The 50,993-nt window shown below is 38.8% G+C and overlaps 1 protein-coding gene across 2 annotated transcripts; it reads left to right on the top strand.

Annotated features, from left to right (window-relative positions):
• The first annotated feature begins 9,883 nt into the window (after nucleotides 1-9,883).
• Nucleotides 9,884-44,739, top strand: KCNK5 (potassium two pore domain channel subfamily K member 5). Of its 2 annotated transcripts, none has more exons than XM_048935804.1 (5): nucleotides 9,884-10,270; nucleotides 36,229-36,340; nucleotides 37,682-37,848; nucleotides 38,812-38,980; nucleotides 39,635-44,739. In XM_048935804.1, the coding sequence occupies exons 1-5, from the start codon at nucleotides 10,085-10,087 to the stop codon at nucleotides 40,453-40,455; spliced, it is 1,455 nt and encodes a 484-aa protein (XP_048791761.1). In that variant the 5' UTR covers nucleotides 9,884-10,084; the 3' UTR covers nucleotides 40,456-44,739. The 2 variants fall into 2 exon arrangements, with proteins under 2 accessions (XP_048791761.1, XP_048791762.1); XM_048935805.1 differs by lacking the exon at nucleotides 9,884-10,270 and adding an exon at nucleotides 13,004-13,027.
• The last annotated feature ends 6,254 nt before the right edge of the window (nucleotides 44,740-50,993 follow it).

Here is a 50,993-nt window from a genome sequence, read left to right as displayed (position 1 = left end):
CCAACAAGAGGAAAAAATAAAGATCTCTGCTCCCCCAGAATAATTTTTAATAATAACTCTTCATCAAAATCCTCCTGTGTGCAGAAGTGTAATACAAGAGTTATTTGTTACCTACAGCCAAACTGAGGATTAAATAGAACTCAAGTACTGTAGAAATTTTAACCTGGCCCTGCACACAGCGTTGAACTTCACTTGGTGTTGTGCCATGTGCAGCCTGGCAGTGAGAATGGACATATAATTTTTGCCCTATATATCTGTCTCCACTACCTCCTCTGTTGTTCCAGCAAGTGTTGAGATTACAGCAGAGGCAGTTTATCCAGCTAGTAGATGAGCTGGCCGTAGAACTGCCCACAGGGAGGATATGCTGAGAAGAAAACTGTAACACAGGAAGTTCCATACTAAGGCAAGGAGGAACTTATTTACTGTCATAGTGACAAAGCACAGGAACAGGCTGCCAGAGAGGTTGTGGAGTATCCTTCTCTGGATATATTCAAGACCTGTCTGGATGCCTACCTGTGTGACCTGCTGTAGGAAACCTGCTTTAGCACTTGATGATCTCTAGATCTCTAGAGGTCCCTTTCAATCCCTTCAGTTCTGTAATTTTGTGAAAAAAAATATGAGAAACTTTCAGAGATCAAGAGGAATAAGTTGTGTATCCAATCTCACCTTTGAAGTACAATACAGCTCTATAATTTGTAGGACTGTAGAAGACTTTATAGCTCAGCTTTATGAATGTGTTTGTTTCAGCTGATGGTTTTGCACTTTTCAGGGTGTCTGTGTCAGTTTCAGTAGTTTTTAGCACGTTCTTTAAAAAAAAACTTGTGAGTTCTGGTATATTGCCTGGAAGAAGCCTCCCACATCTGTGATAATACTTAGTATTATGAAAAAATATGACCTCTTGTGTCCTGCATTCCTGTTCATGTGTAACCTTCCACTCTCATATCATTGGGATAATTTTAAGAAATGCAAGTGTTCTGGAAGCAGGAAGAGTTCTACTGATAGTTTTTCCTCTGAGACTACACAGTGTCTGCCTTTCTGCGGAGTTCAGTTTAAAAGTTGAATCAGGTGTGCTGGAATCTCTTATCCTATTCAATCTTGTTAAAAAATATTTAAAAATAGGCGTAAATGGTGTCAAGAGACTGACAAAAAAGGCAGAGAATTGGATATGAAGCTTTCAAGCAAGTTCAACTGAACAGTCATTCTTTCCATTGTTATTTGAATGCTCTCATTACTGCATGGAACGGTATATTCTTTGGAAAAGGAGTGCATATGAGGGAACAAATTGGACAGAGTTATAGTCTAAAATTATTTGCTATTCACTCTACAAGGTACAACTGAAAACATAATTCAATGCAGTGACTGGCTGAAGGGTGCATACTACTTCTGTATACATTGGCAAACTACCAGACTGCTCGTGTGAGCTCTTGCTTACCCCTGTACAACCCCTCCTGTAGGCTCCAGTGCCATCCTTTGCAACCTGCAGTAGCACAGTTCCCACTCTGCCTTGCCAATTAAGGACTGCACTGGCTTTTCCTACCTTTCTCTGTTAGAAATGTTGGGTATCAAAATCTTCTCTTTGATTATGAGTATTATAATGTAATTCCCACTTTGCTGTATTAAGAATACCAGATTTCTACATATTATCATGATAGTGAGCATTCAAATTTTTCTTTCCACATTACTCTCCAAGTAGATTTTGATGTGTACATTGCAGCATGCCATGTAACTATAAAGAAGGGATACAGAATTTAATCTCTGTAGATTTAGTATAAGGCATCTGAACATTCCACTAGAGAGCTGCAAAATACCTCACTTCCCACTGGTGTTAACAATTATTTGTTAATGTATAATTGTGTAACTGGGGCCTTTCCCAGCATTACAAGGAAGTTTGAGAAGCTGGTCTTCAGCTGATATATACAGGTTTAATGATCTTGTCCCAAGTGCTTGTAAAATACTGTTGAGACAAGCCCAAAACTAAATGAGGCCTTGTTTAATAAGCAAGGCTGCTGTATTTGTACTGGGCAGCCCAGTAGAGCAAAGGCATTTCTGACAGTTCTTTTATTCAACCAACTGAAGCATTGCATGTTTGTTATGTTTTAATAGCTCTGTGTCAATTATCAGTTCCTTTAGTCAGAATGAAAGTTGTATTGCCATCTGTTTATAATAGACACAAACCGAAATAACATACAACACAGTTAACGTCAACTATCAGGTTCTGGCCACTTCTGTTTAGTGAAAGCAGCACAGTTTCTTCGCTGCAGAAAGAAAACAATGTTTTCAGTAAGGTAGAGGCAGAAGTTGCGTGGTCTGTTGTACAGGTAATACAGTAACTTCAGCGAGGCAGCCCAAACATGTCCACATGCTTGTGACACAATGTCAGTAATGCAAATCTGAAAGCTTTAGACTACATTTAGACTTACCTTGGAAGCAGCATTGGTGTTGTAGTTTCTGCAGGACACATTTCTGTACTCAAATGCAGGCTGCTATAATCAGATTTCTCCTATGAAAATGAAGTGCTACAGGCTTCTTGATACAACTTTATTTTGGGCAACCTTAATTTGGGCAAAATGTTCTGTTCCTCTTTCCCTGTGAAAATTTCATCACTAAAGATGATGATGCAAATTGTTTTATAGGATCAAAGACACACCTTCTGTTAACTATCATTGTCCCTGAATTACAAAAGATTGGCAGGGAGTGAAGCAAGGGGAGAAGCTAAGGCAGACTGAAGGGGCAGCCTGAGGAATCTTTATTATTGCAAGGCTTCTCTGTCAGCATGAGTTCTTGAGCAAAGACTACTAACCTGTGTAAGTATTTGCAGATTGGTCCCATTGTTCTTATGGCTCACTTCTTCAAAAAAAAATTTAACACATGCTAGGAAAGCACTCAATTTTCTGTTCTGCTTGAAGTAGTGCCATCTACAGAGTTCACCCATCTCCTTACTGAGATCCCACCCATCTCCTTTTTAAATAACTGAACAGTACCATGTAGGTTTTTTTTCGTCCTGTTTATTTCTTCCTCTTCTGTATTTCTGCTTCCAGCAAAATAAATAATTAATATTCAGAGGAAAAGAGTTATGGAATCTCTAACAGCCTGCTAACCATTATGTTCTATAACCCTTGCTGGGAATGCAATACACACAGGAGACTTCTGTCTGGCCCAGATGGTCCTCTTACGTGAAAGAAGCAGATATGGGTGTTTCTCTCCATATGGATGACCTTACAGAGAACCACCTCATTTCATCTTGATGGGGTCAAAATCTCCTTCAGCACCACTCTCTTTTCCACCTTCTCCACCAGCTTCCACAAAGATTTTCACAAATTTAGCAGATTTTCAGGTTGCTTATTCATACACTCTCTTCCTACCCTCAATTCTAATTCCCGTGCAGCCTCTCCCACACCCCATTGCTCCTGTTTTGCTGATTTGAGTCACCAGGAATTCTCCATGAACTCCTGAAGGGAACACTGCTGTCACACAACACCAATGTGGCCAGCTTTAATCTGCTCCAATTCTTTCCACTGCTTTTCCAGTTTGCTTGGACTTTGTCCTGCTCCGAGACCAACAAGTCACTGGACAGAAAGCACAGAGTAGTGCTACAAACTGCTACAAAATGAGGAAAACCTCCAGCATCTAGCTTGCCTTACCACTATAGTCATGGATTATCTTGTAATTGACTGTGATCCCCAAAGTACATTCCTGCAAAGTCATTAAGAGGCAAGAGCATGACACTCACCTTAATACCAGGCCCAGTGTAATTTAGAGCTTGCAGGCAGCTTTTATGCTTACAGAACTGACAACAATCTGGTTGTTGACTAAAGCACTAGAATCAGGTGGAGGTTACTCTGTTGTTCTAATTCAGGCATTCTTGTGCCATGCTGCCCCCCTAGAGTCATCTCTGCTGGTGACCTGGATTTCTCGCTACTTCTGTGCTGGGTCTTTTTGCCACTGGAAGGCAACACTGAAATTCAAGTTCCCTTCAAACACTCTTAATATTTCTCCTGGTAATGGTCTGGGAGGGTATAAACAGTAAGTTAAACAACTTGTAAGCACTTCTCATGCAGGACAGCTGTATGTCACAGCCTTTGCTGCCTTCTTTTTTCATACATGATAGAGGAAGGATCACAAAGAGGTTGCAGAAGTAAACTATGGCTTCTTCTCAAAGGAAGAAGCACATGCCTGAAGACAGCAGGGGTCATTACACTTCTTTCATTCCAGAACATTTATACAGAAAAATTCTCAAACGTGTGCTTATTTAACAGCACATAACGGACCTTCTCACTTATTCATTCAAAGGCTATTATTTTGGTTTTTTTCCCCCAGTTAACACCTAGACTAACCTAACAAGATGTTGCTGCAGGATTTTGGCTAACATCATAAATTATAAGAATGTGCTCCTTTCAATGCTTTTGGGGTGTATATCTGTTCTTACTTGTTATCTTCAAGAGATTAAAAAAAAAGAAAAAGAAAAAGAAAAGCCATCAGCCACTCTTCCTTTCTTCTGCTAGAACTCATGTGGTAACATTGTTTCTATAATAGGAAGAAGTAGGTGGGAACAGCTTATTAAAGTAGGTTGCAAGGTAGACTAACAAAACATGAGGTAGGCATGGAAGGGAGCCCAATGTGGATGTGGAAACTTCCTGGTGCCATACAAGGGCCCCCGTTGTACACAGATGTGCTGCTACACAACCCCACTTGGGGGAAGGCTGGCAGATCCTTGAATTCTCTTCTCTGGTCTTACTGTCACCCACTCCATAGCACTGGAGAAGCTCTTTTGTGCCGTGACACAAGACTGATGCAAGTTAATTTAAACTGGTTTGGCATGTAAATCTCAGTGAAATGTGCAGGCATTAAAACATATTACTGTACACAAATAGAATTTAACTCTTTCTTAATCACACCAAAATAAAACTCAGCAGCAATGTTTTACATAACAACATAACAGATTGTTGGATTATTCACTGATTCTGTTGCCATGGTACTAAAACAACCTCCAGCACACCATCTAGAATACTAATGTGCTGCAGGTATCATGAAGATAAACTCAGTTCAGGGCCAGTATTATCCAAGCTGTACTTTCTTGGGCAGCTGTATTCTGAACAGTCCAGATCACATGCACAAATGTCAAAGTCAAGGTCTATCATAAATACTTGGTACTACCAGCATTCAGCTGCAAAATTCAGGTCATGGTGAAACAAAAAGTGAAGGCTAGAGTCCTTCTTTGTAAAATACTTTGAAGGAAATAGGGTTTCATCATTCAGTTACAAAGATCCCTTGACTGTTGTAGATGGCTGAAAAACACAGCAGTTAAGAAAATATAGAACAAAAAAAATTGAACTTTTTTGACCTCCTGATGAAGACACTTATTTTGAGCACTGTGGATACCTTTGCAAAAAAAAACAAGACGGTCCAAATGTGTAAATTTCATTGAACACATTATAGCTATTCTACACAGGTATTGTACACATCACCAGTTATTCATTAAGTGGTATGACTAACATCTGTCATGTGGTGTTTGTTCACTCATTATCTGACCATGGGTGAAGAAGTCTGTTGCAGTGGTATGTGCATTATTTTGCTAAAGATTTTATTCTGTTTCTGATTTAGGATATGTTACTGTACATTTGTGGTACAACACACATGGACACAAAATGTGCTATGTATAAACATTTAGGCCAAAAGGTGTGAATGAGCGCATGGAAAAAATCTGAACTTTCTACAAATGTCTCATATAAAGTTCTGCATCATCTGTAGACCAGCCTTACCCTTTCTGTGCACAAACAACTTTTCCAAAGAAGCAGAACTGCTAGTCAAGATAGTATGCGCCTCAGCTTACTTAAAAACTATGGCTAGATGTATAATACTTGAAAACAATATTGAAGGTGCCCACGTTGTGATGGATAAAGAAAACAGAATGATGTAGAAGTGACAGGTACAGGTATCATACAGAGCAGAGCGACTGACCAGCCAAAAATAAACTTCCAAGTGAAAAATAGCACAAGCTTGAAGAGGCCTAAGTGTTTTTCCTTGTTCATATTCAGTTCAATATGTGGACTTTGCCATTACATGACAGGTTTCCTTAGCCAAAATAATGTCTTTTATTTGCTCCATCTAAAATATTTTCTGACATTTATTCATTTCAGGCTGTTCTAGGAAACATCTGTACAGCAAATGTGTCTTAGACATACAGCTTGGATGAAAGAGATTTCCTTTTGGACTGGACAGCCTGAATAATGACCTCTGCAAATAAAACAAATGATTGATACTTGTGGTATTACTCACCACAGTACTATCTGCTGTTTCTCCCCTGATTTTTTAATGAGATTTAAAAGCATTTGAGTGAATAACCCCAGCCTTTTCATTAATTTAGCTAGCATGAAAAGCTGTGGGGCCTATGTGGCAGGTGCTGTGGGTTAACAATGGGCGTACTGTTTAATCCAAGGGAAACAGAGTTTAAAACAGCCATGAATAAAAGAGTATGGGACATTTTATGAGGTCAGGAGAAGCATTTTAAATGAGGAGGTGCAAAGAGAGACCAGCTACAGAAACATTCTTTCTTGTTACACTCACTTAGACATGAGAAAATGCCTTATAATTTGCTCTGCAGAAGATAAAGAAATCAAAGTGGAATATGTAAATACAAGAAGTTTGTTGGTACACAGAGGATCACTTCTAACTTGCAGGAGCAGTTGGCTACTGTTCATCAGGGAATGGGCTATTCTTCTAGACCATATTCCTTACCAGGCTTATCTCTTTGAAATTCAGAGAAACACAAGGAGACAGTCAAGCAAGTGCAATAGCATTTCAACATAGGGAAAAATGGTATGTGATTTGCAGGTTTGTTTGTTTTCAAACACTGACTGACTCAGTTACTGAGAGCACTAATTAAGCAATCAGTGATTGCGAGTTTATGGCAGAGAGCAGAAATGTTGAATCAAAATCACAAACAAACTTTCTGTAAAATACCTGAAAGTGATTTTGTTTTCATTCACTTTATACAATTGCAGTAGGTCCAGGGTCATTTGTGCCACTCCTCATCCCTTTAGGATAGAGTTTCAATGGTATAAATGGGCCTTTAGAGACTTGAAGACAGATGGAGAAGAGTACAGTTTCAAAATTGAATTAAATACCTTCCAGTTATGAAGCACAGATGTTCAGGGTCAGGAACACACAAGTGTAACACTGCTATAACGTGTCAGACTACTGTTCCTGCTGTTGGAATACCCTAACCATTTGCAGGTGATTCAGAAGGTGTGGAAACACCAAAAGGAGAATTATGTTATAGTTTGTACTATTGGAGAGCTCTTGCTCTACGTTTTTACATACCTTACAATTTTTTACTTTAAATTTAAATCATTAAGGAATGCAATGATGGATGCTCATGCTATTCATTTATAGGGCCAATGGTTTTTCAAGTCTTGCAAAGGTCTTGGGCCAAGTGATAACACATGGGAATAATTTTCACACAGTAACCATGAACTCTCTTTTTTTTTTTTTTTTTTTTTTTTTTTGTGATTAAGAGCTCTACCTTCCAACTTCCTGAAACGTCCCCTGTTTTTGCTTACAATAAATTACTTCAGTTCCCCTATGTCATTATTTTAAAAATGTTCTTAATGTCATCTTCTACTTCATTTCTCCTCTAGCACATAATTCCCATTTTGATTTTTTACTACTGCAGTTCAGCACTCCTTTTGTCTTCTTAATGTTGCCTTTACATAACTGGGGAATCCCATGCGAACACAGTGATGCTGATCACATAACATGCTTGTGGATTTTGTGGTTTCTCCAATTCTGCTTTTAGGCTGCCAGGAGCCTCTTGCAGATGTATTTTCGCAAAGCGCTATACAAGCTAGTAGGCAGTAATGCTAATGTGCCATGTAAATTTCTGTGGGCAGTCTCACACAAGCATCCATTTGGCATGAGTCAAAGTTTTAGGGATAGATGTCTATGGATACCTCCTAACTGGGGCAGTTTCTTTGCTTTCCACATGCTTTTCTTTTACTTTTCTCATACTCTGTATATTTTCTCCTTGTTTCTTTCCTCTTCCCAACTCTCTGTTCTCCCTTCTCCTATTTCAATCAGGTCCACGTGAGAAATTTCAGCCAGCTTTTGGGGTGTGAGCTTCAGCTGATATACCTAAGCATCCTGAAGTCCTATGAACACCTCAATTTTCTTTATTGTTTTCTTCCTGTTTAGGGGGAAAGGGGCTGGAGGAGTCAGAGCTCTTTGTCATGTCATGTAACAACACACTGCTACATTCTATCACTGACATGCTACTTCAGGACAAGAAGGGGGGCACAAGGATGCTCAAAGGGCTAGAGCATCTCTCCTGTGAAGAAAGGTTGAGAGAGTTGGGCTTGCTTAGCTTGTAGAAGAGAAGGATGTGGAGAGATCTCATTGCAGCAAGAGAGAGACCACTTTTTTACATGGTCTGATACTGATGTGACAAGGGAAAATGGCTTTAAACTAAAAGACGGGAGATTTAGGTGGGATGTTAGAAATAAATTATTTACTCAGAAGGTAGTGAGCAGCAGGTTGCTCAGAGAAGCTGTGTATGGCACATCCCTGGAGGTGTCAAGGCCAGATTGGGTGAGGCCCTGGGCAGCCTGAGCTGGTGTATGGCAACCCTGCCCATGGCAGGGGGTTGGAACTGTGGAGGCTTTAAGCTCCCCTCCAAGGTAAGCCATTCTGTGATTCTTTCCCCCACTATTTAAATCTTATTTCAAAGCCTATTCACAAAAAAACAGGCAGGCCACCTTCCATGTGACCATGGAGGCTGTGAGCAATGCCCAAGAATGATTCCACCAGTGGAGAAAGCTGGTGAACTTTACCATCAAAGGGTTTGAACCACTCGCACAGAATCATAGTATCGTTTGACTTGAATGGAACCCTTTCTAAAGACCATCCGGTACAACTCCCCTGCAATGAACAGGGACTATCCCTGTTCATACAGCCAGATCATGTGCTCTGAGTCCCATCCAGCCTGGCCTTGAGTGTCTCCAGGGATGGGACATCCTGTTCTCTGGGTAGGTTGTTCCCATGCCTCACCACACTTACTGTAAGAAACCTCTTTCATTAAATTTGGTCTAAATCCTCCCCTCTTTTAGTTTGAAACCATTTCTCTTTGTCCTATCTTAGCCGGCCGTACTAAAGAGTCCCCTTCTTTCTAAAAGCCTCCCTTTAGACACTGAAAGGTTGCTATCAGGTCTCTCCAGTTAGCTAGGGAGTCACTTCTAGGGTCTTACCCTAGCTGCCAAACTCACAACACCCACACACGGGAACACACAGAAAGGTATGATTTATTGAGTGTACAATAGGCACAAAGGAAGAGATGCTGTTCCTTCTTTGAAAAGTCTCTAGTGCCCTGGATCACTGTCAGGCTGAAGCCTGGCTACCGCTCTTTCCATCCTCCTGAGAGCTCTAGACGACTTTCCTCCAGCATTTTGCCAAAGGTCTCGTTTCACGACCTTCCAGCATTGGTACGAGCCCCCAAATAATAATAAAAACACGTCGCGGAGGGATGTCGCCCCTTTTTTCCTCGAAGAATGGAAAAGCGCCCAGGGCACCGCGGCCACAGGGCCTCACCTCGGCGGCCCCCACGCCCTCTCCCAACAGCCGCGGGGGAGGGGAAGGGAGGGGAGGTCGCACGTTCCCTCTCCCCCTGGCGGGCCCCAGCGGCCGCCCCTCACCGCGGCCGCGGGGCGGGGAGCGCCTCGTGGCGGGGCCGGCGGCACCTCGGGGCGCACCGGCGGCGGCGGCCTCGCATGCGCGCAGCTGGGCGGGCGGCGGGGGAGGAAGCGGGAGGGCACCAAATTCAAATCGTTGCTGAGAAGGGAGGGGAAAATATACGGGGGAAGGAGGCAAGCCCAGGGGGAACGGAGAGGAGCGGAGGAGGAGAGAGGGAGGAGGAGAGTGGGAGGGGAGTGTAGAAGGCTCTAAGGGAAAGCGGCAGAGGCCAGAGAGGAGGCACGGCGGACGGCGGGGAAGGCAGAGGTGTCAGGGGAAGGACAGGGCGGCTTCGGACACCCTCGGCCGCAGCGCGGGGCAGCCGCCCGCCCATCCGCCCTCCCCGCCCGCGCGCCGCGGCACCATGGTGGACAGGGGCCCCTTGCTGACCTCGGCCATCATCTTCTACCTGTCCATCGGGGCGGCGATCTTCGAGGTGCTTGAGGAGCCGCACTGGCGCTCGGCTACCGACGACTACAAACGGCAGAAGACGGAGCTACTCAAGCAGTTCCCCTGCCTGGGCCAGGAGGGGCTGGACAAGATCCTGCAGGTACGGTGGGGAAAGGGGTACCAGGCAGGGTGGCAGGTGCCGGCGGGCGTCCGGGGCTGTACGCAACGGGGCAGCGCGGGGCTGCCCGCGGGGAAGCCGGCGGCCGTCCCCTCCTCGCAAAGCGCAGCGGGTCCCTGAAACTGTCCCGGGAGCGCGGGGAACGATCTCCGCCCGCCTTCACTGCTTAATGGCAGAGCGATCAGGTAGGTCCCTGCTCCTCATCCCCGCAATAAAAGAGCGTGGGGTGCCTCGGGGTGGGCGCTTCTCGCGCGTGGGGATGACGAGGTGGCCGGGTGGGTGCTCCCGCTCCTGTCCGGCGCGTTGGTTGTGAATGCAGCTCTTGTTTCAGCACCCGGAGTGGTTTCTCCTGCCTCAATGGACGTTGTGTGTGAGGAAGAGTAGGTGAAGCCAAGTCTTGATCCTTTTCAGTTTGGTCTGGATTAGTATTTATTTATTTTTTTTTTTCTCGCCTTTTTTTTTTCCGTAGTGAGTGCTCTCGTTGTGAGGAAAACACGTGTGGGGGTCTGAGCAGAGGTCCGCGAGGTCAGTCAGGCTGCAAGCCTGAAGGAGAGGTGCAGGCAGGTCAGAAATGAACGCCTTGCACGCAGGGATGCTCACTGTTTCTGCGCTGAGATTCTACTTTGGGCGAGTGACTGAGAGTTTCTGAGCCATAAGGAGCTGATAATTGCCTCATTTCCTATCTGGCAGAATGCTTCTTCAAAACTAATCATTAATCGATATCACGTAGTAAGTGTCGGAGTAGTATAAACTTAGAGCCTTTTGGTGGATGCGGTGTCGATTGAAACATTGTGGCAAGCAGAGGCGAGCCACGGAAAATAGGCTGCCCAGATATGAGGGACTCTGGTGGTGAAAAGGAGTCCCTCAGGACTTTATTTCAGAAATGCTTATATTGACTAGATCTTATGGTCATCGTGCTTTGGGCTTTTATTTTTTTTTCTTCTCAACTTTATTCCTAAAATTTACAAAAAGTCTACTAAAATACTAGGGAAATGACTCATTCATTCTGTTGGCATAATCAGTTTTGTGCGAGCTTTGAAGAGATATGGTTCTTGATGTTATAAGTTTGTGGTTTAACATTTATTCCTTCAGCTGGTGACTGTTTTGTGTCTGCTTCAGATAGAGCTTTCTGTTGGTTGTGTCCTTACCATTTCTGTCTTAGTGCTTTCTGTTAACTACAGTTTTGTAGTATACAGTGAAACAGTGAATGGAGGCTTGAAATTGTGAAGGGATGCTGGAAAATGAAAGACATGCATGCTTTGCTGCACTAGAATCTTAACTGAAATCTTACTCTAGGTTATCTATTCCCAGGAGAAGAACCTCATCTGGATTGGGGTGTGCCTTAAGCCTGCAGTGTTTAACTTGCTGCTGATATAATTCAGAATCTAGATTCTGGCTCAGTTTAGAATAAAACTCACGCTGGTATGAGGGAATTATTTAGCTAGTGTTTTTCTGTGACCCTTACCACAATTAATCCTGTAGCAGTAGAAAGCTTTTTTTCTAAAACAAAAAGACTAGGAAAAAAAATTCTAGGGCAGATGGACCACATGAGATAATGCATTGTAGAGTGTGAATGAGTGCGGAGTTGATGAGAAGAAAAGCAGCATAAGGCAAACTATAGGCAGATCAAAGTAATTGGTTTGAGTACCTCTGCACACCACAAAGTGGAGGAGGGACTTCCCTCTTCAGTGTGTTGGCTCCTGGTGATATTCTTGTATTCCTGTTTTGCCTCTGTACTACTTCCAATTATACCTTAACTTTCCCTGTCCGATCTTGCTGGTCTGATGATCCCTTGTAGATATTCTGCTGTCATCTTCAGCACAGTTTAGCTGAAATACAAATCTTTGCTTGCTCTTTCACGCTGTCTGGTGACTGGAAACGATACTATTTGCTTTATTCTGGATTTGTAGTTTTGTTGCTGTTCTTATTCAGCATGAGAAGTGATTGGAAGGAGAGAAGTAGCATTTCCTACAGAGGAGGGTGACAGGGTGAAACTTAGTCCAGCTGAAGCTAAGAGGGGGAAAATAAACAAGAAGTCATAGAAGGTAATAATGGTTTCATCTTGAATGAGCTGTAAAGTATACTGCAAATAGTATTTGTAATGGTTATTTGTTGACCTCAATCTGTGCTTTTTCTGTTGGGTTTTTATGATTCTTTAAAATGTTACAAATCTCTGTTTTCTTTTGGCAAATCCTGGCCATCTTGCACTCATACAAAGCCTCCAAATATAGTGTTTTACAATTTGTCATCACTGACTTTAAAATACGCATTTTTTTTCTTTACCCACACTTTTCTTTTGCTCCACTGAGCCACTTCCATGGACTCCTTGAACTAGTTCTTAGAATTTTGCATGACTTGACTTATTTCCCAGCTTTTGTTTTCAGTTTCACAGCCTCCAGTTCATCTTAGAGCTTTTCCTCTCACTCTGCTTGTGGTCCCCGCTGATGCTCATGTGACTCTTCACAGCCACACCGAACTCTTCTAATTACTTGTCTGATATTCTCATAGGATACACATAGGATAAAGTTTTTCAGCAAACATAACCATAGATAAAAAGTTAAATGGTTGTTAAAATGCAAAGATGCCAATAAGTGTTTAAGTTGAACTAACAATACCAATTTTGTTTGCAGAAGCCAGCTGAAAAGTGACAAGGACTGACTTAATCAGAGACAGATCTCTCTGCTGCCCTTGTTCCCCACCCAGGTTAGCTTGTGTGTTCACCTCAGCCTAATGTTAGCTGTAAGTGGAGTGGAAGTTCTGTATGGAATGGATGCAAAGTTAAATGTGTAGGGTGATCTTAACTGTTCAAAAAAAAAATGATGAGGTTGTCGGCACAGGTTTTCAATTCATATAGAGAGTGGCACGTTTGTACCTTCAATATGAGTGATTCTTAAGGGGATTGTATTTTGTCAAATACTCTCTAGGGCTTGTATTCTGTAATAGAAGATTTCACAACACCTGATTACTGTAGAAATACACTGCAATAAACTTTATTGAAATACATAACACTTTCACAAATCTTGTAAGATGAGAGTTTTAGGATAGCTAGAAGGTATTTCTTCCCTAATCCTAAATACCTAAGAATAAGCTTAAAAGTAGCATCTAGCAGTCTTATGTGAAGAATCTATTTGCTGTCAAGTATTATAAGTGCCATGAAAGTATTTCCTAAACTCTTACTAGAGTAATGCTACTTAAACCCTTATATTATAAGTGTTTGACTGGAGTGTGTGTAGGCTGCTGTATAGAACTCTACGGCTTTGCCTTGGCTTGCTGCTATGGCTCAGAGGCCTGGGACACTTTAGGAGGAGGAAGAGAGAAGGCTGTGAGACCCACAGTGATGGCACCTTCTCTTACCCTCCTGAACAAATGAGTTTTGGACACAAAGCAAACGAAGAGTAATGTGATCATTTCCCTCTTCTCTAGTTCCTTACTTTTACTCTTTATTGCTCCATCCTGATTGTGAAACATCAGCTTAATGATAAAGGAGCTATTCATGCAAGGAGGAGCTCTCTTGACCCTCATACCACTATTTATATGAGCAAAGGTTTGCAACACTGAACTACATCTTGTTTACTAGGAAATCTGTTTTGCTGGTCCACCATAGTCATCAAGGAAAGAAATGCTTTCCACTGATAAACCTCAAGGCTAGTGAAAAGAAAGGGAATAATTTAAAGGTAAGTGAAAATGGTTACTTTCCAAACAAAGTAATAAAATGAGAAGAGAAACTAGCTAAGCTCAGGAAAAGCAGGCAAACTTACAAGAGCAAACAACTGAGGTCTTTATTTGAAAAGCATGCAGGACTGTAAACTGTCCTGACAAAGAGCTTTAGAAACTTGAATGTTTAGACTTAAAGCCCAGTGCTGTGAACAAATATTTAGAAGATTCTTAAGGAGAGCTTCAGCTAAGATATACTTGGCACACAGGAGGATTATTCTAAAGGAAATAACCTCAAGTGGCTCAATAGTGGTTTCTCCTCTTTTTTTTTTTTTTTTTTTTTAATTCTTATTTTTTTCCAAGCCAGGATGTCTTCTCCATTTGCAAATACTGACAGGTGCACTTCTGAATTCAAATCTTCTAAAACCTTGTGTTAAGTTTTAAATGCTTTTCATGAGTTCAACATTCAATTAAGGGGCCGCACCTTTTCCTTATTGTTAGTAGAGTGAGTTGCTCTCCAATTCAAAGTTAGTATACACTTTTTTTTTTTTTTCCCCAATAATCTTTCCTGTGTTCATGAAGAGGTGAATAAATACAATATGGAAGATTCTAGACAACTAGGGCTTGTTTGGTAGTCTGTTTACTTCCTGATTCCTTCTACCTATCGTATTGAAGGTAGAGGAGACTTAATTGGAGACTGAATTCCATAGCTTAAATGCCAGACAGTCTGTCCTTTTGCGTGATCTGAAGAACGTAAAAATGAGCAACAACCAGACAAGAACAAAGCAAATGATGAACAGCAAAGACATTAACAGCAATACCTAATACTTCCCACCTAACGATTTGACAGCACACATGAGGCTCATGCCTGAGAAATAGCTATTGGTAGATGTTTACAAATGTGTAACTTTAGTTCTGCACTCTCTTTCAGCAGAGACAAATGGAGATTAAAATATAGGATCGCTGTCCACAGTGCCTCTGTGGCATCTCAGTCTAATGATTATAGATACTGCTATGGCAGCATTAGATAAGGAAACTTGAGGACAGGCAGTGCTACTTTATACCATAGCTTTTTTCTGTGTGCACCTTCATGCAAAGTCATGTGTAACCAGACATGCTTTCCTGTTGCATTTCATCTGTCCCTGCCCCCTTTTCTGTTTAACCTTTATATTGTTTAAACTTTCTTGGAACATAGTTAAACAAAGCTGATAGTGCATACGCAGCAACTCTCAGCTGATGGAGCAATAGCACTTCATCAGAAGTTCTGATTTTCCTGCTATGGGCTTAATCCTTGAATGCTTGTAGTATATTGTCCTGTTACTTTGGGGACAGAATGTTTCTACTGCCTGACATGTTACCTTCTGCTATTAGGTGTGTTTTCTAGCAAGCTCTGCTCCAGAGATAATGGTATATGCAAGTAGACCTGCAGATTATTAACAGCCTGTTGTCTTAAAAGACCATAAAACCCCTGTATATATTGTTATTGCAGTACACCTTCTTTAGCCAGAGAAAATTGAGTTTAATTATGACTTTGTGTAGATTTCCATTTTAAAATAAATTGTTGCTTTTCTTATTAATATTAATTATACAAAATGAATCGTTTTGGATAGTGTTGACCTTTAAAACAATCAAATTTCATACTGGTACTACGAATAGACGTTAACATATTAACTTGCAAACAGAAGCAAGCTGGATTGCAAACGGCAGTCAATAGTTTGATTAACAGGGAAGCTATAACCAGAAATATGGACATTGGTATCTTATTTTTATCTTAGCTGTGTTCTGTGTTCAGATCTCATGATTGTGGTCTTGAAAGCAGGATAGTATTGTGATAACTGTTTCCCAGACTGAAAATGAAATTTTCCTTTTTCGGGTCTCCTTAACAATGGCTTAAAAGAAAAATGTTGTGGTTTGTTTTTTGTTTGTTTGTTTTTTTTTGAGGTAAAGTTTGTCATAAGTTCCATTGGTATACTTGTCTAGTAGTAAACTAGCATTACAGTCTTATTATCATGTTTCATCAACCCCAATATCTATATATTTTTTAAGCCACTGGGATAATCTTTTTGTTCTCATTGTGTTCTCCTGTTAAAACTGGGAACAAAGTGCTCTAAAACACTGTCTACATTAGCAGGTAGTGCAGGCCAATAGGAATAGACTTAGAGAACAAAACTACTGGTGTTAAGGACATGATGATCGCTATATTTGCAGGAACTTTTATTTTCTGCTGACTCTCATGTGATCCTATGGATTTAATGCCCATGAGCAAGTAGCTCATGTCTTAGATTTCTTCATTGAGGACATCTTCAGGTTTAGCTTAGTTCAGGATTAGTTCAGCTCATTAAGCTCTGAGTCTGCTCCCTAGAAGTAAACAAGATACGTTAATAGGGGACAATTGGGAGAGTTGGACTTCTGTGTATTCTTCATTTAAATTAAAATACCACTATGCTATCATTGTGATGTTGTGCATGTTGCTACAAACGTCCACAGGATATCTACGCTTATAGTCAGATTAAAATCCTGAAATATAGTATGCAGTATGTACTCCTCATCTTCACTAGCTCTGTTTGTTGAAGGGATGGCAAAAAAGTCGTAACTGTCGTCCTTTGTGTTCTGTCTTCTAATTTGGGTTTTTCAACAGATGAATCTAGTATTATGGTATCTTTTCTCCAACACACAAAACGCCAGCACGGAACCTTGGATTTGCAGTTTGTGTTCTGTTTTTATCCTTCTTGCTTTATCACATCTCCGTATTAGAAGCCTTAGATATTACAGTAATAATTATGTACTTACCAACATTTTAATTGTAGGCAGGAGAGATCCCTCCTAGGCATGGCTTACCCTAGCGGCTCTATTTACAGTCAAATCAGTAAGGAAATTACCTTTTGTTCTTGTGTTATGTGAATTCCAGTGGATAAAAGGAAATATTGGGTGTGAAATAGCTTCTGAAATGTTTTAGGCTTCAACTTCATACACCGTTTTCTTAAGAGGAAGAAACGTGAGCACTGAAAAGGGATTAAGAAACCAAGTAATATGTATTATGATATATTATAGCCTCTGCTGAGTCTGAAGTTACGTTCCTTTTCTACTGTGTGCATCTGCAGTGCTTCTCATGATTGACTTGTTTCTAACTCTTAATGTGGGATTGGTTGTTGCTGCTGCCTCTCTGAGGGACTACGTTTCTGCCTTAGCCAAATGGTAGAAGCAAATTGTGATTGAGCAATCTGACAAATAGTAAATTGACTTTCCGTGCCAGCATCTTGCAAATGTTGTGTAAGCAAGTTCCAGCTGCTCAGAAACAAAACCTGTGTGACACTTCCAGGTTGCAACAGGTACAAAAAGAAAGTCCCAATTGAACCTATAATGGATGTCTGAATTCTGATCCTTCTTATCATCTAGGATGTCAATTCCTTAATGTTAGTTTGGATTCTAGAGTAAGGCATGAGGTTGTCAGATGATGCTGGCTATCAAGTGACGTATCTAACAGAACTTGAAAATAATATTGCAAAGGGCTGTCAAGGTCCTGAGGTAGAAAGCATAGTCATCTGTTTGGTTTTGTTGTTGTTTTAGTTGGTTTGTGTTGTTGTTGGTTAGTTTACTTGTTCTGGTGGCTTGGCGAAAATGTCAAATTCAGTGATGACTTCTGTGCATGACTTCTAGTACTCATATTGCTGCTCCTTTTTTGCACTCCCAACCTACTCTAAGCGAGTAGGAAAATCTTTGAAGGAAAGTTGCTCAAGAATCATGTGTGGTCTCCTATCAGAGAAACAGCAGCTCTAAATGTTTTTTCTAGTGTTTGAGAGAAGTGAGGCTGATGAGTCTCCTCCAGGTACCCAAGGAACAGAGGAGGTATCTAGAGCCAAGCAGCTGCATAAGGAAAAGTGATATAATCAAACTTGGTTTCTCCTTTAGCAGTCCGGCTGCAATATCTTACTACAGATGCAGCTGTTACAGTTTTTACTAAGTACCTTTACAGACCGTAATGCAAATATGCTAAAATCAAGTTAAGTAGTTGGATTATGATAACATGCCAGGTAAGTTAGAATTTCAACCTTCAGGCCTGTGTAAGTGGTGTGTACGTGACTGCAGAATCATAGAGGGCAATTCTGTAATCAAAGTTTGCCTTGTTGGCACAAGGGTTTTTGAAGGGCATTGGAGTTCATGTTTAGAAAATCACTCTCATTGGTACAGTGCAGTCTGGAAGCTTTGTTGAGTGATTGTTGTCAGTTTGCCCTTTTAGAATAATACTCTGTGTTTCCAACTTTTTTTCCCCCAAAATTTTTGAGGTGGAGGGCAAGAGAAGGATAAGGAAAAATTTTGAAATTCTATCACAGCAGAGTGGCAGTAGTAAATTTTATTCTGTTGCCATGTAATTTGCTGTGGTAGCACTAGTATCTTTGCTGACTGAAGCTGCAGTATGACCACAGTTTTTTTATGAAGTTGGTACGTAGTCTGTGCAAGGTCTTAAAGCTATCAGCTTGACTGGTGACATGAACACAGATATGTTACATTTAAGGAGCAAAATAAAGAGATAATTCACACTTTGAGAGTGCCTTGACTTTATTTGGGTGGATTTTAAGAATGCTTCTTCAGCTCTATTACAGTATAGGCAGTTGATAGTTTGGACAGATGTCCCGTCAGCTGTGGTTTTGTTTCCTGCTGAGAATAGCTTCACACTGGTTGTTGAATAGATTCTTACAGCTGAATCCTGTGTGTCTTTCTTACAAATACTGTCTCACTTATTTGAGGTAACTGAAGATTTTCTGTGGTTTTAATGACTTTCTGAGTATTTTGGATGCCAGGCAGCTTTTAAGGCACAGGTTTCTCTACTTAGCAAAGTGCAAGAGCTTCCTCTGACTCCAGCTTCTAAGGAAAAGGTGATAGATGCCTGCTAAACAGGGATGACAGCTGCAGGAAATCAAAGATAGAAAAGTAAGCAGTGTAATGAACAGAAGGCAGTAACGATAGTGCTTCTGCCAGCTGAGCCTTCTTCCTGCAATACAGTAGCAAGATGATAGTAGGGAGTTTTGGCTTTCCTGCCACCCCAGGAGTGGGGCAGTTAAGAAGTGACAGGACACAGACTATTAATTACCTCCCACATATCAGTGCTTATTTTTTGCCTTCAATTACAGTGTGTTTCATGTTAAATGTTTAGGAGTGACCTGCAAATATATGGGAAGTTTTATGAACCTGGAAGTGTGCAATTTGATAGTTTTATAATGGAGGTGGGTGTGAGGAAAGGTTGAAATTGTGCCAAATAAACTGAGCTGTTCTATGCAATAATTCCACTGAAGCTGAGTGACTAATGAGTCAAGCTTGTTGTACTGTAAAATACAGTAACTGAAGTAGGTGTCCTTAAACATTCCAAAGTCACCAGTGCCTTGTGTAGCTATAATACTTGAAGCTGGGCTTTGTTGACTCCCCTATCTTCTCAATTCTCTTGCATAATATGAAATAATTTTCTCTGTTTCCACTGGGAAAATTCCCATGTTTGTAATTGTTAAAGCATTTCCATTCTTCCTTTTTATATCAGTAGTAAGATGTAGAACAACATCATAATGACATCAGATGTGGCAAACATTCTTATCATAGTTAATAAACTTGCTCGTGTGATGCTATCATTGCAAAATCTAAACAAAGGTAGTTTGATATTCAAGTGACTGAGAATGAAAAACTGTAAAATCAGCAATGGAAAAGATTTGCACTGCTGCATCTCAGTTTGAAGATTAATTAACTAGTGGCTGCTCATTGAGTATTACAGGAAAAACAGTTCTAGGGCAAAGTTGAAAGATAAACTCAAGCTGTGAAATAAGTTTGCTTGAAGTTTTTTTCAGGTGAATAGCCTTTTTTGTTTGTTTATTCAAAACACTTTCTATAGAGTAGAATATATGCAGTGGTTTTTTTTTGGGGGGGGGTTGTTTTTGTTTTTTGAACCAACATTTTTTGCTCAGGGACTAAATGTGATTTAGTCTAAATGGGACTAAATGCACTTCAGTGATTTTTTTGATAGTGTTTTCAGTTTCATATCTGCTCTTTTTTGTTGTTCTTGTTTTTGGTCCAAGTTACAGATTGGAAGCTTTCATGGGAAGAAAGCCTCTTGTGTGTATGTGGTAATGTAAGACTGAACATAACAAAATAGCAGAAGATTGTTCCAGTGTATTCTTTTTAATGTTATACTGTTCATGCAGCATTGAGTTTAGTTATGTCAGCATACATACAGTGTTTAAGAAATATTATAATGCTTAGACAACTCTTACCAGCAAAATAATGTTATTTGTTCAAATTCAAGCTCTTACCACATGGAAGTGATGCTATTACAGATCTGAGTGTGTCTAGATAAGGCTCTTCCTTTGCACAGTTAACTTAGTTACTGATCACAATCCTTCATATCCTGCCATAACTGTGCTGGCACATCTCTCTGTTTATATTTGAAAATATTTGTCCAGAGTAGCTTCTTCCCATAAATGCTAGGTTAGCTCAAGGCTGATTTTTGAAGGGGCTTGTAGTACGTAACATAATACTGTTTCAAGTTTAGTCATGGATAAATCTAAACAGTCTGTAAGAGAAGTTTCAAAACAAATAATGTTTCTTGGCAGTTTTCTTCCCCTTGATACTTCTCTTAACATAAAGCCATCACCTTGCTACTCTTACAAAACATCCTGTCTAAGTTGTTGGGAGCTTGCATTGCCTTGCCTCCTCCTCCTGCAGTCTGAAGGAAGATACAGACAGAGAGACTAGTGTGGTGAGGTTATCTGAAGTTTTTAGTTGACTAAAAATACTCCGGAAACTTGTTTGTCTTAAGAAGGTGAGTTAGTAAAGGTTCTGCCCCAAAGATTTAATAGCTTACAGTATTACATAGTACAGAAGTCTCCTTGATGAATAATGCAGTTGTACTTACAGCTCTGTTCCACCCAAGTCTTGATCACTTTTAGTTTTGTTTCACTGAGTTGATGCTGTTCAGAAAAATAAGTTTTTTATTCCACCATGTATAAGCTCACTTAAGTGTCAGACAGTAACAACTGTTTTATTGACTTCCTTGTTGTTTTTTTTTTTTAAGCTTCTTTTTCTTTAAGACAGGCTGTTAAGTAGGAGATGCATGATGTTTCCAATGCTTCAGCAGCACCTTCTAGTTTGTCTTCAGAGAAACAAGACCTTTAATTTGCATTAAAATTTGGGGATTAAATCCAAAAGCCTGTAATAGTTTATTCCTGGCTAGGAAGAACTTCACATACTGTGAGATTCTTAATCAGATGCATGGTGTTATGTGTGGCTATCAATCACAGAAGCATAATCAGCTTCTTAATGCAATGTTATTTTATGCTTGTAGTTCCTTCCATGAGTTGAAAATTTTCTTTAGACTTCTGTAAGCAAAATAGCCCAGCTTGGATCACCTGTCAATTTTCATGTCCTAATGAAATGTTCTTATACACTGAAAACATGATGGACATGAAGACTCACTGTAAACTTGACTTCCCTTTTTACTTTTCTTGTTTAGTACCAAAGCTTTTCTATTTAAATTTTTCAGTTTGTACCATTTTATAGATGGGTGGAATTCTGCAAAGATTGACTGAGGTGTTGATTGTTTGTACTGGGGGGGGTGGGGTGGAAGAAACATTACAAAGATGTGATCCAACCTCTCCCCGTATAGTAAATTAATATCAGTAAACTTTTAAAAATTGACTTTAGGATTATTGTTTTGGTTTAATTTAAATCTTCATAAATTAATTTCAGCTAAACAAAAATGCCTTATTCTGAAAAGGCTGTGTGCGTTAGCATCTGTTTATGTAATTGGTAATAACCCTGTTGGCAGTACACCACCACATTTACTTGAGGCTGGTTCTAACCCTGCTTTACACAGTTCACCAACTGGTGTGAGTGCTTGATTAAACTTTTAACTCTTCTGTTTCCATTTTCTTATCTGTAAAATGGGGACTGCAGCATTCTCCAAAGTCCTTGTAAAGGGGAGTTGGCCTCCATTAGTTACCATGTATGTATTCAGATAGGCAGGAAGTCTAATCTACTTTTACCGCTTTCCAGCTTCTTAATTCAGCTGATGCAATGCAAGAGTTTAAATTCCTTTCTTTTTTTTTTTTTTTTTCCAGACAAGGAATTGGTTGGAAAACCCTCAAAGTTAAGCTGTATTAATGAAAGCTATGAAATCCTCTGATATGTTTTAATTATGAATGAGAATAATCTTCTGAGATTGAGGAAAAGTTGTGGCACTTAGCATCTGCAGAACAGCTGCAGTAACCTTTAATTAATTTGTCTTCAAAACATGTCTATGTGGAACTTAAGAAGAGGAAACAGTTCTGTAATTGTAATAATCGCAAATTCAAGGTATTCCTGGTAAAGTAATGAAGATGCTTTACATCAAAATACTTTTTTAACTAGTTAAACTGGAATCTAATTCTGACTTTAATAATGTTGGAAAAATCCATGTACAATGTCAAACTTTGCAGTTGTGATCCAATTGCCTTTTCAGACTGTTGGTGTTTAAGACCATTGCATGTCAGTGAAAAGGGGAAAACAAAAGTTAAGCAGCACTTAGTTAATACAAGTATAACATCAGCAAGTATCACAAATAGGTAACCTTCAGCATTCAGTTCTGTGGTTATTCCATTTAACTTTGCTGAATTATGAGTTTCACTTATTATTTAACTCTGCAGAAAGCCACGAAAGGAAATAACCTTGTTGATCTCTTTCCATTAATATCCCTCACATTGTTTGTCCTGTGAATTATGGCTTATAGGAAAATTAACTGTCCATGCTGTACATCATACACAAGCAGGTCTTAGACAGAGTGTGCTGTAAAAATATTGTCATGCCTCCAAGAGGTTAAAATCCCTACAGATTAGAACTTTTTTTCCAGAGGAAGCAGTAACACCTATTAGTACTGTGGAATGGAAGTAGAGCTCCATTTGTTATTCTTCTTCTTTTTACGGCTAAGTGTCTACATATCAATAGGACTTAGCTCTGTATTTTATCCTCAAATAGAAAATGTTACAAAAACAGGGTGTTTATTGCAGGGGAGTTGTCTCCCTCATTACAATACTTAGCCCAAAGTTGCTTCTTTTCACATCTGGGCAGGAATGTCACTAATCGAGAGTACTGCTGCCTAGTCGTGATGGCAAAAAGAAGGGTAACAGTAGGACAGCAATGTCAGAGCAGGAAGACCTGCATATGGAGGCTGTCTTTTCTACCAGTTCCGCTGGACTGGCAAATGATGTCGTTTGGACTACTTAAAAGTTATAAGGATCTGAGTTCCTACAGTGCTGTGATTGAGAGTGTTTGGTAGTGAGGGAGAACTTAAATTGTTCAACTGTAGGTGTTCAATTTCTCCCCCCTCAATAAATAAATCAATAAATAACCAAATAGTGGCTTTAAGTTCTTCTGTGCTTTCTTAGAGACTTGATCACGTGATTTAATTTACAAATGAAAATTGCTAGTGTAGCTATGAGAGACTTTACTATTACACACTTGCAGCGCAGAAAGAGCAACAAATAATTCCAAAGAACTTATTACTCATAGCTTTTCTGTAAATTAACACAAGGGAGGGGCTTGCGCTTCAGCCCAGTCTTCTTTGGGCTGCACTTTCTTTTGTGGCTCCATTATGAGTGAAAACTGAAGCCTCAGACTTGGCATTCCTTCCAGTAGAGGTAGTTTGGGAATATGGCTGGGAGTTTCCATGAGGATAGAGAAAAAAGACAAAACGCAGAAGTTGTTGCAGACTGTGAAATCTATAAGCATTATCCAAATCAATGGTAGGCCAAGTATGATAGGTTGCCACAAATATACATTCACAAAATTAAGATTTCTTAGAAAAAGCTCGTGTCTTTTGACTGAAAATTTCTCAAGGCATCTGTTCTTTTTTGTTTTTTTTTTTTTTGTGTGTGTGTGTTTTTGTTTGTTTTTTTTGTTTTTTTGTTTTTTTTGTTGTTGTTGTTGTAAATAATGTTTTAAAGTAGTGACTTAAAAATGAAAGTTTCAGTGGTAAATGAAACTATTGCTTTGCTTTTTACAAAACAAAAGGATGAAGACCTACACTTCTTCCCCGTTCTTTTTCCCCCTCTGAGTTGTGTAGTATTTCCACTGCAGCTCCTGATTAGGGTTCTGTTTCCTTTATCAGCTGGAGTATTTTCATGCAAAATGTGCTTAATCTGAAGAGAACAGCTCTTGTGTTATGTCTGATAGCAGTAGACCAAACAGCCAACTGTAAACCTTCAGCGAAGCAGCGCTTTGTGAAAGTAATGAGTACAAATTATAACTCCAAAATCAGTAAATTTAGCATGTACATCTAAAATGTAGTCTTAAGATGAGGCTTTACAAAATCAGGAGGGTGTTGTTTCCATGGTGTTGAACAACTAGTATACCCACTACAGGAAATGACATCTGCTTGATGATGTTTGTACCATATTTTAAGGATTTTTTTTTTTAAGCTTATTAGAAGTCTTCCTCAAAAAAAAATATAAATCATGCTAGTGCTGCTAGTCTTGTTATTCTGTTTATCACTGCGGCTGTTTCTTTCCAAGTAACTTGTTTTAGTCTGCAGCTTTTATCTTTGCTCAGTCTGCCCCGTGCCAATGAACGGTGCTACAGAATTCTGGCATGCCTTTGAAAGGTGCTACAGAAAGCACTGAAATTGTTTACTTTTTTTCATAACGTCTGTCTGAAGTACTCTTAGCTTTCTTACTAAGAAGATATTTCTGTAGAACAATACCTAATGCATTAGAATTACAATAAATATTTCAGATCTGAAATCTTACCATGACACCATATTATAGAAATATTTTCATTAAACTTAACTAATCACTATTAAGCTGGAGCTTGATGTAGATGGGGAGTTTATCTATGCTGCCATCCTTAATGGGTTGAATAAAAACTATTGCTTAGGTTGAGAATTTGTTTTAATTTACAGTTAAGTTTTGTTTGTGCTCAGTTTTTATTGTTATGCCAACACTGTTTTTTTTATTTAAATGGCTTTTGCTGTTTCTGATTTAGTACACAATCAGAAGGGACTGCCCTGCCTTCTCAGCCCTTATTTTTTAGTAATCCAAATTGCTTTAGCTAGCCCTTAAGACTCCCCTCATTCTTCTAGTCCCTTTATGCTTCTGTTCCCATTTCTTGAAGGCAGATGACTAGAAGGCTGCAAATGATGCCAGGTGAATTTCACCAATGCTTTGTAGAATGACAGCAATACATCAGTGAAAAGGATTTCAAACATCCAGCTTTTCCTTGTTTTGTTTTTCTTGATGTGCTTCTGTTTTTGAAAAGTCTAAAATATACAATTGGATGCCGTGATATAGTGAAAAGCATGTATATCTTCTGCATCTGCTGCTCATGGTTTCAATAGCACTGCATATGTCAGGGAGTGGGAGAGACGGAATAAATTGTGATGGCTGCCTAGAACATCTTAAATATAGCCTTTAAAATACCACATTTTTAAACTTTTGTTCTTCATTAACGTATCTTGTTCTTGAAACTAAAGCAATAATACAATTTACAGTTGTCAGAATTGTTTTCAGGCCTGTCAAGTCAGCTGTGCAAGAAATGTTTGAAAAAGATATTTATGTATTGAAGGCATGACAAAGTCTATAAGGTCTCCTGATTTACAGTGTGTCTGAATCCAATGGTAATATGATTTAATCTTTGATCTTCACTAGTGACTGAAATGATGCCAGTAAACAACTCTAGAAGCTGCATCCAGTCTGACAGTTGACTGCTCCATCATTACTTCTATGCTTAAAGCACTGCAGTGATTTATTGTAGCCCACGTGCTTTCTGTATGAGATTTTATCTTCTGTGAATAAAACTGATGACAAAACCTATATTGCTTTCAAGGGCAATAAAATACAATTTGAAGATACAGAATTATTTGAATATACCTCTTACGTTAGGTTAATTGAAGGAGTGAGTGTTTATAGTGTAGACTGGAAAAGGAAATTATCTAGTTGACATACATGTTAACCTGCATTTTGCCAGACTGCTGTCTTTTGTGGGATGCTAGGATGCTATAATTCAACCTAAACCAGTGGTTCTTTTCTAAAGGCATATTATACTGTTTTTGTTGTTAAATCAACACCCTTTCCTGGAACTACTGCTTTTCTTTTGCAGGTATTGCAGAAGCTGGCAGGAGGGTTAAGTGGTACATTTGTTCTCCATTCACTTGTTTGTCTCACAAGAGACAATTTCTTATCATGTTATTGAAGATTATTTCCCGGGATGTTTTCAGTTTCTTTTAAAACTCTTAACCCTTAATCTCCATGCCAATGGATAAAAATTAAAACAAGCATCTTGTCAAGCATCCTGTCCTCAGGCAAGCTTTCTCAGTTGTTTATTACTGAGTTGTAACTATCCAAGCATAGCTGAAAATATCAATATTCTATGAAGCTTGTGTTACTCTAGTGAGAATAACGAGGTGATGGTGCTAGTTGCTGAGGTGGAAGTGAAAGCTGATGTTTGGCCAGCTACATAAGGCTAACTGAGCAGGTGATTCTGTAGTACAGGAACAATAATACAGGAACACTTAAATTCTTTCTCTTTGTGGAAGCAAACACAAAGACTGGCTGTAAGTAGGGTAGAACTCATTGCAGAGATTAGCATTTACGTCTCTGTTAACTACTATAATGGTCAGTGCATGAGCATCTGGCTTTAATTTACAGGTGGGCAGGAGGAGAGAGGACTATTGAGTATATTTAATGCCGGCACTGTCTGTGAATTTCATCCTGGTCACACTTTGTCTTTTTTTTTAATAATCATTTCAAGTAGGTAGTTACAGGTACAATTGCTTACTTTCCCTATAGCCAAGCAAAAACATAGAATTAATTTGATTATAGACTCAAATTGTTTCCAGTGGACTGTGTCCTGAGGACTTTGGACTCATAAATATTAGCTACAATTAAATTTTTTTGAGTCTTTCAGGTTCGAGCAAGTACAGAGATAGTTCTTAAGTCTCCTCTAAATTCTTGATTTATTGCTTGACCTTCTGATAACAAGCTGACATCAGGCTAAATCATATTTTCTAATTTTGTATGTGAAAACCTTTTCCCACCTTCTTGTGTTTGGCTAATAAATTGAGATTGTGCTTGAAGAGAGTGACTTGTTCTGCAGTGTATGAGTCAATCAACTCATTGCCTTTTTAAAGAATAGCTTAATCTGGTTAAATTGCAAGCTAACAAGAAGAAAATGAATGAGTGCTTTGAAGAATGAAATAACAAGTGTTCCTATCTGTGACGAATAAGCATTCTCTACCCTGGTTCTTTTTGCCAGCTAGGTAGGATGTGAATTAAAATGTTTGCACCTGCAGTACTGTCTTCAGTAAGAAATGTCCTTTGCAGCCTAAGCAAGTGATTTTCTCTCTCCTCCAACTCAGTGTTTTGTATTAAGAAATCTTGATGATTGGTCCCCACTACACATTTTAGATTATTTTATGATGTTCCTTCACAAATTATACTTGTAGAAAGGTAAAACAAAATCCAGTGCCCATATGTAAGTTTGTTTTGTTCGAGACTCAATCTACCTAAGAACTTCCTTTGTTGTTTAACACATAACTGATGGTGTGTTTAAAATAATGATGCCAGCAGGGAAGGAATAGCTTCCATCAGTGCTTGGGGAGGAGAGTGAGGACAGCTCCTTTTTATTTAGCAGGATAATTGGAAAGAGGGTGCCTTCTGCAAGGGCAGAATGGCTATTTAGGATATTAGCCGAATAAAGGTAGGCACTTGTAATATTATAATCTCTGGAGTTTTATTTATGACTGTGTTGCTTACAAGGACAGGTGCTTTTGAAAAACTCCACGCCCTATATTCTTGAAAGTCTGTATGCAGTGGTTTTCTACCAGTAGCAAGAATGTTCATTTTTAAATCCTTTCTATGCATACTGGTTATTGTGAATTTAAAAAAAAAAAAAAAAAAAAAAAAAAAAAAAAAAAAAAAAACAGCTGACCCATTGTAATTTTAGGTGCAAATAGGAATGAATAAGCTTGTCCAATGAACTGTCGCTTTCTCATAGTCATCATAATGTATTTGTTCAGCAACCTTGGTTTGCTTTGAGATATTTCTATATTCTTCCTCAGTTCTGAACACCTACATAAACCCCACGTTAAGCTTCCTGAGAACTACAACAAATAGCAGTATTTTCCAAGAGAAAAGATATGTAAGGATTTGATTGGAGCGCTTTCTGGTCTTCAAGTCCAGTCATGTCTTTGGAGGACATACATGGGGTTCCCTTACAGCAATGCAGTCCCTTATTATGAGTGTTTTCCCTCATCTAAAGACCATTTCTGTTTTGTATTATCTTGTATTCTTAACTGTGTAAACCACCATAGTCTTCAAGTGCTCTCACTGGACACCCTGTTCTGCTTACTTTGCTAGTCAATAAATGTAAAGGAATCAACTAATCTGTGGCCAGCTTCATGGTGTGAACTTAATTACTCTCATTGGAATTTGTGTGATTTCAAAGTCCAGCTAATGACAGTGCAACCCACTCTGTTCTTTCTCCATCTAATAACGCCAGTAAGTCTGATTTAAAAAAAAAAAAAAAAAAAAAAAAAAAAAAAAAAGCCACACAAAAAAAAAAACACCAATTACTGTAAGACACATAAAGGTCTAAGAACAGGAGTTTCCCCACTATGCATTTATTCCTTCAAAAAAATCTGTAAAGATTTATGACAAAGCAAGCTCGTTAGTAAATCAAGAAGGCCCTCTGGGTGTGTTGTATTCTAAATGAACAGATGCAAACACCGTTTGGTTTGCTGTTTTGTTATGTAACAAAACTATGCAAAATGAAGACCAGGCATGTATTTACATGCATTCTTTAAATATCAGGCTTAGATGTAGGGACAGCACTGTATGAAGTGGCATGTGCTGGAGGCTCTATTAGGTAAGAAAAGGTATGCTTAGATGGAAGTCCAAGTTGCTGACAGACCAAAGTTAAGCATAATGAAGGGAAAGTAATAACAACTGTAGGGTGTCTTGGATCTGCAATTAATATGTACATGGGAAGCACTGTTGCACAAATAGCATGAAACACTGAGAAGCTGCCTGTGTAAATGAAGAATCAACAAGATTAGTTAAACTTTTTCCAAAGAGCAAGTTCAGGACTGTTTTACAATCTTCTTGGCTAAAATGTAGTATCTACAGTACGTTTGACTGATATATGTACCTTTCCGTTTTGCATGCTAATATCAGTGGATCATTTAAATTCACCTCTAGTGAATTTAAATAACAAAAGACAACTATAAAAGCTTTTTTTTTTTTTTAAAATCCACTGATATATTGAAGTGGGTAAGAGGAAGAGCTAAGGAGAGCTTATAGTTTATGGAAAATTGAGAATATAACATTGTTATGTTGTGTCAGTAGGTGTATGGAAACCCAATGTTGTTCAGGATTAAATTTTGGCGTTGCTGGAAAGAAAACCCTCTATGGAAGTATGTAAACTCATATTTTGCCAGTATTTTTCTTTTCTTCAAGTTGTAACTTCCAAAAGTTTGCCCTTTCATGGGAACTGTATTATAAGATTAACTGTTGATTTTAAAAATGCAAAAAAAAAAAAAAAAAAAAAAAAAAAAGAAAGTTTTTACTTGCAGTAACACTTAATAAAGCATTTTTAAAGGCAGTATATGACAGCAAGGGGAAAAACAAATAGCATGTGTCTCATGCTATTTGTAGTTGCTCTATATATGAATGTAAACACTGGGACTAACACTTGCTTTCCGGAGTTTGATTTTGGCTATGAATTCGGCTAGAACAAAAACAAGAGGGGAGAGAATCCTGTGTGTCAGTATTGATCTCTTTAGTTTTCAGGTAATGTTAATATATGTGGTTGTTTAAGTTCATTATTTACATCTGTCAACACCAAAGGTCAGAGTTGTGGTTTTTGTTCTTCTAGAAGTAATCTAACATTATTCCCTCAATTACTACTTCTGATTTCTTGATTGAATTTCAGTTTTTGTTTTGTGATAGATGACTGCTGTTGTTAAAACTTTCTGTTTGACTTTGAGTCTTACATTCATTAAAATAGATTACAAATTAGATTTAATCTAGATTAAAATAGATTACAAATGCTAGGATGTGCATGAGAGCAGAGCAGAGAACCTGGCAGCTCTTAGTAGGAAGAAATGCTATGCACAGCAGTTGAATTAACCTGCAGATTCACATGCATATGCTCAGTTCATCCTGACTTGGGCTTGTGTAGTTATCTGATGTTCTCGTTAATAAACATGGAATTTTTATTGTTTGATTCATTCTCACCATCCTTCTGATGCAGGTGCTGCTGACTCATATCCTGCACCTTCTAACTTTACTCTCTGCATAGGTCAATAAAGGACAGTAAAACTTTCACAGGTTAGCAAGACACAAGGGTGTTGCCTGTTAGATCGAGACAATATGGTTCACTTGTCTTATTTTTCTTTCTACAAAAAAGGTCGCAAACCATTCCCCACAGAAGTGAAGTAGGAAATCCAGGACTCAGCTAAAAGTCTTCTTTTCACATCTGGCGTGGTTCTTGTCCTGACAAACATGAAACTCATATTGCAGATGCAGATAACGCTGAGAAGGAAATGACAGGTCAACCATCCCAAACCCTACTGGTTACCATAGTCCTGCAGAGACTGTCAAGTGGCTAAGGCAGTCTGAAAGGCTTGTTGTGTTGGCTCTGGTCATATGCCAGCTTGTTTGGTCTGCCAGGAACTAGGAGTTCAAGTAAGCTACCAAGATAAGCCTGTCATTACAGTATTGGTAGGGGTGGAATAAATGGATGGCAGAAGTCATGAGTCCGTACTTTCCTGCTGACTTAAAGCTATTCTATAGGGGGAACATTTACAACCGTAGTTTGCTGCGTACACCCAATCTAAGTAGATTAAGTACAGAATGTGCCAAATGCTGAATAGCTGGCAGAAATGTTCCTGTCCAAATGGAGTGCTGCTGCTTTGTATTCTTGAAGCTTTGGTTTCCTCGAAGAATGTCTTCTGTCTTCCAGAAGTGATGAGCTCTGATTTTACTGTACGCAGCAGCCCTACTAAAGATCAGAATAGCTGCCTTTTGAGCTACCTAGGTCAGGTTGTTTAACCTCATGTTTATTCTCCAATCTCTCTGCAGCTCTGCCATGTTGTGTCTATGACTACCTTCAGTAGTGCAGCTATTTTTGAAAGTGAAAGCTGGCATGAAACATTTTAGTTTCAAGAATATATAGGTTGATATGAAGATTTTGGAGAACTTCAACTGAAAATTTTCAAAAATCACTGCTTATATATATCCAGACAGGAAAAATGACTGAGGAAAAACACTGCTCCGAATTGTACGTGTTGGTAAAACCATTAGTTGCATACTTGGCTTAACTTTCCCTTTCCTTACCCAAACCCCTTGCTGCCAAGATACTTTACTAAGGAAAGTATTTTCTCTGATGTGCAGCATCCTCCATTCAATCAGGACACATCAGCATGGGGAAGGAGAGAAGTGGAGACAGTTGGCTTAAATCTATTCTTTTTTTCTTCTTTCTTTCTTTTCCCCTCTTCTTTAACTAATGTTGCTTAAAATAACAGATCTTGACATTTTCTGCTTCAGAACAATAATTTACAAAATCTTTGCTGGTTGCTTTAAAACTGGATCCATGAACTAGAGCTATAGAGAAGCAGTGATAGCTGCCAGTCAGGCATATTCCTAATTTGGCTGTTAACATACTAATTTTGATCTAGCTGTAAATTACTTATAAATTCAGGCTGTGCTCTTGAAATTGCTTCTGCTGCTTTTAATATGCAAGCATGTGTCCAAGTGCAATATGCCAAACAGAGCAGGACGTTTCTGGCCATGGTGTCTGTATTGTCTGTTTAAGCAAGGAGTTCAAGGAAGTTCTGTCAATCTAGCTGTGACCACACGCAAATGTTTTCTTGAAAAGGAATGACTGAGAGCACTTCTTTTCTCTATTTACATGTAATCCTAAAACAATATTATCTACATGAGCCAGATCTTGTAATATGGATCTGTCTTGACTCATTTTTTTATTATTGTTATTGTAAAGATAAGCATTAACAATTAAATATGTTTTGATTGCATAAAATCTGATTATTCTAAACAGCTGACTGCTACTGTAACTTTATAGCTGTAGCTATGTAACTGCAAAAACCACAGGAGACAAATAGAAAGGGTATACATTTTGCTTGGCATGGATGTATTTATTCATTTTTTGAGAGATCTTTATTTTGCAAGCTGTGTAAAATGTTCATACAATTTCTTGTACCACTTTTCCTATTTGTTTTCAGTTGCTGGATGTAGTCACAACAACTTATTTTGTCTATGCATATATTATGAATGTCACTCATACTTCTGAGAATTCAAGCCTCTCCATTGGTATTACCTGGCATTTAAATGGACTTCTTGGAGGTTGATGGGTGATCAGTTTCCTTATGAATTCTGGTTTGTTTATTGGAGTTGTGCCTTTATAATTCATTGCATATTTCAGATCCTTCTTTGCAAAGGCTTTACCAGCACAGAGTTTTTTGGTTTACTTTTTTTATTTGTTTTCTTTAAACAAAACAAAACCCATGACCAGAGTTGTTGAGTATTGTGTTTTGGGAATCACATCACAGCTGTAGCCTTCTCAAACACTGCGGAAAGAATCTGCATATAAACAGATGTGGCTTTAAGTTTTGCATCTGTATTTGACCAGCAGAAGAGATTATGCTTCTGCTGAAATGCCTTGTGTGAAATCAAAGTCAATACAGCAATGCTGTGATTGCCGGGGCTCAAATCCTGTTATTTTGATTTAAAAATAACAATATGGATTTTCATATGATCGTTATGAATCCAACTCCTATGACTCTGGACTATTTTATTATACTTGGCTAAGTTGTCAGTATTATACATACCTATGATTTGATGACTACCGTACTGCTTTTGGTCCTCTACAAATTACATAAGGGATGTGGATATCATTACAGAAGAATAAGATTGCTGCTGAAGCTCCATGTTTTGTAGGAAGATCTGCATGGTAGGTTAATAGTTCTCAGTGTTCCTCTGTGTGTCAAGAGTTTACCCCATAGATTAAAGAAATTAAATGATTTCATGTTCCTTTGAAGTTGGAAGTGAGACAAAGCTCAGGAGAACTGAACAGACACATCATTTATTGCTTTTATGGGGTCTGCTCTAGGATGCCCCAGCCCTTTGTGTAGGGAAGACACAATAAAGCTCTTGAGAGTAGGATGAACCATTTCAGGCTTAATGGTTCAATTACTTCTCGTTGCTTATGGTGAAACAATTAGTGTATGCAAAAGAAAATCGTTCATGCCACTGGGAGAACTTTTAAGCCACCAGTAAGGTTGTGTGTCAGATCTCTAAGGAATACTTTGAACAACACAGGAGGCTTCAGCTTCGTCAAAGGAGACTTGGCACTGAACGGTGTCTGGCTATTCCTTTTGTTTGTGATAAGGTGTCTATGGGGCAGGATCAATTGCTCAACTTCATATAGCCTTTTTATTTTTCCTGTCTCTTTAATTCATCTGACCACAAGTATCTCAGTAGTTCTCTGTTTTCCTATTGCTTATCGTTTTGGATCCAGACAACCTTTTATACAGTGTCTCAAATTTCACTCCAAATATGAAATGATGCCAACTTAAAGTGCAAAAGCTGCTGGTTTTCTCTAGCAAACTTTGACACAGGTCAGTAGGAAAAAGGCTATTTGAAGATGTAGTATCTTAGCTTAGTTTACCTTAGTATCTAGTATCTTAGCATGTGTCTTCCCAGTTTGGGAAGACCTTGTCATTGTTCTGGGCTTGCCCCTAAGTAGCCGACACAGAAGTACAACTAAGAGAGGTAGGAACATATCTATATATTTGGGGCCAAGGCTTCTTTTCTCTATTTTAAGGTTGTTTTTAGAACTTCTCAGTCATACCATTATTTCTGTGGAGTGGATGCAAGTGGCATGTTCCCAAAGTATCTCAGGTGAACTCCTTTGTTCAAGTTACAGGAGATTTAACAAAGTAGTCCTAGTGATTCCTGGTAAATCTTGAGTCAACTTGATCATTAGAGAGCCTGTAAAAATGTAGTGTTTATAAAGCTCAGATAGCTTGCCACCTCTACCCCAAAATGCTTACAGGCTGGATGTGAAGGGCAGCTAATCAATCCAGCAGCTTTCTCCCTTGAGTCTGAGCCTCTTTATAACTCTAGACCTCAAGCACTGGCAGATCTTAAAGTAGCTGTACATGCGTAGTGGGAAACTGAGCTCATGATCAGAAGGTGGAGTAGCACAATGAGATAATGTGACAATGAAAACAGATACCTCAGTGTGTCTCTTATGAGATCAGTTGCTCTGTGAGAAAATAATAATAAAATCCAAGTGAGCTAATAGCATGGAAAATAACTGGAGAAATCGTGTTTGATATAACATTGCGGAGGTCTGCTGGATAATGGAAGAAGTCAAGTCCTCTTTTAAGGGATGATAGGTCTATCAGGTGTTTTGAATGTTTTTGGGGACTTTCAGGTAATTCGTTTGCAAACCGCAGGAATTAATGAAGCTACTTTGGTCTCTGCTAGCTAAACTCTTGTGGTCTCCCATAGCTGACTCAAATATTTTTGGAAGAGGGTGGCTCACTTTTTCTGCTCTCAAACAAGTCTGTTTTAAGGCTATTTCTTCAGCACTACTTTCTTATGACGAATGACTTCATTAGTGAGAATTCTGTCTGCATCCTTTTCTGTCCAGAGCCTGCTGGCTACGGAAAGACTGCAGGCAGCCTTACATACACGTTCAATTTCCCGGCAGAAAGGTCTAATTCTGTACCTTTATTCACTTTCAATGCTCATCCTTTTATCTTCTATAATAGCTTGTATGTTGAAAGTGCATTTTTAATTAAATTGTTTGCATCTTGTATATGTACAGCATGTTCTCTTTGAGGGCATTTTTATTACAGTGGAAGGGTGGTGAAATGTAATAAGTCTCAAGAATAATTAAAACTTGTGCTAACTTGTATGTGTTTCTAGTAGCAATTGAACTTTGTTTTGAGTCTCTTCTGGGTCCAAGATTAGATCTTAATCAAGTAGGAAGGAAGGAAGGGGCAAATGAAGGAAGGGCTGTTTGTACGTACCTTTATAAATTCTTACCAGTTTAAGGTAAATCCCACCTGTTGCGTCAAAAGGTATTTAGCTTGAGAAAGTTTCTGTGTTCAATGCTTATCAAGGGAGAGAGGTGAGAAGTGGAATGATATTGTAAATCAGCTGTTTGGGCTTTTTACCTATCTCTATGTAGCCTTTGAGTATTGGTTTGGCCACGTCAATTTACACTGAAGGGAAAAAAGCAGAGCAACCTGGGAGGGCTTTAACAGCAGCACAATGTGACAGAGGAAAGATATAAATAACTTGGGATTTTTCAAGAGAATGTAATAAACTGATGCTCTCAGTTCAGGGAGCTAGAATGTCTAAATCAGAAAGATGTGAGATTTTGATTTAAGCTTTGACTTTCTGTACTAAATCATCGGGTTCTTGTATCAGAGCATTTTGTGTAGTCAAGTTCTAGAAAGCCAAGGGAGGCTACATCTTCCAAGTCTCTTCTTACCAAAGGCGAAGACAGTTAATAATTTTTCAGCACCCAAAGACCTGAATGCATGTTGAAAAACCACCCTTGCTAAATCAGTGAAAATGCCAATAACGTCACTTTCTTCCCCAAAATGCTGGAAACAAATGCTTTGCAGATACAAAGATGAGATGAAAAAGAATTGAATTCAAAGACAATTAGAGTTCTCTTGCATGAAATACTTTGCAAAAGTGTTAATTTGTCTGAAAAATGTATTTACATTGACTTATAGATTGTCTGACTTTGCCAAGGACAGCACGTAAGGTAACATTACTTACACAGTCTTTATCAAGGATTCTATGACATCTTGCTTATACTCAAGTCTTATGGGACTTAGGTAACAGTTTTGAAAAGGAGAGTAGTTCTGAAGATGTCTCAAATATTAAGCTACGTTCAAGGACTATGCTAAATGTTAAATGCTAGGTCAGTCTGGAGGATTGTTGAATTTCTGGAAGAGATCCATTTAGGTTAAACCAGAGCTAATCTCTAATTAAAGCCCCTATTTAAATGTCAGAGTATTACATCTTGCTAGCTGAAGCTAATTTTTAAAATCACATAAAATTATATTTAGTGAATATATTAGGCAGGCCTTCACAAAAAACAAGGACTTATGTGATCATTCTTCAAGTACAAATGAAGGGACAAAACGTCCGAGGGACAGAAACGTTTCTGTTTCAGGCTGCCAGGATTTCCCAAGAATGACTGTGAAGAGTTGCTTATTGTTTGTTTTTCAGGTTGTATCAAATGCTGCTGATCAGGGAGTTGCCATCACTGGGAACAACACTTTCAACAACTGGAACTGGCCTAATGCTGTGATCTTTGCTGCTACTGTAATCACTACGATCGGTAAGTATAAACTTTGCTAACTGTTTTCCTTATGCTCCAGTGTGTTCGTACACTTCCATTTCTGTGTCAAGCTAGTCTCTGGATTAACTTGATATGGCTGGAGTTGCATAGAGTACATGTGTTCATAGGCAGGTTTGTAGAGGAAAAGTGTCTTTTGGCACTTAGGCTTTTTCTGTACCCATGAGTATTCTCTCTAATAAGTAAGATTCAAGAGCTGTTGGGGTTGACTGCTGTCACTGCAGTTTCATTCATAAATATGCTTAAATTAACAAATCATAAAATCCCTAAGCAAAACCGTTATAAAACTTTATATTAACTTAAAGCATGTGCATCTCAGATTTTTTGCATAACTGTCCTGTTGCTCACATGAATCTTCATATGCTATTGAATTAGCAGTATTCTTGGCTTTCAGAACAACCTAGACTGTTTTTAATCCAGCTCTAAAAGGAAGCAAAGAACAAGGACTGTGTCTTGTGCTTATAAAATCCTCTGCATTTAACACACAGATTTTCAGAGCTGAAAATCATCTGCCATCTGCTTCTACAGATATATATATATATTTTTTGCTAGAAGTTATTGTTACACCCTTCCTACACCTACAATGTTAAAAAAATAAAAATAAATCCAGGAATGCAAATCAACCAGAGAGAGGAGTCTGGAGGTTGGTGTAAATGGAAGTCTTACTTCTAGGTCATATATAGCACTGTGTTTTAATTTATTACTTGAAGCTGTCAATACCCAGCTTATAACTTAATTTATGACGCAAAGCTGAAGTCAGGAGCACAGCTATACAAGAAAACTCTGGCAGAAGTTCATAAACTAGGTTCCTGATTTTAGAGCCTGAGTTGAAGTGTCACAACACACATCTCACTTAACTCAAACCCTTACCTTGGGAAGGCACCAAGCCATAATGTAAATGTGCAGAATGGATCTTTCACGTGAAAGCTTACTTCAGGGTGAATTTCATTTCATAATGTTGATTCAAGCTCAACCTTAAATGCTGCCTATGGTTGGGAAATCTTATTAGAGGTTTTGGGATGAGGTTTTTTTTCTCGTGTTTATCTCATGTTGTCAAGAAAAAGATGCATGCTATCCAGGGAGCACTTAAAATGTGGTACTTCTCTCAGCCTCCTCTAATGGAATACACATTTTCTGGAGTAATGTTGGAAGGCATCCAAGTTCAGGAAATCAGCAGCTGGAATAGACTAATGTTCTTGTATATGATGAAGTAAGGAGCATCTGATACAGCAGAAGCCCACGCAGTGTTGTTTAATGTATAGGTAGAATTGCCTTGAATTCTCTGCAACAAGAACAGGCCACGCACATACTTATCTCTTTCAGGTTACGGAAATGTTTCTCCAAAGACACCCTCTGGGCGTCTCTTTTGCATATTTTATGGGCTCTTTGGAGTTCCTCTGTGCTTGACGTGGATCAGTGCTCTGGGGAAGTTCTTTGGAGGACGTGCCAAGAGGCTAGGCCAATTTCTGACAAAAAGAGGAGTAAGCCTGGTAAGATCCTCTGCTCGTTTATCTTCCTGCTGTTTATTTTTGATGCACAAATCAAGCTTACTATCCTTAATTTACCTGTTCTTGTGGTAATAAACAGACACTGTTACGAATATGAATTTCCTAAATGTTGTTGTGTAGAAATAATTGAGAAGGGCTAGATCCTATATGTTAATTCTACCAGAACTTTTAGCAAATGATATCTTGCGGAAACGTTTAATAATATGAATTCTATGAAGACATGCATCTCCCTGCATGAGAAACCTATAGAATCAATGTAGATGAGGCTTTAGTTTCACAAACATTCCTTGCAAGCTCCTGTAGTGTGGAAGTAAATTGTCCTGCTTTGCTTCTACCTTTGGTTTTTATGCTAGCATGAGCGTTTTACTGTTATGCACTGAACCAGCTGAAAAACATTTTGTTCTCAATTACTTCCTTTTTGTTTGTTTTTCATGTTGGATGAGTTTAATCTCAGTTCTAATAACCACACAAAAATGGGAGGGAATGCAAGAACTGAGCTTCTGGAGCAGGGTGGGATTGATTTAGGCCTTAATTTCAGAAATGGCTAGAATTTTCTAGGTTTAGCACCTGAGAAAGTGTGAGTATGATGGTGAAACGAATGTGTGTACCCAGCTTTGTGAAGCAGGCTTTGTGCAGAGGTTAAATGAGTGGCAAATGGTAGGAAATGTAAATAGGAGAAAAGCAGCACAAACAGTTCTGATCTATGTGCACTGTTGTAGGACATCACAGAATCACCAAGGTTGGAAAAGACCTTCAAGATCATCCAGTCCTATCACCTATAGTATTCACTAAAATACAGTTGTGTTCACAGCAGTCAGTGACCTTTAGTGATGACTTATAAACTTCTAGCACAAAATCTGAAATGGCTGGTACTGTTGCATGATGCTCAGTGCCATGAATGGAAAATAAGATTTGTTTGCGTGACTCTTCCCTCTTTCTTTACAGAGGAAAGCACAAATTACATGCACAGCTATTTTCATTGTTTGGGGTGTCTTGGTCCATCTGGTTATTCCTCCTTTCGTCTTTATGGTGACTGAAGGATGGGATTACATTGAAGGTCTCTATTACTCGTTCATTACTATCACTACCATAGGATTTGGAGATTTTGTTGCTGGTAAGTAATTATTTTTCATGTATTGTTTCACTACATGTACAGTATGGCAATTCTGCTTCTAAACTCAAATTCTAAAAAGCTTTTCAGAACACTTTTTTCTGAATAAAAGACTCAATAAAAACTATGTACTGCTCTAATTGGCTTTTCCATCTTGGCTTAGATACATAAGGCCTTTACTGGACTTAGTCTGAAGGCAAGCTCTGGAGTTTGTAGTCCTTTCAACTTCCCTAGGTTCTTATTTCAGGCATGAAGCTTTCCTATCTACTACAACAGTTAAGCACCTTTAAAGGGGCATGTCATTCTTAAATGATAATTTTTGGGCAGCTGTCTAGAACTAGTTAAGCAGGAAATGCTGAATCCTTTTCTCAAGTGCCTATATCCATATTTTAAAGACTGAGGGAATGCTTATAATTTTCCAAACACGTGGAGTGTGTGCTGCCATTTGACATTGTAGTCCAATGGTCACATTACATGCAGCTAAGAAGTGGAAGACCTACAATCAACTTTGTCAGAGGGTTTCAGATCCCTGGTCACCACTGCACAAAGCAGTGTTTTAAGAAGTAGGTTCTGCTAGAGTGGAATGGAGTATTTCTCAGGGTAATAACTCAGCTGCAAATCCGCTTCTAATGTTCTTGTTTTTTTAATTCTTTCTAGGTGTAAATCCAGATGCAAACTATCATGCCCTTTACAGATACTTTGTGGAATTGTGGATCTATCTGGGACTAGCTTGGCTTTCACTCTTTGTCAACTGGAAGGTCAGTATGTTTGTAGAAGTCCACAAAGCAATCAAGAAACGGAGAAAAAAAAGAAAGGAGTCATTTGACAACCATCCTCGGTCTAAAAAACCCCTTCAAATGGGTACCTCAAAAGATGTGAACATTTTCAGCTTCCTTTCGAAAAAGGAAGAGACATACAATGATCTTATCAAGCAAATTGGAAAGAAGGCCCTGAAGACAAACAATGACAAGATTATTAAAGTAGAAAATACCAAACAAAATATGCAGAATGCCATTAAAGATGCTCAGGTGACTTACACAAAGTCAGAGTCATTTGAGTATGATGAGTCTTCCCTGGACATTCAAAATGGTCATGTTTTGAGACATCTGCATGATAAACGTATTGGAGACAGTCCTATTGAAGGAAACATGTTTGTAAACCAGCTGGACAGGATAAGTGAAGAAGAAGGTGAAGTATGGGATTCCAGAGACTATCGACCCTTAATATTTGAGAATGCAAATATAACATTTGTAAATGAGGATGATGATGAAGAGGAAGATATCTCAGATGATGAGGAAACTTCAAAATCCTCAATGGATGATAATATTGTAGAGGAACCTGAAATTGCAAAAAACCTAGTAAAATTCCCATCGTCTGATGAATCTACCTTTACCAACAATGAGCTAGAACTTTCTGTGCCTTATGAACAACTGATGAATGAATATAATACAGTAAGCAATGCAAAGGCTGCAACGTGAAGTGAACTTAGTAGTGGTTTTCTGAAAATGATCAATGCATATCGAAGAAATTAACAGAGCAAGGAGAAAAGCTTGTTTTTGCAGCTTTTCCTGTCTCTTTGAAAACAAAAGCAAGTCCCAAACTAATAACCTGCAGTGTCCTTTTTCCTATATTAAGTTGGTTTCTGAGCCCATCTGCTATGTTTATCTGAAAAAACTTGTAAAATACCAGTTGAATTAGGAGTCTGACTCCTTCTTGGAATTTTATGGTTCTCAAACAAAGTAGACAAAAAAAGACTAGTTAATACACTGGACCTGCTCTGCGTTTATGCATTTCATTGAGGAATTAATTAGTTTGGGAGTGTAACTACACAGTTGCAAAGAGTTTGTTTCAGGCATCAAATGTGTTCGGTTACTCCACTAGCCCTTCACCTCTGAAAACCTGGATCTAAGTAACGCTTTGATCAGAAATGGAAGCAAGAGGTTTGCTTTTTAAAAAAGGTACTCGTTGTTACCACAAAAAATGGTGAAACCACAAGTTGTTCTTGATGAGAAACTTTAAATGGAACACTAGAGACAAACAGATCTGAGCTGAGGTGTGCTGGCAGACTGAGGAGGAAGCTTTAAAACATCTGTCTAGAATATGTCTGTGCTTGCCAAATTATAATGAATTGCAATTTTGTGAATAAAATATTAATATTTAAAATTCCATGGAATGGATTGAGAAGGAGCTCTCTAACAAGGAAGAAATATCTGGGATGAAGCTTACCAATTGGGCTGCTAAACTGCAACTCAGCCCCAGAACTGTTGAAGAGTAAGGAGACTGGAGGACCTACTGATCAAAGCCTGTAGGAGCACAAACAAGATGCAACTTTTTAATGTTGAAAGTGTCCTTCCACTGTCCATTTCCTAGAGGAAATACTTGAATGAACTTTATACAGTATCTATGTGTGTGCAGTTGAAGTTTCAGTGATGCTGTTCGTCTGAGGGTAAAAAATTGCCTTTGGAGACACAGATATTCTCCAAACGCGCTAATGCCTGTCAGAATAGACCTGTAGCACTACTGCTGAACTGTGCAGTGTGTTAGTCAGTATTGTTATTTGATGTTCCTCCCAGCCTTGGTACTTCAGACTAGACTTGAATGAGAGATGATTTTTGAAACAGTTGATTATAATTTGCTTATTCGATTTGTTTTACAGTTTGACCTATGTGCATATGCAATGGTTATTCTATCCTACTTTCAAGAAGGCTGAACAACATCAAATCCTGTGCAAAACTGTGATATGATAAAGTGACTTGAGAACTTAAGTCACTTTTTAAATGGGACTTTGGCTCTAAACTCCTGAAAGTAATTTGGGTTGGAAATGGGCTTTTGACTGAGAAGGACTTATCTCTTTTAATAATGTTTAAGCCCAAATTATTTTGGCTACAAAGAAAATTATACCATGGTTTTTATTTTTCTTTCATTTTCTGTACCATGCATTAACCCTGACAGCTCTCACAAACATGGTTCTTGATTGCATGCTGGCAAAAAGAACTGACTATGGTTATATCTGATATACTTGGAACAGAAAATAGCCAAGGCCTTTGAACCTTAGTATGTCAAGTTCTGTTATTTTGTATAGTTTCACTGTATTTATGTCGTTGCTCTATGTCCTGAAGTTTTCAAAGTTCAGTGAACAGTTAAAGTTGTCTCATTCTCATTTTCAGTGTAATGCTGGCAGACTTGCTAGCTTTGCAAGAAAAGCATATGGAATCTTGCAGTGCTAATCTTTAATTACTAGACTTTTGTAATAACTGCGAATATTGGCTGCAGCTTCAATTGCTGGCCTCTCCTTTGGAAACTGGCACTCTGGATATCCTGCTGACAAGAAGTTTTGAAGTCATGACTGTGAAACAAGGGACTGTCTTTCTCTTTTATTCTGTCTTTAATCTTCCACGTATATGAGATTTCTCAAATAGAAAGTGAACTGTCTTACTGACAAAAATGTGGCATCGGTGTAGTTGGAGTCAGATGTTAATGTGTATTTGATCGGTGAAGGGAGATTGTAATTTCAAATCCAACTGTATATGTTATTGCCATTTGCAGTAGGGGTGGCTGGATGAATTTGACTTGTGCTATCAAGAAGATTCTGGTTTAATTCTAATTGACTCCCCCACCATGTACACACCTCTGCATTGTTTTTAAATGACTCCAAGCCCTCCTTCAACTTCTTTTATATCTGAAGGAGCGTGGTTGACAGCTGTATCTTGTAGCTGTAAGATATGTTAGGTAAGAAGGCATACCTGGTACAGCAGCAAGTCTAGCCTTTTTTTTTTTCTTTTTCTTTCTTTTTCTTTTTTTTTTTTTTTTTTTTTTTTTTTTTTTTTTTTTTAAGAAAATTAGAAAGCACTCCTTATAGCTTTTTTGTTCTCCAACTTGTCTTCCATTATTGATGCAAAGATTGAAGTTTTAGCAACAATTATTAAGCTCACAACAATAAGGAGAGAAGAAGCTTGCTGAAATTGTATGAAATGGAAAAGCATAGTCAAGGCTTGATCTTCATTTCAAAAAAGTAAGTGAATAAATTTCTGTTCAATACAGAAATAATACAACCCAGACATTTGGCTGGGCTATGATTGGGAGGGATGTTGCACACTGGAGCACAAGCTCTCCATTCTCTGTTGCAGAGTGCTGCACTTGTGTGCCAGAGCTGAGAATGGCTGGTATCTGTTTCGTATTATCAAGCTAGATGTGGCTCTTTGGCCTTTCCAAGTGTAGTCAATGTAGACTGTATGTATATATAGTGAGATTTAAAATAATGGTTTAAATTTATTTTAAAAAGAACAAAATTCCCACTTTCTTGGGGAAACACCTCACAAAACTGTTCTCAAGACATCCCATCATGTGCCTTAATGCAGTCCTGCTATTGGGAGAAAAACAAATCGTTTTTACACAGGAGCCAACACAATTGGTCTTGTTAAGCCCTGCTTATTCTGAGTGTTTTGGAGGGTTTTATTTGGCACACAGTTTTCATGCTGGCTCTCTCCACAAATTTTAACCATTTCCCAGGGTTTTTAAAATTATGGTGCCATCTCAAATGTATTGAAGTGCTATGCCAGAAGTTTATTGTCTGCCTGTCTTCCATGTCTTGAGAAGAGTGATGTAGAGGAGTGTCCAGGCTGGATTTTGTGCTATTCAGCTTCCCAAGTGCCTCTGGTTAATTTGAATGAACTCCCCAGTGCTACTTCATACAGCTTTGTAGTTATTTTATTTATCTGGTCAATCTGGAAACATTTTCTTTGAATGCCACATAAGATTTCATTTGACTAATTAGCTGATCTCTTAATGCAATGTAATTACTTTTTATAGGTGAGGTAGATCTCCTACTTGAAAGAGGAGTTAATTTAAAAAACAGAACACTTAAAAGCAATATAGAAAACAAATGAATAGAAGTGAAAACTCTTCTTGAAAACTTTCTGATTATTGCCTACAAGTAGATTGTATTTTCAGTTGCATCATGTGAGGCATGGGTCTACTTCCACAACAGTAACTTGCTAATTTTACCAAGATAAGCCAATTCATTAATAAGTAAATAAAATCTGGAAACATGACAACAAATGTTTGTTCCTACAAAGGTCCTTTTTAATATTATAGACCAGGTGACTTCACCCTTCACGACATCGTGACACTTCTTGCATTTGTCCTATGCTATTGAAGCCTGTTTTTAGCAGAAGGGTGGCTTTTTCAGATATAAATCTCACAACAGGCAATCTGACAGATCTGATGACACTGGTACGAAATTGCTAAGGAAATATAAGAAGTGGTGTGTTACTTTTTTTCTGAACTAGTGCTTTTTGAATCTGTTGCTGGCAATGGATTTCAGAAAACATACAGAAATAAAACCATAGATTGATAACAGATCCATGGTGACACAGTTGTATATTGTGAGATATTTTTCTCCAGTTGAACTGAGAGAATAAAGTAGAAACAGACAAGCATTACTGATGAGGAGAGCAAAAAGCAATATACAAGTCAGTTGACCTGAACAGAAAACCAAGAATTCTGTTGTAGACTTGTAATTTTTGTGCCTCCTGAGATTCATTCCATTTGTGATGGATTTATGTTTAAAAAAAATAAGCTTGTCTTTCATATGGCTTTTGAAGTTTGTACAGTTCTTTCTTTATCACTCCATAATATGCCTGTCTGTTCTTTGTTGCTGATTGTCACTGGAATCACACTGTATGTAAATATTTGCTAAGTCTTTTAAAATGTAATTTATTTTAATATTTTGCAATAAAAGTTTTAACATTTACCTTCTCTGACATGGGGTGAATGGCAGTCAAGAAATGAAGTTTCTTCTTACATCTCTGTATTTGTAATGCACCTGACAGATAAGACTGGTGCTGTTCCAAAGAGCTTGAAGGCGTACGGAGCTGATAAAGCAAGGAATATTGGTGACCAGTTCAGTAGCGTCTAGTCTGCAATTTGATACAGATACAGCTCAGCAAAATATAATACAACAAGCATTTTGGGCAGCTATTGAAGAAGGTAGGAAAGTTTATTCTATGGCACTGTTTTTCACAAGGCTGTTTATTTTCACAGAAGGTATACTGAGACAGGAAGTTTTCATTGATCAGCAGTGTGATAAAGTAGGAGTGACTGCTGTCTGCATTTCATCCCAGAGCCATTAAAATGTCTGAGTGTCAGTTAATGAATTTTCACGAGGATTTTAGCAACTGTTCGTATTCTGCAGGTCTGGAAGCATTTACAGTGTTTCAACTGCAGCAGTTGCCTTAAAATGCCTTAGAAAATAGATAACCTTTTGCCTTAATGTGTCACGAAATGTGACTCAGTGATGCACATGATAGAGATGGAGATACCTGCAGAAACTGGGCCAACCTCAGCCTGAGGGAGTAAAGACAGCTTTTGGGCAACGGGGTGAAAGGAGTGAGATGTGAGCTAGGAACGGTGGGAGATGCATAAGTACAGGAGGGAAAGGTGGATGCTGTCGTGATTTGAGTAAGGGTAGTCAACCTCTGCGTTTTCTCCCTGTCCCCAGAAGAGCTCACTGAGCAGAGAACAAGTAGCAGAGGAAAAAGAGATGCCAGATTGGTGGCTGATGCCTGTGAGAACCAAAGAAAAGGAGGTAGGAATTCTCTCATGATGCCCACGGTAGGACATAGCATAGTCTGATGTGTACTTGATAACATTTCTATCATATCTGAGCAGGCTAGAGCTCACAGACAGCTCTCAGTATTTTAGTAGAGAGTTAGTAATTTCAAGGAGATAGGGTAGCAAGAAGTAGGAAAACAGGATAAACCTGTATTTGTTATGTGCCTGTTCTTACAGTCCGTGGCTGGCTGTGGGTTTCTCTGAACGTAATAGCTTAATAGATATAATCACAGACCAGCTGGCACTTAGAAAAAATTGAATTTGAGCACATATCGTAGGTCTTTATAATGTGTGGTGCAATGTGATACCAGCAACCTTTAGTTCATGGAAATTCAGAACTCACGCCTTTAATTCTGGAAGGTGAAAACAGTGATACAGCAGGCAGAAAGCTGCTGGTTGGGGCTCTGTTACACAAGGGACTGCTACCTCAGTCTCTATAGGACAATCTCCTGAAGCTGGATGAAAATTTAGAAGAGCCTGTTGAATCTCTTTTGGCAATTACGCAAAGATCTGAAAGGCAGAGGAGGGCTCCTGTCCTACAGCTTGATCTGGAAGAGTTGCCTTATGTTTACGTTTTACACCTTGTGCCTTTCAGCATGCAGTTTTCTATGTGTTTGTTTTTAAACTTTAGCTTCAAGCTTTCCCTGGTAAGGTTATTAATACTGTATTATCTAGGAATAATGGCTTGGGCAGAGCACAGTGTTCATTAGGCTTTGGCTTCTTCCTGTTTCAAGAAAAATCCCACAGAGTATGCTTCTGACCAGCAAGCAGACTAGCTGGCCTCCTCCTCATAGCCTGCCTAGCTTTGCAGTGGACCCTGTCTTTTTCTCCTCTTTATTCATCTTCCTTTTTTGTTCCTCTGTTCCTGAGGAACAAGGGGGAGCAATGGGTGGGTGGGAGGAAGCAAACCCAGCCCTGCTGCAGCACAGGTCTCACCTATACTCCCTGTGTTCAATTTCCAGGCTGCCATGTTATATTATTATACGCAAGTGATGGTGAGGAGGATTCTTGCCTCTTCCCAGCACCCATCATAGACACACTCAAGCGAACAGTCAGTCTTGTTTTTTCCTTGCAGACCCATGCCAAGTTTACCTCTCTGCTCAGTTATGTTTATTACCTATCAGTCTTGTATAGCATGAGATACCTACAGGGCTTGCTAAAGGATTGCTTTTGGCTTTCACATTGGTAAATACCTTCTGCTGCAGTGCAGCCAATGCAGCATCTGCTGCAGGCAAGGGGTCAGGGATGCGCTAGCAACCCTGTTTGACATGATTTTTTTACTTAGTTCCCAAGAAAACCAGACTGTTAGGGTGTGAATTATGTGGGGGGGGATGATGTTTTGTGGGAACACAAGTGTCAAAGCAAGGGGTTCTATGACTTGAAATGAAACCAAATTCAAGTAGTAATTTTCTTGGATGATATATTCCTAATATAGATATAGTGCTGGAACTGAGAGGAACACAGAGGTCCGAAATGGAACACACAAAATACTTCAGCTCACTGGCCAGGGAAATCTGCTACTGCAAATCAGAAGGGTTAGTCTGGAAGAGGAGAGTTGAGGTGGGATGGAATGTACTGTCCTGCAGTCTCTGTCAGGTAGCATGTGCTAGCAAGGACTCCTGATGTCCCAGTTTCCAATTACAGCCGACAGCAAGAACTCCTTCTAATTAAGTAATTATCTGTGTTTGTATATGTGAGTAATTTATTCATGTATGAGAAGTATTCCAGTGGAAATACTTGTAAATTCAAAGAGTTAGGTTCTTTGTTTGTTTGTTTTTTAAAGTGAACTGAAGCAGTTATGTATAAAACACACACAGGTTTTTATTTTTAGAATTATTTTTATGACGTGTTGGGAGTTGCCTCCCTATTGTCTCTCCCAGTTGTTCATTGAAAAGTGTAGAAAAGATGGTGACAACGCAGTCCTTGTATTTTGTTGGTTATGTTGCTTTCTGCATGAAGAAATTGTGGAAAATAGGCCTTATCCACCTTTTATTCAGATTAGCGTGGAACTGGGAACAATAGAGATAGCAGAACAAAAACTCTGAATATGTGAATTCTGAAACTGGAGTGAAAGTCTTAAAATTTATATGAAATCAATGTGAATTTTTATTCCATGGATTCTTTTTTTAAATTTGCCATGATAAATTTTAGGAAAATTCTTTTGGGTGCTTCCCTAAATACATTAAACAGAAGCACGTGTGTTTTCAAATTAGATCTATGCATTACTTTTTCAGGGGGGAAAAAAAGTACTTTAATACTTTCACACACACTTTTAATCTTACTTGAATGTGACAGTGATGTGTGGCACCATGAGATGCCTTTTAATTGTAAGGAGAATGACCACACAGTATGAATGAATATAGTCCTTCTCTGAGAACAAAAATCCTGTTCAAGGGCTGTCAACAGCTTTGCACTGTTTTATGGACCTATAGCTTAGGGCACTCGCTGATCACATTTCTGTTTATCATCTAGTTAAGTTTCTGGGTGTATAAGGAAGTATCATAATTAATTCCTAATGCCGTTAAGATCAGAGACAAAAATCCTTTTGTGTGCTTATTTGTGGGTTGGGCCCTGCTTACGCTGATCAAAATAAACGGAGTGCAGAGGAACACTTGTTTCTACACACTCCCGGTTGCTGGGCATAACTTAAAAATATGTGCATCCTTGAATGTGAAATTCATCCATGCTCAGGTTGCAGTAGAAACCGCAAGTGTCTGAAGCTGGAGGATAAGAGTTTATTCACAAAGCTGTGTTGTCATTTCCTGGCAGCCTTCATATTTGCTTCTTATCTGTGGTACACTGGCAGTTAGTGAAAAGTAAAGGAACAAATCAAGACTTGAGCCACAGACAACCTCTTGATATTTTCTATTCCTCTGAGCCTGGGAATTTTGCCAATCCCATCTCTGGCCCGACTGGAAAGGAAGGAAAAATAGTAAGTTAATTGGTATGCTTTTTAATTGCTGATTAAAATGGGAAATGAACACAAGAGCAAGAGTAAGCAGGATGCCTTGGACAGTTGAGGGAGGAACACTGCCCTCTTTGACAGGTTTTGTGGCTGCCAGTTTTTAATAAAAGGTGGAAAATTGTTGGCTTAGTTGAAAGGAATACAAGGAGAACTTAAGGAAGGCAAGCTAGGCTTTAAGATTCTTTCTTCTGTGCTGTATTTCTTCAGAAAGTTAACATTTTCTGTCTTAAATTAATGTGAAATACCATGCTAGAAACTGAGATAGGTATCAAATAAACGCAAGATAAAGTAAATACCTATTTTTAAATTGCAGGTTGAAAGTTCTCTGTAGTTCTGCTATGCAAGTTCTTCCTGTACAGGAGTTTAAATGAAGGAGAGAGTCTGACTGACATTCAGCACCCACACTGATAATCCTAGCACATGTCATTCAAGCAAAATTAAAAGGAGGCTGTTGAATAAGGAACAATTTGTTTAAGGCAAGAGACAAAATTCATGTCAAGAACAAGAAGAATTCAGAGATCCATAACTACTGCATCTGAGAAATCAGATACAATATTTGTTGGGAGATTTACTCCAAAACATTAGGAAATAAATTTTCTGGAAAATAATTTAAAGCACTTTTCTGAAGATATTTTCCACCTAAGTGATACTGACTTTTTGAGGGAGTTTAATTCTATGCTGTTTATCACTAACTAAAAAGTATAATGTTAGGGGGGCACAAATACTTGAAAGCTGCAAAAGCTGTGGGAAAGAACTGGCAGCCTGTTAAAATGTGTAGGTTTGAAGCAAACGTGCAATAAAAAATAAGGTGGAAAGGCACTGAAACTCAAACCGACTTTTATTTAGAAGTTTCTGACCCTGTGTATTCTTGTACTTTCAAACATTACGTGGTTTTGGAAATGCTTGGGAGAAACTTAGCTTCCTCTGGCACAGATAGAGAGGAAAAGGCTTTGAGGTTATCACAGTTTATTTACTGCAAAGTGACCGTTCTTTAAAACAACAACAAGATTCAGGATGAATCTTCTACTCAGCCCTAAGCAGTAATGACCCAACTCATTTTTTAATGTAAGGATAGAACCCCTATGTCTTTTGTCTGTCTCCTTTGGCTCCCACCACTTTCCTCTTTGCATAGGTGTCTTCATTTTCCCTTTCCTCTGTTCCTCTTAATCTATCCTTTAACAATTCCCTGCCCCCTTAGAGCATCATGGCTGCTTGTAGGGAGGGCATGGAAGTCACCTGGTGTTCAGTCTGACAGCCAGGAGGTAGAACTTATTTCCCCAGCTCAAAGAGCACCAGAGCCCAGACTGCTCATGTTACAGGAGACAGCCAGCAACTCACCAATCCACGCACCCAGCTGAGCGCTCACAGCATGGTTCAAGGAAGAAGTTCGAGCATTTGTACCTTTTCAGCTGTGCTTTTTGTATCATCAGCTGTGGATTTAGTCTCACAGTGATGTGGACCAGAAAGATCAGGCATAGATCTTCACTGCAGAGCTCTGAATGGACCACCGAGTGGGCTAAGTGAGCCCTGCCTGCACACTTGTGGAAACTTGTTAACAAGACTGGGGTTCAAAACAGCTTTTGAATGAGTACGTGTCTAAGGTGAGCTGCTACATCCTTTTCGGCTCCATGTCACCCCTCTTCTTCCCCTTGTTTCCCTGTTACCAAAGCTTCCCAGTCCAACTTCACAACCACAATTATCTTTACCTCTCCAATTTCTTCACTGCAAGCCTCCACACAGGAAAAGCTTAGCTCTCGCTCTCCAGGAGGCTTTCAAAGCCTTAGAAACACTTCACTTTGTTGCTGTGTGTTCAGATTGCTCGACATGACTGCTTTTGTCGTGTAGATGTGACCTAAAACTTATGTTCAGGTAGCACTAAGTAAGCAGCGAAGTTATCACCTGTTTAAATAAACCCTTGGCTCCTAATCAACAATTCAACAGAAGAAAAGAAATGGAATAGAACAAAATATGTTTGATTGTTTACTAAAGACATAATGGCCTAGAGACTGAAAACAAAGAGTGGGACTGAGCCAGATGGCAACCGATATAACCTAGACAACCTACGTTTTTGAGTCTCTAGGGTACAGAAAACTCCCACGGTGGAATTTTTTTAAACACTAGAGAAATCTGTATGTGCTACTTTTCCAATTACAGTTATTTCCAATAAATGCTGAAACTTTGACTTTAGAAATATCATAAGTCAATATCAGGAAATGTTTGTGTATTTCATAACACTTGAATGTAACTGGTCCGTGAACAATAGTAGGAGAGCAGAAATGGGGTCTCATGTCACATCCACACAGAAGCCTCCATCAATATATTTACCATCTGTGTTATTAAGGAATTTATAGAAAACTGAGTCATGCATGAAAGCACAGGTTCATAGCATGAGTGTAGCTGGAATCTTGTGCCACGGTTTTTTTCAAGTGTATTGTGGTG

The sequence above is a fragment of the Lagopus muta genome, chromosome 2 (assembly GCF_023343835.1).
Source record: "Lagopus muta isolate bLagMut1 chromosome 2, bLagMut1 primary, whole genome shotgun sequence".
In the NCBI taxonomy this organism is placed as follows: domain Eukaryota; kingdom Metazoa; phylum Chordata; class Aves; order Galliformes; family Phasianidae; genus Lagopus; species Lagopus muta.
The sequence above is the reverse complement of the archived record's forward strand: the minus strand, read 5'-3'. Positions and strand labels throughout refer to the sequence as shown.

What these genes read in the sequence shown, in the direction of transcription:
- KCNK5 (XM_048935804.1), top strand. Translation starts at nt 10,085, where the DNA reads ATGGTGGACAGGGGCCCCTTGCTGACCTCGGCCATCATCTTCTACCTG. An exon ending in GGCTGGACAAGATCCTGCAG is followed by an intron (nt 10,271 to 36,228) that starts GTACGGTGGGGA and finishes TTTGTTTTTCAG; the next exon opens with GTTGTATCAAATGCTGCTGA. An exon ending in TACTGTAATCACTACGATCG is followed by an intron (nt 36,341 to 37,681) that starts GTAAGTATAAAC and finishes TATCTCTTTCAG; the next exon opens with GTTACGGAAATGTTTCTCCA.